This window comes from Anoplophora glabripennis, unplaced genomic scaffold (assembly GCF_000390285.2).
Source record: "Anoplophora glabripennis isolate ALB-LARVAE unplaced genomic scaffold, Agla_2.0 scaffold558, whole genome shotgun sequence".
In the NCBI taxonomy this organism is placed as follows: Eukaryota; Metazoa; Arthropoda; class Insecta; order Coleoptera; family Cerambycidae; genus Anoplophora; species Anoplophora glabripennis.
Window position 1 is genome coordinate 141598 of NW_019416738.1, and position 72089 is coordinate 213686.

The following is a 72089-nucleotide window of genomic DNA, read 5'->3' on the forward strand; positions in this document are numbered from 1 at the left end:
TTTGTACTTGTGCGTTTAAAAATTACTGAATCTTGGTAAGTCCCTAAATTATTTTGAATACGTATGATTATTATATACAACTTTTTTGTTCATTTATGATTACTCTATCTCATGCTGAAGTTATGGCAGTCATACTTCTTACACCCTGTATAAGAAAGAGAGACAGGATGTGAAAAAAATGTATCGCACTATTCAGTCAGCTCTCACAAAATCCATTGACAGTTCCATAAAAAAACAATCAACGGAAAAATGTGTTATCTGATTCGCAACAGGTCAGGCGTCTGGATGGGCTGACGCATTCAGAATATCAGGACATGGGAGATGGACAGCTGCCTCAATGAAATTAGACTGAGCACCAATGAAACATGTAGGCTAGGAAGACGAAGATTTCATACACATCCTCTGTCACTGCACCTATTAATCTGTTTAATGATAAAAAATGTACTGCTACGCTTTTCACAACATTCATTCAGTTCTGGTTTATTTTAGCCATAAAAATAAAAATTTGTAATTTAGAATTATCGCGCCGCTTATCTTTTCGCAGAGCGCGAGCCAGTGCAACAGTTTTAACATGAGATTAACTGAAATTAAACCATATGATTCACATTAATATCGGTAGTTCTCAGGTTTAATTTTTAATAGGGTCATTTCATTTGTATCTAAACTGTTTTGATAAATAATAGACAATTTTATAGTTAAGCACGTTGAAAATGTGTATTAAAATGTACTGTATAAATATGCTGTCACAATTTGCAGTTCATATACTACTTTTAACTTTATCTAAATGTATTAATATAATCAAGACACTATCTGGAACAACCTAAAGGAGTCACAGATCTTTTAATTATTCTTCAACTTAACTATTAACGATGTGGAGAAAGTATGTTTTCTTAAATTAACCTTGAGTGAAACAAACTACAAGTTATTAGAGAAATGACAAACAAAAATACTGATAAACTTTAAACCTATCGATAAGACTTCTAGCTCAGCCAATTACGTTTCATTACTTTATTGCAATGACCATAAATAAATAAGAAATATTGTTAGAGTCAGTGAACGAGAAAGAAAAAATAATAAAGTTTATTACCCAATTTTTCAAACTGATGTCACTGAACTTGCATCACATTACATTCCTATTTTTAAACATAACTTTTAACTAATGCATCGGCCCTCTATTTTTAGAAAAATCGCGTCCCTATGTCTGTTTCGACTCCCATTACATAAGTGAATAAACTCATCTAATAGTACTCCAAAGAATTTATACTTGGCCCGTGAAAATGATGCAATTTTGTTGCTTCGACCATCATTCTTTTCGTATTTTATTAGCTGACTAACCGTTCTTATACAACGATACTTCTGACGTTATAAACATTGAAATGTGTATACCGGATGGCTTGCAAAATGTCTCAAGTTATAACTAATTTATATCCAGATTAAAAAAATATAACATTCATATTTCTAAAACAGACAACAATATTTCATATACTGATTGAATTTGTTTTAAAAAATCCCTAAGCAAAATTTTTCAGGTTAATATTAATTTAAACATTATGTATATATCTAGACGCGGTGTAACAATAGACAGAAATAACTGCAAATACGAATTGCGATTGTATTATCATATTAACTTGATTTACAGTCGTACTACATTTTACAATTAAATTCCTTCCATGCAAATGAAATAACTGTCCTTGAACCAGACATTTAAATGCATATCATAATTTTAGGACAGCAGTTATTACTTTCTTGCTAGTATAAATATGACTTGACAAAAACTCATTGGTAATATTAAATAATATCAAATATAAAATTACCTAATATATCCAGTATGTCCTAAATTTATGAGGAATATAATATTGGATTCTTGGAAAATGTCTGAGTAAAACTATTAAATGAGGAAATTGTTAGACTTTCATTAATTAACTTAATGGTACTTGCAGACGCGAAGCTGTCTGAAATGACGGTTGGTGAAAATTTAAATGGTTGCATTTTTAGAAAACTGCGCGAGGCCCATGTCATTTTTAGGGAATATATTTTTTCATAATCCACAGATATATAAATAGCCGTTTTTTAGTTTTCTCAAACTTTTCATTTTTCTAAAAAAGTACAATGTTATAAAATATGAAAAATAGAATATTGTTATCAAATTAATAAACATTTATAAATAAATATGAAAAATTTTCGCAAATCTACTCTAATTTTCTTGTTAAGATTTTTCCAAAATATTGGATCTTTTGAGAATTATTTCATTTATTTGTTATAGTAAATTTGATGTTACTTTAAAATATTATTTCTGTAAATATTATTTAAGCAGATTTGTTTTTAATATAGGAGGTGCTGCTTAATTTACCACAATGAAAATGATAATATAATAAATAATATTTATTATTTCTTCGGTACGGTAGGTAATTTTTCTTGTATATGTCATCATATTTTCGATCAGTATACAATTAATGAACCTTCCCTAACAAAAATGAAAAATGGTTATGATTTCTCAGGACTGAAATGTTGAAAGAGAAATCTGATTAGTTGAAGAATGAATGAACGGTTAAAAAATTTCCCCTTTTTAGACATAACCAATTTTGGACAGATTATATATGTATAAGTATCCAATATTTTATAAATATGAGATGATTTAAACAATTATTCCGAACGTTAGTTAAAAGAAGTTTAATGTTCAGTAATAACTTTTTCTTAAACTATTACACTTATTACAAAATAACAATTTTAAAAACGTAACACAGAAAAACAACCCAGCTATCGTATTTCGATATGCCAAGATATGGCTGGTGGTTGAAAATTTGACCACTATCAAATATTGTATTATAAATATTTAGTCATTCAACAAATGCAAATTTATATCCAACAGATCTCCAAACGGAATCGTTATGGATTAAAATAACAGTTTTTTCTAAAAGGTAGTCATAATCATAATAATTATAATTTTTTATTTAAATTGACTAATACAGGTCTAAAATATTATTTTGCTGACATTGATGAAATTGACATTATTGAAACTTATCTTAGATACATAAAAACGAAACACGTTGAAATAACCGTAATGGTAATGAATAATACGATATTCATTACTTATTTTATAAAATAATGGTTACTTTTCCTGTGGACATTATTTGTAGAGCAGAAAATACTCCTTACTATAAGAAAAATCTTGTAAATAATGCTTCAACAAATACGTATGGTGAAAAATAAATGCAGTTTGTGTCATACCTCCACATAAAACCTCCAAATAATTAAGTAATCAATACAAGTCACTATCACCGAACACCGTCAACAAGTTACCATAAGCGCTTTTCCCGCGCTCTAAGCTAACACTGAACTGAATACAGGCTGCGCGTAAGTACTACAAGTACTTTTAGTAGAATTCTTCTACCCCCTCTTAAGCTCAGCATCATTCATAGGAACAATATTTATCAACGCATTTCAGAGCAGTGCTTTGGGATTTACGGTCAGTAAGTACATCGTGAATGCGGATGACGAAGAGTCGAGCCTCAAAACTCAAAATATTATTTAAAAATTCCTTTTCGCTGTAATGGACTTGGTTAATTTTGAATTATAGCCAAGTTTTACGTAAAATATCATGTAATACTTTAAACAATAGAGCACTTTATATCGTTCTTAGATCCTTTTATTATCTCTCATTATCTTGTAAAGTTCGTTATGATTTATCCTTCATATTCAGTTTTTCACATGCTGCAGTAGGAAGTGAAAGGAGTAAGGCTGATTAATTTTTAATTTCGGATATATATTTTTTATATACTGATAAATTTAATTCAATTTTTACAACAAAAAAATTATGTCTAACCTCTGGGAACGAGTACCTGTATCACATTACAATAGGTTAAGTTAACAATAGTTGCAGATTTTAATTGACTTTTTTATTGTTTCCATTATTCTACCAAATCGTACGTGCATACACCCACCTATTTTCAATGCACTTGTAATTAATTCTACCATAAAAAACGATACAAAATGTATACAAAGTACTACTAAAGAGTATCCGGAAGCAAATGAGCCATGCCTTTCAAGATGATTATCTTCCGTAGATGAAAGTGAACCAATGCAGATCAAGTTACATTACTATCTCAGTCTTTTATTGACCATTTCTTTTTGACGGAGATTTTGCGAAAAAGAAGCATTACTTTATGTACTTCAAAAAAATACACTTATTCCATATGGTTAAAATACTTTGTTCCAGAAACAAATCGATGTCAATTTTCTTCTGCAGTTATCAGTTACAGAGCTGAATATTTAAAGGTATTTTATTCCAGTTAATCGCGAGCCTTTTGTTAAACTTGTCTTTTGTCAAATTTTTTATGATCAATGTTCCTCTATTCAAAAGCCAACGACTACTGGAACATAAGCATCTAACTGGTGTTTTATGAAACCACATTCTAACATTTGAAAAGTAAATTACTCTAGATAAAAGAAGTATTTGATACAGCTACACATTTAACAAATAGATTAAGTTTAATAGACTAAAATGCCACCAAAAACTCAACGTCATAAACTTTGATCTATCTCAAAATATAATATAAAACATTTTTTTAACTATGTAACTTTTTGAGGAAACAAAGGTATAACTTAGTTTATTTTTAATCAAGAAAGCTACCCTTGCAGTATAGCCATTCGGTTATGAATACCTTGTATATTTAGGTATTCGTATGCCTGTAAAACCCGATTTCCCAGGTTAAAATAAATTCGAAATATATCAAACATTCTGGGAAATAACTAACAACAACTGGAAACTAAAACTGAAAAAGATAACCCTGCCGCTAGAACTTTGGTTTGAGGAAACAATAAAGATAACAAATTTACGTGTTTTACATTTAATTTTTGTACATTTTATCCGAGGTTTTGTCGCATTTGCTGTGCGGACTAACTAAGCTCTGTTAAATTATGTAAACGTCATCATTATATACAGGGTGATTCACTATATTTTGACCCCTCATTAACTTCATTGTTTTTAGAGTTTCAAAAAAAATGTAAAATACAAAAGTTGCATTATTTTGTATGAATTTTTTAAAAATGGTAGTAGAAAAACAAATTAAGTATAAACATAATGGCAGCGCATGTTAACTTTGTTAATTTAAATGGAACACCCTATATATTTTTACATATTTAGATAGAACGCTCCCTGTCGAGCATAGTCATATAGGGTTTGATAGAACCATCTCTAACAATAAGCTGCCTTTTTTCCAATAACGTAAGGATTTACAGATTGAGTTGTAATATATTTCGACAAATCGTACATTGATTTGGTTCAAAATGCGTATAGGTATTTTAACTAGGTAAATCTCACTACTTAGACCGTGAGAGGCCTAATTACTCATGGACAATGTTATATGGTAGCATTGTTATTGTTTAATAGTTTGTATTATTATTTAATTAAAATGGGTTACCCAGAAGTAGAAAAAATATTATAGGACTTAAAATAGAGTAAAGTTCTTCTCCAAACTCTATTTTAATTCTTAATAATAATAATACAAACTGTCAATCAATAACAATGTTATCATGACATTACTGTCATTGTCATAACCTACCATATAACATTGTCCATGAGTGATTAGGCCTCTCAAGGCCTAATTAGTGAGATTTAGTTAAAATAGCTACGCGCATTTTGGACCGTATCAATGTCCGATATGTCAAAATGTAACTAAATCTGTAAATCCTTACATAATTGGAAAAAAGGCAGAAATGTCTGAAAGAGGTCTGACAATAATTACAAGATGTCTTATTTTCTTAATAAAAAACCTTCTTTTCGTTTTTTAATAGTATCTCGCTTATTGTTAGAGATAGACCCAACAAACCTTATATGACAATGCTCGACAGGAAACGTTCTATCCAAATATGTAAAAATAGACAGGGTGTGTCCATTTAAATTAACAAAGTTAACATCCGCTGTCATCTTGTTTGAACTTCGTTTGTTTTTCAACTATTATTTTCGAAAAATTATAAAAAAATCGTATAACTTTTTTATTTCAGATTTTTTTATAACTCTTAAAACAAAAAATTTAATGGGTGGTCAAAATATAGTGAATCACCCTATATAAGGGTCTACCAAATAAAATGATAATGTTTTTTTCGAAATAGTTACCATCTAGTCTAGATAAACGATTTCTCTAAGTCAGGACATTTTAGAAGGTTCAATCAGGTCTTCAAAACTGCTTCATATTTTCGCCCAAATGTAATATTTATTTGCAAATCGTTACATTGAAAAGGAAACCGTTAAAAGGAAACAGAAGAAAGAAATCAACATATTTCTTGTCACTGGCCAAACAGCATCCAAGATTGTAAATTGTGAACATACAAGATGCCATTAATCATTAATTATACCTATCCAGACATTAATTTTTAATCTTGGTAAAGGGGTATTTCATTAATAATAATATACAGGGTGTCCGGTAAGTACCTCCTAATCTCTCGGGAGTGTATAGGGGAGGTCAAAATAAAACTAGTCCTTCTTATAATTTTTTTTCCTAATGTGCCCCCTAACGGAGTTATGGGGGGTCAAAGGGGTACCTAGAAATTAACGTTTAGGGTTATAACTTTGAAACCACCCTGTATATTTTAATAAAATTTTCGTACGTTGTATTACACATGGAGCTCTACGATTTGATGCTAAAATCAACTTTTTGCTATTATCAGGTGTCCAGAAACGGACTGGCCCTATCACAATTTTTCTCAAAATTTTGACAGAGTAATTTTATCAAACTGAAAATATTATTATTAGATACTCTGAAGGTTTTTCTTTAAAAATGGTACTCTTTATTTATTTCGAAAAAATGAACGGTTTGCGAGATAAATCGGTTTTGAAAAAAATTGGTAACAAATACAACAATTAAAATTTATTTTTTTTTACATATTATTTCATGCATTTAATTTCTTTAACTTTATCAAGTCCAGAAATCTTTGAACGGGTTGGCTATACTTTATGAGCAAGTAGTGGTCAATTAAAAATAACATTTGAAAAATAACTTACTTACAAGACATGCAACAAAGAACATTCAACAATGAACAAAGGTACCTAAATGTTACTTCGGTTAGTGCACCGGGAAAACATTCGTAGGATTAGAAAGTGCATTGAAGTACGGGGTGCTCATTTTGAACATCTAGGCGGACTTTATGCCTTCTATTTAAATTAAGTTTTCCCCGACGACTAAGTGTCAATCGTTTTAAACCGCTTGAAGCGGTGCCACATACTTTATATGTTTGAGCAGACGAAATATGCACCGGCGTTTTCACCTCCAACAGGACAGGAACGGCATTCTTGGCTATTTGCGTTCTATACCGAGTTGATTCAATGAAGATGTCACGTTGGCCGATAAGACTCGAGCAAGTTTAAGCAGCGTTATCGTCCACTTATGGTGGGCCACCCATCAAAAGTCATGAGAAACATTAAATAGATAGATCTACATGATGCATTAAATATGAATCTTAATTTTTATATTCTCTAATGAACAAAAATGAAAAATTTTATAATTTTCATTTTAGAATTAAAATGTTGACTAATTTGTGTTTATCGCATCGTATTTTACGTTTCACTCTCTTCATGTGAAATAAAGATTTGAGCATAGCACAACTTCGTTTAGGAGAACAATTTATGTAATGTCTGGTATATTTTTTATCATTTATATGATTTGAAAACCAAAAGAGACATAATGAAACTTATGATTAGGCTTAGTGCGGCGCGGAGTTTAACAGAACCGTAGTCGGATTACGAATGAAAATATTAATATGTTTACAGAAAATATGTCGCAAAATAGTACTATTACCAAAGAGCAAGGCTAAGTAGAGGATAAAATACCTATATAAATTTAAATGACACCACTTACCCGATAAACCTTAGTGTTGGAACAAGGCTTCCGTGGCATATTAGAAGGAGTTAAAACATATTTTCTAAGTTTTCTTTAGTGAAACGGCGACGTTTATCACTTAACTTGTTAACTTGTGTAGGGAAAATGGCCGTTAAACATCTACTGTTGACAACGGACAGTATGAGAAATTATTGAAGCATGAACTATATATTAATATACTCGTATTTGCTCGTAACTCCTGATATGTACCAGATAAAACTTTACATATGTTTTCCAAAATGGTGCATCCTGGATTTTTTCCAACACTATTTGTACTACTAACTGGGTGTATATTATTGGCATCGTATATATTTTTTGTTCATCATCCATTATATCAAATTGTTCATTTAGAGATAGTCCATGTGATTCCAATTTACGGAATTACGGGACTTGGGGTTATCTAGTTTGTTTAATGGAATATTACTTGAAAGAACGGCGCAGTCTTCAGCGCCTGACGAGGCATAGCTTTTCAAATGTCTTGTCACTTTAGTTTTGTAACAAGAATTTATAATTCGTTCACACACAGTACAAAACAGGTCATTTCCTTTAAAACGTATGTCCCTGTAACCTTTGGGATCACTGTCAAACCACATTTGAAATAATACCCATCTATTTCTTTTCTCTTTTGGCATTTTACTTTACTTTTCCCCCCAACTAATTGTTGTTAATGTAAATTATGTTATTATTTATAAATAGTTATTTAAATTCAGACAACTACTACAAGGCTCCGTAAATAACTAAACAGTTCAAAACGCGAGTCAGCTGTAAAGGCCACCGACCCCCACGCCGGCTCTGTTAGACTCTGCACGTGCACTAAGCCTACTTATGATGATGATTATGATCTTTTTTTGAATGGTCCCAAATCGGTACCTTTAAGATTGACTACAAAAATACTTTAAACATTCACTTTAACAATATCTCTTTAACCAACATAAATTAAATTTTAATAACAAGAACATAGTCTAATCATATTTTTTTAAACTTTTAATTGACCATCTCATCCTGAATACCCAAAACTTTTGGGCATAGAAGCAGTGTTAAGATGGTTATATTTAATTTTTCATTTTTAACCTGTCTTTTCTTTTTATTTGTTTCGTTTTATTCGCAGGAATAACAGTAATAACACATCGTCGGATTCGATACAGTTTTCATAGGAACATCCAATTACTACAAATAAATATGGCTTTGATTAAAATTGTCTATTTTCCGTGTGTCATCATTATCTTCATAAAAGACATGACACGTTTGCCAAAATAACTTTTGCATAAATTACGTATGTATATATGTAACATTAAACAATTTTTTATTTTCATTTTGAACATCATCATTTGAAAGAGTTTCTCTTAACCGAGACATTGTTGTCAACATAAATATGTAGTAACAATAATACTTATTATTTATATGTTACATCTTTAATTAAAAAAATATAATATTAGCAATGAAATAATTAAAAAACAAACAGACTTTTGGTCCAGACCTTGTGCCGAGTTATTTAGTAAAAGACTGTGCCTACGTTTTGTACTATCCACGACGATATTTCTATATACACCTATCTATCTGAAAATGTGGATATCTCCGTCTTTATGAAAGATAGTTGGTGTATGCTCAATTTAAAAATGGGTGGGCCTTTCGGTTTAGCAAATGACGTTAAAATCTATATTTCTATTTCTTTAGTCAGGCATACCCACAATCTTCAACAAGAACCCGATAAACTTGTAGCTTAACTTTAACCTAAATGTAAATAAATGCAAATTATACTCGAAAATTCATGTATGTCCTATACTTTTATCACATTGATTCGCAGACACTTACAATTAGTCGACACAGTTCTACTAAGGTTTTGGAAGTTATATTTGACAGTTCGCTTTTCACAACATATCGATTATGTTGTCAAAGCAGCTTCGATGATATTAGAATTTATAGTTAGAAACATAAATCATACAGATATTTTAATAATTTAAAAATATCGTATTAGGTTTTAGTTGGATGCGAGGTTTAAATTGGGATCCATATTATGCTTGTTATATTAAGAACATGAATCTACTTGGAGAAAAATTTTGAGGTATATTTCTTTATTTTCATAGATCTGATGGAATTTATCTAGGACGAGGTATTGACAATAACATATTAACAACTAGGTTTAATTTTCAGTTTTCAGGAAAGAGATTCGTATCATTTGTCCGATTTTCTTGCAACCCATTGCATAATTTGGTCAATCAGATCTCATTATTTTATTCCAAATCCGCCAAAACTAAATCTCTTGTATTCTAAATTTGTTGTCTGATGTGTCCGATATAAGTATGTTCAGTGTACAACAGTGATTTTATGAAAAGGTGCAGAAGTAGCATAATTTAATGGTTTCACTTTCAAAAAGTTATGTATTACACAGCTACATTGAAAGAAATGGCATTTATGCGTATACAAATTTTACATATAATAATAATAATATTTTGTATATTTATATACTTTTATGATTTCTACATAAGTATCCATAGTCAAAGCCTCTTATTCGCGGGGGATACGTTCCGAAAATATACCGCGAATACGGAATCCGCGAATATGGAGTGGCATTTTGTATGGAAATATTAGGATACGTTCCAATGTTGCAAAATAATAAAAAGTAATTTATTGAGATAAATTTTAACAATATTAATTATTATTATAAGGTTTAGGCCTTCACTCAGGTTTTTTTAGTTTAATGTTAAGGCCATAGCGAGAGGCGTCAGCAGCGACTTTTGTCAAAAGGTCTTTCGGCTTCACGACACTAAAATTGGTTTATTTATAAATATTTTGGTACCTACTTGTTTATTTTGGCAAATAAATACACATTATTCTAAAAATACAATATGTATCGTTAGTTTTGGATCCGCAAATACAGAATTTTTCACCAGTGAATACAGGAAGTGGTCACAATTTCTTGGCCCGCTAATAGCGAATTCTCGAATACAAGAAGAGTTTTGATTGTATTTCATTCAAGAGCTAGAGCCTTTTGTAAGGAAAAATAAAATATATAAAAATAACATGTGCATATAGACAAGGCGAAAACGTCGCATTCGTGGGAGAAATTTTCCGACTCGAGTTTTTTGTATATTCAGATTCGTGAGATGTTCCAGATGATGCCGGCCGGAAATCTGGTGCCCATTTGTTTAAACAAACCTTTTTTAAACAAATTGTAAAAATTGGTTATTTCACTCCGGAAAACATTTTTTGGCACATTATAAAGAAAAAAGTTCCTATGCACTATGCCTCTAAAATTTTTAGTTTTAAAGTTATAAACAATTTAAGTTGCTAAAAATGCGAAAATGACGATTTTCAACGGCCGATTTCCGGGTTAAAAATTGTAATTTTTTATGTTGCCAGGTACCTAAATTAAAGTTTAAACATCCCCCTACAAAATATAGAAAAGTTTTTGGGACTCTCATTATTTTAAAGCCTTGTTTTTTAATTGTGAATAATGCACTATGAACCGCGTGCGCCTGATTAACGTATGAATTAATTTTTACGCACTAAAAGAATTTAGATCTTTCGCTTACATACATTTCTTTGTAAAATGAAAGAGATCTGGATTATGCAAAATAAATGTGTAAAGTGTTACAGAAAATGTATTTCGTTCACATGATTGTTTGGTAAATTTCGGGCAAGTTTTATACATATAAAATAATTTCTCACCAAACATATTATTTTTAAAGATATAAGAATTTGTCTTAGTAAAAAAAATATAGAAGACTGTAACAAAATATAGTTAGAGGACAGAAAATTAAGGAAGCAATAAATGAATATGTGAAGAAATATAAAAGAAATCCAAAATATTGATGATGAAAAATATTGCATAAAGGTAAACCTCTGTCGCTCTGATAAAGTTTTAAAAACACAATGGTGCAGTACTTAAAAATTGTGTAATTGGTGACCTAGAAAAAATTATTTACGGCCTATTAAAAAATTTATAATACAATTTGATCACACCCAAATACTGATTAAAATATTATCTAGGATTATAAATGCAATCACGTATTAATTACCCCAAGATACAGAAAGTGAGGTTGCTGATGAGGGTAATGAAATTTAACTCGTAGTTTACGAAATATAATTTATTGGCGTAAAATTTATCTGTAGACATAAAAAAATAGTTATCTTCATAAATTATTCGTAAAGATTTTTATCGAGGTTCGCAACTGTGTTGGAAGTTTATTTGCTGAAATCATGATGTATTACTATGCTAATAAAGGGCTAATATCTACTGGCATGTACGCGTACATCCGTCAAATTATTTGGGGGATAACTACATTATTACAGAAATAATCAGTGTGCATATATTGATTTTTTGCCATCAATCATTATACATCTATCAAATTATTAGGCTTGAAATATGTTATCTAAAATAATTAGTTCAGTATAAATAATGTTAATAATAAAGCCATCGAAAAGTTAGAATCATTTTCTGCATTAAACTATACCAAACTATAATTTTATAAACTACCCCTTCTATGAATAGAAATATGCAATTGCAGTTTTTGGACGCCTTCCACTCTTCACTTTGGCACTTAGTTTTTGGATCATATTGAAAATATTACGTTTCATCACCAGTCACAATGTTGTAAAGGATGTATTTGTCCTTTTTGGCCTCCTTAATGATGTTCTTGGAATGTTGAATTCTGAACAATTTTTAGTTGTCAGTCAACTTGTGCGGAACAAACTGTGCTTTTTCAGTAGTTTCAATTGTTCGATCAAAATGCAATAAATTGATGTTTTTAAGATGCTCAATTCCAATTCCATGAATTTTAATTAAGATTTTGGCTAATCTTTGATGAAATCACGCACAGTTTTGATGGAACTTGCGGTGATCACAGATTTCGGTTGGCCAAAATGTTGCTCATCATTTATGTCCTCAGGACCGTTTTTAAACCGCCTATACCACTCATGATCTCTGGCATGGGATAAACAGTCATCACCATAAACTTGGTTCATCAGTTGAAACGTTGCGGTAAAAGTTTTACGAAATTTAAAACAAAACTTAATATTAGCTCTTTGTTCAATGCTCATTTTTGTACCGATGACACAAACATTATGTCACTTCAGATGCAATAACTCTATTTCCATTCATTCAAATGTCATGAAATTTTAATAGTATATCAGTGAAGGATTTACCTTTTCGATGCATGTAATTACCAATAGATTGCCTCACAAGAAATACCTATTTTTGAACAGTCCTGTTTACTTTGGAAGTATCTTTTATATACCCTATAAATTTGCACAAAGATTTAATCAGCTATTTGAAGATAATTTTTTTATATGAGATTTTAGTATTTTTAGAGATAAACTTTTTTTATTGTTGATTTAAGAATAAATTTCAGCGGCCTACATGAATCTTTAGTTAAATTAAGTTACATTTTAACCTAAGTACAAACCCATTGAATATTGAAAGTAAGTAAAATTATACGACACATTTAACGAATGTTAAACTCATCACACATATCAACGTCGGTTCAATTGTGACCCCATATATACAGCAAACAGAACAAGTTTATTTACAGTTGTAACAAGTTCAATATTTATTCTCCCTCACTACTTTCACGCTCAATGGTATCCAACTAGATCCAAATGACACCCATTCAGTTTTGACATACCGTTATTCACAAAAGTACTTATTAAAAAAGCTTTGAAGCAAGTTCAATGAAGGTTAATTGCAGAAGAGTAGGGTCAGAATTTTTTACATTTTAAACGTGTACACCAGATGGATCTTATTCTTCTTCTTTAGAAATCAATTTTATGAACAAACTGAAGGGATAGTTATGGCTTCAGCTTTATCATCAGTACTGGCAAATATCTATCTACATAGAAGATTTCCAGAAGGCCCTGGAACGAGCAACTCTAAAACTAAAGTGTTAGTTCAGATATATTGACGATACATCTATCATATGGTCTCACAGATGTAACAATAGAGGATTTATTTAATAAATACATCAACTTCATTATGAAGTCGGAAAAAAACAGTGCAGTTCCGTTCCTATTCTTGTTTAGAGCAAACAAATGACAACCAACCTGGAGATTACTGCTACTAACGTACCAAGTTTAAAGTTTGTATCTTCAACTGTTCTTGATTAAAGAAAATAATACGGCTCATGCTGTTTTGTTTATTTGGATGAATCGCTCCTTAAAGTTTGTTGCAATATCTCTGTTTTACCCATGTATTTATAAAATTATCAATAATTTAACAATTAATCCCTAAAGCTGTAATTCTTCATTAATTAACTTGATCTGAAGTAAGGTACCTATATATCACTAGACAACAACAGTTATTCAAAACTGTCACGTTTGTTAAAAATTAAGTAAGCTAGACTAATGCAATCACTAAAACAGGTACCTATTTATCTACAGCAATTTAAAAATATCATGCTTAAAAATATACCCGGAAAAACAAACAATACTAATGAACATGGAGCTGAACTGGTTTCACATATTTTTGTCTAAGATTAAGCAACTCATAGGTATCATAGTTCTATTTGTGACATGGTGGAGAGAAACAAATGGGTCATTTTTAAAATAAATTCATTATGCAATTAAATTTATAGTTTTATTTTGAGAAATAAAAGAATATAAAATATAGGAATTCTACCAATCTTTTATTTGACTTAAAATTTATTTTTAAACCCATTAAAATAAATTAACTAAATTTAATGGAAATAAATGGTATTGGACAAATATATTTATTTTTAAGTGACATCTAATGTTTCGAAGGTACAGATCAATATAGTAGGTCTGCTTTATATAATTTTATAAAATGTTACTTTGTAAATTGTGGTTAGACAAATATATGGGGTTATTTAAATATTTTGATTGTTATGCAGTCAATATTAATTAGCTAATTATAAAAAACTTTTTTTATTTATTTATTTAAATATTTTACATATTCCACACAGCGTAATGAAAATAAACCAATAAACTTCATACACAAAAATAATGACGGAAGCCATATACAACTTTACAAAGTGACTTATAGGGGCGTTGAATTAGTTCTGGCTCTTTTCCAACAGGTGGCGTTGTATGCGTGTAGATGGTGGTGCACCTATAAGCAAGCTTTTTTTTCATAGTGTTAAACATGTCGAATTTCGTGCCGAAAAAAGAGTGTTTGCGGGGAATTGTACTGCACTACTTTATTCAAAAGGTATCTGCAGCTCAAGCACACAGAATTCTTGTTGAAGCTTACGGCAATTATGCTCTGTCGCAAACAGTATGCAGAGATTGATTTAGAAGCTTCAGAAATAATAATTTTTATGTTGAAGGTAAGGAACGTTCTGGCACACCGAAACAGTTTGAAGATGAAGCATTGGAGGCATTACTTCATAGAGACTCATGTCAGATGCTAGCTGAATATGGAGAATTGTTAAGAGTTGATCACACAACAGTTTCGACACATTTGAAAGCATTAAGGATGATTCAAAAGCAAGGACATTGCGTGTCGTACGAGTTGAAGCTGAGAGACGTCCAACGGCATCTTTGCAAGTGTGAACATGCAGTTACTTCAACGGTAGAAAGGGAAAAGTTTTTTGCACTGTATCGTGACATGGGATAAACTGGGACATGCGTCAACATCGTTAGCCGAATATTCATGATTCCAAACTTCTGCTCTGCATTGTTGTTTATTATGAACTGCCCAAACTAAATAAAACCATCACCGAACATCGCTATCGACCACAATTGATGCATTTGAGCCGAGCATTGAAGGAATAACTGTCGCTATACGAACAGAGACACAATAAAGTGATTTTGCAGCATGACAACGCTCGGCCACATGTTGCAAAATTGGTGAACACCTTAAATGGGAAGTTCTACCCCACGCGCCATATTCACCAAATATTACCCCTTCCGATTATCACTTGTCCCGATCGCCGGCCTGGTTGAGCAGCACTTCCAGATATTAAAAAATGGATCGATTTTTGCATAGCCTTAAAAGAAGTGTCTTTTTCCGACATTAAAATGCTGCCAGAATGATGGGAGAAGATAGTGACTAGCGATGGACAATACTCTCAGTGGCATGTTTTTTTTATTATTATTATTTAATAAAGCATTACTTTTCACGAACAGCAAAAACTTATTCAACATCCCATAAAAAAATCATATAATTTTTTTTTTATTCACTGTATTTGCATGAGAAACATATTCCTATGGACGCATTATCTTGTTTGTTTGTATAGATCTAAATAATATGTAGTGTTAAAGAAAACATCATAATTCATTAGTTGATATGAAAAGTAAATTAAGAAATACTTTTTATATTCTTATTTAATATTAACTACTTTCATTGTATGTATGTATAAAAAAGTCTATTAAAATAATAATTAAAATAACCAATACAACTTACAACAATATAGTTGCCAACCACCAAAAATGTGCTTCAATGAATGGATGAAAGCTTCAATATTGATGTGGTCATAAACTTAAAATGATTATATTTATATGAAACAGATAAATCTGTCTGTAGCATAAAGATCTTTAATATTATCAGACTTCAGGCCGAGTATGTATCCCATTTACGCTAAAACGTTATGTTAAAAATAACGTTGTAAATAACCTGCCGTAAAACGACCTCTATTTTATGTTGTATGTTGATACCTGTTATTTGCGCTCTACGTTGTATTTGTTTCATGTTTCATAACCTAAAAGAACTCTTTAAGTTGTATGTGTTTTTGTCTATTGAGTCGTGTATTTATAATAATTCTGCATTATTATTATTAAATATGTCGGTGAAATACATTCTCAAAGTTCGCCCCTAAAAACAGTTTTTTCTAAATATCTGGGGTTCTAATCAATATTTTGAAATAAAACAGCATGCAAACAGCAAAATTACTTCTTATAAAAAAAATAGATGTTTCATTAGTGATTTCGTGTTTAGGGGTTGCTACCCTTATTTTTTATTTAAAAAAACTAACATTTTTTGTATATAAAAAATTCATATTTGTTTAAAAAAATTAAAAATATAACTTATGTAAACAAATTGACAAAATTAAGTTCTGGAACAACCACCTAGTGAGCGAAAAATGTCTATACCATTAAAATTAACATTACAAAATAAAAAGTTTTTACTTTTTCTCTAATCATACGAATAATTTGTTCTATTAGATTCAAACGGATTTAAACGGATGCAAACTACCCCTCATGTTCACCCCCAAAAACAGTATTTCTGTGACATCTCGGGTTCTAATCAATATTTTGGAATGAAACGAAATGGAAATTACTTCTTATAAAAAAACAAATATTTCACAAATAATTTTTTCTATTGCTCTAAATCGGATTTAAACTGATGCAAACTACCCCTGCTGTTCATCAACTACCCCTGCTGTTCATCCCTCAAAAACGGGTTCAGTAATTTCCATTTTGTTTCATACCAAAATATTTATTAGAACCCGAGATATCACAGATATACTGTTTTTGGGGGTGAACATCAGGGGTAGTTTGCATCTGTTTAAATCCGTTTTAGACCAAGAGAAAAAATTATTCGTATGATTAGAGAAAAAGTAAAAACATTTTTCGCACACTAGGGGATTACTAGGGTTGTTCGCCCCCTAAAATGAGAAATTATTTTTGTCAATTTGTTTACATAAATCGTATTTTTAATATTTTAAATCAATATGAATTTTTTATATATAAAAAATGTTTGAAAATATACTTTGTTAGTTTTCCTTAAATAAAAAATAAGGGTTGCAACTCCCAAACACGAAATCACTTGTGATGGGGGGTGTTCACCCCCTAAAAAGAGAACTTAATTTTGTCAATTTGCTTACATAAATCTTATTTTTTATTTTTTTTTAACAAATATGATTTTTTTTATATATAAATAATGTTTGAAAATATAGTTTTTCTGAAATAACAAATAAGGATAGCAACCTCCAAACACGGAATCTAATGTGAAACATTTGTTTTTTTATAAGAAGCAATTTCCATTTTTTTTCATTCCAAAATATTGATTAGAACCCCAGATATTTAGGAAAAACTGTTTTGGGGGGCGAACTTTGTGGATGTATTTCACCCCCTAAATATGTTTTCCGCCGATAAAAAAAAATATGTCATTTAATTTTTTATGTTCTACAACCGAGTCTACATATATAAAAATATTGGAAATCGGAGAGTTCGGGTTGGGGTAGTTTCCTTGTTAGATCCTTCTTCGTTTGATTTAACCTAACAATAATTTTAGGGTAAATACTTACCTAAGTTACTTAAATTTTACAACTTACCTTCGATTTGCGTTTATAAATTACCCGTTATTTACGAGTTTGCATTTGTTTTATGTTTCATAACCTAAAATACATCTGTCAGTTATATGTGTTTTTGTCTAATACTGACTCTTGTTTATAATAATTTTACATAATTATTATTAAAAATGTCGACACAAAAGCGTCTTCAAAAAACAACAAAATTGCAATACGGGTATTTGCTAAAAATGGTCTTAATTCCTCAATAACGTGCACGTTATATCTCAACAATTAACGTTAACCTTAACGTTTAACCCTGAAATAACGTAACTGTTATTCTGATAAAATGGGATACATACTCGGCGGCCTGATTATCAAAATAAATTCAGTCATAATCTTATAACTGTTTACTAATGTTAAACTGTTCTCTATTAGAAAATTGTAAAATAAATCATATCACATACAGATACGCATCACCGTTCAGCAGTTCTACAACAAAGTTTGAAAATTGCTAACACTAGAAGAGGAATAAATAAAAATTTTCTCATTTAATATAGTTCCACCAAAATAAGACATTATAGTGATTACCTTCATCTTCCCCTTTAACTTGTCTTCCTATTCCTTAAGCAATTTTAATATGATCTGAATTTTAACTTCGCCAAATCATTTATTATTTTAAATGCACATTCAACAATTTATATCAAGATATTTTTTTAACTTCTTCAAAAAAAAAAAAAAGAATAGACATTAAGTATTCATTTCGTAAAACTACGCGTGATTTCCAACTTCTGTTGAGTACTGAATGTATGATGTAGGTATTATCGACATCATGTGATTCTGTTAGAAATAGTTGAAAGGTCAATGTATTACACAAGAAATTATATATACAATATATCGGAAAATTAGGAAATTTTTGGAACATGTAATGAAACATTAATCATGAGGATAATTAATTAGTTTACAGATGCTTCCACCTATTTGAGTTCTGAACTATTTATTCTATTTTCTCAGAAATTGCAGAAATTGAAAACATTCCTTCACCTTTGGTCTAAGTGATGTTATAGCTATTGACAACAAGAATATAATCTTATTCTGTTTGCAAATGTATATAATAAATTCAATGTGTCAGATATGTTTTTTCATTAGACTATTGAGATGTATCATTTTTATTTTGTTTATTCTAGATCATTATTCATGACTATCTTTAGAATATTTTCTTTAGTATATTATGTAACGTTGTCAGTTTAGACTTCTTAAGATTTCGAGAGACATATCGCCCCTTCTCTTGAGAAAAAACTCTGATTAATATCTAGTTTGAAGTCACTAGCATGTGATGTTACCCTCCTTCATTTTTACATATAAGTCGTTCTGAAATTCCAAGTAGTTCTGTGTTGTCTTGATTGAAACAATTTCGATTCTTCTCTTCTGGATTTCTGTTACTTATATGCAGAACCTTAGATAAAATCTCTCTTCGCTGGATTTTGGAATTATTGATATCCATTACGCGCATTGTTATTCACGTTTGTGTTCCTTTGACCTAGTGGAATATGTCTTCAGTATATACATTGCCGATGTACATGGGACGATCTACATCTCTCTTGCAATTCTTCTTGGGAAAAGCTGACTCCATCTTCGTTAAGGTATTGTAGATGTTATTAATATTGTGCTTCCTCAAAAGGGACTATACTTTCTCCTTACTTCCTTAGATATAGGTTGTTACCAGATATACCTTCTTTCGTCCAAATTCGCTTTGCAAATGGTGAGTGCTCGATGTGCTACGGTGTTGACGATAACTTGTGTTTGGGCCTGATGATGATGTGATTCAGCACTCAAATTATTTTCCATGTGGATTGGCCTGTAATTGTTGTGTTCTTTGTACCATCCAATCCTCTTGTATCTTTATAGTTATTAGCCAAGCGAATTTTGTCTCTATGCGTTCGATCATTACAAGTTGTTAAATGTTGCCCACTAGTTTATTGATATTTTTATCGATAAGGCTAGGATTAGATGTAGCCGTGTGGTATGAACTTGTAAAAGCTTATTTTACAAGTAAGAATCGTTCAGTCTGTCATAATATATTTGTACCAATAATCCCATAGAAAATAAACTTTATAGCAACTCTAAATTTTCGAAAACAATTTTATCTCCGCTAAGCACGTTAAATTAATCAATTCATGGGCAGCACAAAACCTACGTAAAGGATAAGTTGAACTGCAATGAAAAAAAATGCTGCAAAACAATTATAAAATGTGCTAACAAAGTAGATACATATGTTAATTTTAAAATAAAAGCAGGTAAAATAAATGTAGTAAACAGTGTAGGAAAAATAATAATAGTATAACATTTTAGAATTAAAAAAATTTTATACCAATGTAAAAGACACAATATTAAAATAATAAAGGAACAAGAGTCGAAAGAAATAAAACATAAACAAGAATACAATTCAGTATGAAAACATTTCCAAAGAAGCAATATTACAAAATAATCGTAGTATATCGTGTAAGTAAATGTAAAGAACCAAAAAGTTAAAAGAATAATTTTATTTTCAGAATGTATAAAAATGAATGTAACAAAAACTATTAATGAAAATATTAAAATAAAATTATGGTGCCTACCTACACCTTGCAGTTTATGGCAAATCACGTAATTATAAATATTTACATTTAAAAAATAGGAACCGGTTCAATCGTATTATGTTTGTTCCTTATAATGATAAATATCACGAAGCAGGTTACACAAATTTAAAATTTACCTAAATATTATAAAACTTTTACTTTGGAGATTTAAAAAAAAATCCAAATTAATTCTAATTTCTAACAAATTTCCTGACTTATCATCAAATGAAGATATATTTCATTTGTTAAAATCCGATAATATTAGTAGTTAATTTAGCACAATGACTTCTTTAAAAAGTACGAACGTGTTAAATAAGATTGCGATGCAAAAGTGTAACAATGGCACCTATTATAGTCGTTTTAAAAACTGTCCAAAGACTTGAGACAGAACCCGTATGAAAGTTAATAAAAGTGAAAGTAAAAAAGTTAAAAAACAAATAAAATAATAAACATTTAGTCACAGATTTAAAAAAACGATTTTAAAAACTATGCAGTTAAAATATAAGCACAAATACATAAATGAAATATAACTAATATCACAAAACATAAAAAACATCAATTTCTAAATTATGATTTTTATAAAATGATATGTCAAGGTCTTCATTTATTTTATCTGAAACATCATCTACTGTAGAATAGTCAAAACGATATGAAATTTGTATGTCATCAGCATAAGCTTGCATGGTTAAAAATTTTAAGGTACGAAAAATATCTGCTATATCTCCAAGGAACATCAATGGATCCAGTATAGACCCTTGGGGAACTCCAAAACAAATGAATTTCAAATCAAGTACATCATTACCAATTTTTAACATTTGAGAGCGACCAAAGGGCATGGTCGATAGTATGAAATGCCTTCTAGGAGTCAAGTGACACAAGAATTGTTGGCAATATTCAGTAAATAAGCCTACGAGTAATAATACTATCTGACAGAGTGACGAACTGATGCACAGGTAGAATATTATTTTTACAAAATAGGCATTTATTTGTTTATATACAATTTTTTTCCAATATTTTTGATAGTATGGCAAATAAGTTAATGAAACGTAAGTGTTGGGCGGATGGTGTACTTACTTTGAGCACAGAACTATAATTACAGCTTCCTTTTAGGACTCCGCAAGGTGACCACTCAGGAAACTGCAATTAACAGTATAACAAATCGAGGAAATTAAAGAAGGTATATAATACTGCAACATTGTTCGAGAAGTACCATCACCACATACATCTGACGTTATAGATAAAAAAGGAATTTTGCACTTTCAAACATTTTTCGGTGGGGATGCATCTTATTTTTACCACATTCAAATAAATCGCCCTGTTTACCTTTTGATACCAAATAATACGTATATTGCTCAGAAACTGATCAACTGGTAACAACTGTTAGAAAGCATAATGTTTTTTTTTTTTTGTTTTTGTTGTATTTTATACAATATTGTTTTCAAATATACGACGCTTCTGTTTTTCATTAGTTGACATCATTATAAATGGTTTACAATTTAGAATAGAAAGTCTTGTGTCAAGTATCATCATTTTTATTTAATTTATATAAAACGTATTGAAACAGTACATTTATTAAACGCTACAGTCAATCTATTATAAAGGATATTGTAGTACGTGAGATAGGTATCCCAGAAAATTAATTGATTTCTGCATTTTCCATTTTAAATTTCATGCTTATGTATCAAACAATGTTTTAATTACAATTTTACACTATCAAAATGTTTGAGTTAAGTAAGCTTTAATAGCGTTAATTAAAGTCTTTAATATTAAAGACCATTTGGCGAAAAATAAATCTGAGACTATCAAATATTCCATAATCCAATTTTTGACAACAATATACGCCGATACAGGAAGAAACAAATATTTGTATCAAATATTGCTCAATAATTGTCCTTCAGATTAATGAAATAATAAAGGGAAGTAAAGGAATTATTAAAGGAATTATTATTTTTTTACAAAACTATTTACTGCAATATTTAAGTATTTAGATAATGGTGATTAAACAAAGCAATTAAATGGATAATTATAAGTTTAATTAGGAAGTGGGTACCACTAGTTACTTAATGGTGACGAAAAATTAATAAAATATTTAATAAACAATATCATCCGTAATAATATAGTTGATTTTTTTATATGAACGTTAAATTTCAATAGATTTTATTTAGTCAATAATTTATTTCTTAATGTTTCAATGAGAGTATGCAATAGTTTTTAACTTAAGGTAAGACATTAACAGTAAAATGGTAATTAGTAATTTAAATATCACAATAACTGTAAAGCCGACAGAACTACACTCGTACGTACATAGAGCATTACACTATACAAGGACTGTTCAGAAAATAACCGAACTTTTTGAATTACGCTCTAATGGAGATATTTAGTGATATGCGGTTTTCAGCATTGCGTTGGGCATAATCTCGTCTGTAGCCATAATAATATGTTCTTGGATTGTTGATATCTCATTTAGTTTTCGGATAATGTTATTTGCATGAGTTCAACGTGTTTAAGTGTTAATGTGCGATTTTATGGAAAAACGATGCAACGAACAACAGAAAGAAAATCTTGTGCACGTTTGTCAGCAACTCCTTGAACAATCCAGTGACGATGAAACATTCATTCAAAGGATCATAACGGGAGACGAAAGCTGTGTTTACGGATATGACGTTGAAACAAAAGTTCAATCATCATTGTGATGATCCAAATGATCTCCACGCCACAAGAAAGCATGTCAGGTTCGATCCAATGTCAAAATGCATTTGCAATTGTGCATTTTAAATTTTTGCCTCAAGGTGAACTATGAACCGTGTGTATTGTCAAGGCAACGGTTTTACAACGGTTACGTGAAAAAATCCGCAAAAAGGGACCAGAGACAACTCATGGTTTTTGCACTGTGCCTGCTTTGTCAATTCGTCAGCTTTGTGCCAAAAATCAGATTACTGTCCTCACTCAGCCAGACCTGGCTCCTTGCGATTTTTTTCTTATTTCCGAAATTAAAATAAGTGCTGAAAGGACGCCGTCTTCAGACTGTTGATGACATGAAAGTAAATTCATCACAGATTTTAAAGGCTATTTCAAATTAACCGATCCTGAACTGCTTCGCAAAATGGAAACACAGCTAGGAAAAGTGTATCAATAGGAAAGGGAATACTTTAAAGGAGACAAGGACCAGTAATGTGTAAAATTAATAATAAAGTTTAAAAAACTAAAGTTCAGTTATTTTCTAAATAAATCTGGTATGCCAGTTTCTGCAGAATGAAGAAAGTGCATAAGCATAATGCACAAGCTTAATAGAATGTTTTTTTTTGTAAAAAAACACTTTTTTTAATTATGTTTTTGTACTTGAGACGGAATGTTAAATTAACTTCGCCTGTTGATACATGAACTTATTGATTTCAATTAGAAATAAGTGAAATCAATAAGTTTCTCATCAAAGATCTCTTACACATTTGTTAGTCATTAGGTCGAATGTGGTCAATATTTCTAAGCACTTGGCAACTCTGCCATCACAAGTTAAAAAAAATCGCAGAAGAAGACAGTGACGACGCTTAATTAGCATACTTAAACTAACTGGTGCTAAGTGAAACGTTAAATCATCTCGTGTTCCACCAGAAAAGGGCGATAGCGCTTTAAAATTTTGGTTACTGATTTATTCCATTCACATGTCGATATGTGAATTATTGTACCTTGTACCAAAGAATGGACGTATGATTTATAAATAATTGTTAAAACGTTTATAGCCGATATAGTTATACAGGGTGGTCCGAATTTTATGTAGGAAACTTCGAGGACAGATAGATCTCTTTAAAATAATAGGAGTTTGCCTTATAAACATAGGTCTGGAACGGCCTCGTTTTAGAGATACAGGGTGTTGAAGTTGTTAAAAAAAATATATTTTTTGTTTATATCTCAGGAATGTATTAACCGATCTCAATAAAATTTGGTACAAATAATGTACGATAATAGGCCTTGCATTCCCTAAAATATGAGCTCTAAAGGTTTAACCAGTGGTGTAAAAAAAAACCTACGCCACTGTATTTTTTACAAGTTATTGTAACGGATTTATATTCTAATGCACTACATAAGTAAAAAATGTCACCTGAATTTTTTCCCTAAGGTTCACCATTTTCAAGTTATTCATACAAATACAATCCCCTTGTGGCAGACACTTCAATCATAATATTACAAAAATATTTATGTTTATGCATAAAAGTAAGTGCAATTTGTAAGCACATCAACAAAATTCTTTCCACATCACTTGTCAGGTAGTGTTCCTGGTGTGTTTTAGTTTTCCCTGGAGGCATTATCTTTACAAATAAGAACAATTTAAAACAAAATAATAATAAAAATACATGTATTTTACCAAGCAACAACAACTAAACAAAAAACAAAATTAACGTTAAGTATTTACAGCAATTGTTTAAAATTCGAACTACCCACATCGATACATTTCTGACATTTTCTATTAATGGAACTAATTGAAGCTAATATCATGTGGTGGTTTTCTTTTAATTCATTACACCTGTCTTCTATTCGCTGCATTAGTTGTGGTCTAGTATCTATCGAAGTAGAGTAAATTTTTCAAGTAGGTCACCCCAAACATAGAAGTTCAGGGAGTTTAGATCTGGCGATCTGGCTGGCCAAGACACTGGACCCTCGGCACCATTATGGTTGACATTGGCATGTAGAACTTTTCAAATTTTCAATATACTCACCCCAAGTTGCCGAAACGTTCTTCGTGTACTTAGCCGAGGATCGTCGTCAAATACTTTTAAAATTTAATTTCTGTGCCTTTCATTCCTTTGTCGTGATTTTCCAAATATTGTTTTAATCCAAAAAGATGAAAGCGATGAGTGTAAAGAATTTTGTTGATGTGCTTACAAATTGCACTTACTTTTAAGCATAAACATAAATATTCTTGTAATATTATGGTTAGAAGTGTCTACCACAAGGGGATTGTATTGGTATGAATAACTTGAGAACGGTGAACTTTAGGGAAAAAATTCAAGTTACCTTTTTTACGTATTTTGTGCATTAGAATATAAATTCGGTACAACAGCTTGTAAGAAATACAGTGGCGTAGGTTTTTTTTATAAAAAAGGGGTGACCCTGTCCAGTTGTACACCACTGGTTGGACCTTTAGAGCTCATATTTTAGGGAATACAAGGCCTACTATCATACATTATCTGTACTAAATTATATTGAAATCGATTGATGGATTCCGGAGATATAAACAAAAAATCTATTTTTTTTAACAACTTCAACACCCTGTATCTCTAAAACGAGGCCGTTCCGGACCTATGTTTATAAGGCAAACACCTACTATTTTAAAGAGGTCTATCTACCCTCGAAGTTTCCTGCATAAAATTCGGACCACCCCGTATAGGAAAATTTTATAAAGATAAAGTTCTTATCTACACAAGTTCTTCTACACAAAGAAATATTCACAATTGACATTTCATTAAAAGAAAGATTCATTTTAAGGGAGAGCGTTTTTATGCGTAATTTTCAATGAATTTCTAACAGTCTGTTGGCGGGGGTTTTAGAAAATTTAAGCAAGTTAGAAACAATATCTCTTCACTGTACCAGTTTAACAAGTTTTCTCTAGGGTATAAGACAGTTCAGAACATTCAGAATAAGGAAAAAAACATATTTTTATTTCATTTGTTTATTTCCCGAACTTTACACGCCAGTTGAATCAGAAAATCGCATACTATAGTATAAACATGGTCACACCCCGCAAAATGCTTTTATGAAACCATTATCAAATGAATTTTTTATACCTATATTGTTTTAATATCAAATGTGTATTATTAAAAATTATTACATTTAGTAAGTCATATTTTTAATACCTCGGTATAAAAATAATTTTTCCTTTCATCAGTCTAGTAAGTCTAACTGATTAAAATATTTTACAATTAAGCATGTATACAGAGTGTCCCAGAATAACGTGTACAACGGAATACCACAGATTCGTGGTCTCAAAATAGGCAGATTTATGCTAATTCACCTATATCAAAAATCGCTTCGATTGACCGCTAGATGGCCTCAAAGTTCGTGAAAATTTTTTGAATTTTGTAAATAACTCGAATACGTATTATTCGATTTTGATTATTTTTGGGACTTTTGTTTTCAATCTACACATTTTGGTGTTATACAGTGTTTTTTCAAACTTACAACTCCTACAAAATTGATGTATGGTGATAATATCCGTTCATAACTTTTTCCTCTTTAGGGCAATAATAACAACTATTTTCTATTTGATAAAAAAAATATTGTTTAAATGTACACATTAACGTGCCACCCATATTACAATACTTAACAAAGTAGGCTCTGATTTTGTAGGTTGACTGTAACTTCAGTTTGATTTTGTTTGAGGTAGCATTATTATTGACCCTGTTATTCTACCCAATAGACTAAATGGGGAATTTTATTTAGAATTATTGCAAATCCCGAGTTATTGGAACTATACATTGGTACTATTACTAGTACCATGGAGCTAACATGTGGTTATGCATCATGGCGCTCCACTACATTTCACTGTAAATGGCCGGCAGTCTGAACCAAAGTTCACTTTCATATATAACATGATGCAAATATTCTTGTCCATTAAGTATTTTTATTAAATCCTCGACAAAACTGGAAAGGAACATTCCGATGTCTACATGTTTTCCGTGATCTTTCACTGCGAAAAAGTAGAGAAATATTTTTATTTCAACATTTAGATAGATTTTCCATCATTATCTTACTAAAAGCATGATTTCTTGTCTAAAAATGCCAGCCTTAATATCGTGGTCTCCACACCTATACGAGTATTACAAATTGGTTTATAATTGTCATTTCTTTACTGCCTAGGTACAATTTGGGACAATAGTTTCAATGAATTCCTGTAAGGTCAGAGAAAAACAATAGCTTCAATAACTGGGATTGAAATTTGGTGATTAATATTTTCCTTTTATAAATCAAACAAATACAATCCAACAAGAGCAAAAACGAATAGTCATATCCCATCTTTTTTTATTTATACCTTCGAGCTTATAGTTGAAAGAATTATTTAAAATGTGGTACATATGCCCGGATAATGAAACCTGGTTCTTGGCCGATATTAAAATAATTCCTTCAAAAACCATTGTATAAATAAAAACAAACCTGATAGCCTGGCCTTAACCTACTCATTTTTATATTATTTGAGGCCACACGAAGCATGTACACCTCAAAACTTTGGAATACACACTGCAGAAAAGATTTTCACTATAGCTTGAACTAAATCCAGAGAACTTACATTTTGAGCTATTTTGAAGGTATTAAGGAAATTTAAATTTTTAAAAAATATATTCTGAATTTTCGTCAAAAAAAAATGAAAAATCTGGGTACTTCGATGAATTATCTAGTGTGCTAAAGAAACAACTTCTTAGACAAGCTAGTAAATAACTGTAGAAGAATAAAAACAATAAAAAATACTCCCTAAAACTTTTATTTATGCAAAAACCCATACCCATTACCATTCAGAATGATATGACCAATGATATTGTAAGAAACAACTACTTTGGGGGCTGCAGTCTCGTCCGACATTAAATTACATACCATACAATATTTGTTGAGATAAAATTTCAAGAAAAGAATAAGCCAATAAAGTTCTGTTATCGGAACTACTGTAACAACTTACCGCGGCAGAGAAGTGCCTCATTTGGAATATTGTCTTAAAATAATTATACACGTTAAACATATACTCTTCCATTCCTTTATTTTTCACCTCCACTGAAAATTACTCTGAAAATGCACGCCTTCGTAACTGTAAAACACAGTATGCACTGTAAGCTGCTACGGTGAATGCCACGCCACCAACGTCTTTCTACATCGGGGGTCGAATGTGGTTAATTCCAAGAAAGTGACGCAAGGGTCTTCTTGGAATTCTATATCAACAAATATCGTACGGACTGTACATCCGCAATGTCTTTCAAACTTATTAGTTATCATCAGTCTGCGATAGGTGAGATGACCGATAATATTTGGTAGGTGATATGTCATCCACACTTCAAATATATCGCCTCAACTCTATAGTGTTGGTTGACATAAGGTTAACTGTTGAAAATATAACTTTTTAAATTATAAAATTTTCAATCAAACTCTGAAAAAACGTATTAAGGTATAACGTATTAAGAAACAGTTACAATTAAACTTATAATTGAATTAAATATGATTGTAGTCCTTGAACTACAAAAATCTAGAGAAGAAACATACCTACTTAATTGTACTTACGTGCGATTTTAGTAACTGTGAAGTTGTTACAAAGAAGCTTCAAATGGGAGTTATTGTAGTACTGAAAGTAACATTGACTAGCAGGACATTTTAGTGGTTATTCAACTGAAGGTTAATGTATCAATAAACGTTATTTTAATGTTCACGTTCTCACTAGGTTATAATTATTAATTTCACATTTAGTGATTATATTAACAGAAACGATTCAGTTTTTGGTGAATTACCAACCTCAGATATTCAAAAACTATCCCAAATGTTTCATTAATATTTATATTTTACAAATTATAATTTGCCAACTGAACATTATTGTTGTGTTGACCTGAAAATCTTTTTTAATAGTTAACATTTTATAGTTAATATAAAACTGATAATTCTTAAGGTATAATGGTATATTCTTTTCAGTTTTAGTCAAGTTAATACACTTAACTAGCTCGAAATTTACATATTAGAAGAAAATAATAATACATTCCTTCGAACCTATTTGAAAAACAACAGCAAGCAAATCGTCGGGAATACTAAATACGGTATAAACGTGACAATCATTGAAAATTTTATAAGTTTGAATAAAATATTAGATGATAATGGTTTCTTCTGAAAATAGTATGTTTCTTCGACATTTTTAACGAATTAGTGGTTATTTTCATCAGTAGCTTTATAACGAGGAGGCGATCGACTAAACTATGAATGTCCTTCAATACGTAGATATGTGCTAATTTATATCAATGTCAAGTTCAAGCATAATATATTTTTGTATATATCGTTATTGCTGCGATTATCGTACAAAGATGAATGAAATAGATTGTAAAATGTATTGATAATATTAAATTCCTATTAAACACGCAATATTCTTTGAAAATAAATTATCTCGTGTTCAAAATTATTCGTTCCTTATAGTGAAGTTAATTCGTGATAACCCAACAAAGTTCAAAATCGGATTTTCGTGGGCGTATCTTTGAACAGGGACACCTTTGCATACAGGCGAGGAATCAAATCAATTGTTGTTATACTTGGTCCCAATTGGGTTTATCATGAAAGTCTTTATCAATTTGATCAAATCAAATAGTCGAAAATTTGAAAAATGGCCAAGAATGTTTGGTCTCTTAATATTTTCCAAGAAATCCGCCTTCTTTGAGTAAATCCGTCGTAAAGTCTGATGCCAGCATTTTCTGGTTCAGCCGCAATTTTGGTCACATCATTTATCCTTGAAGTTTTTTTTATTATTTTATGCACTATCCCTATGAAAAAATGCGGTATTTTTCAACTTGGAAGTCATTTTTCGTGGTCTAAATGATTTTCTTCAAATTTTGTGGTCGCAAGAGCATCCACAAAAACATAAAATCTAATAGGTTTGATTTGATTCCTCATCCGGGAACAATGATGCCCGTGGTTCAAAAATACACTATCGATAATCGAATTCTGTACAATAATGGGTTAATATTTCATAAGTTGAGTCAATTGGCCAAATATATTGAGGTCTAGCAATGCCTGTCATCACAGTAATGGAAAATACTCAAACAGTTAGAAAATTACTTCTTTGATGGTCCCAAATTAGAAAAATATCAAAAATCTAAACTTTTACCTCAACAATGACTGACAAAGTAAAGGCAGACGTGGCATAGACCCTATCCACCACAATGGTCTCTCAGCCGCCCTCTGGATGGAGGCATAAGAAGTATTATCAAATGCTCGAGAAGATCCCAAGCATGTCCCAATAGTGATCGCCTTCTCTGCTGAAGTAGTAGATGATTGACATATTTCCATAGACTGTATTTGTATTTTCTCTACATTATAAAAGAAGGTGTAAAGCAACTGTTTAAGGAGATATTTGCTCATATTTCACATCTACATCCTGTGTATAATACAACTTGACCCTATAAATATCCATATCCTGCCATGGGTGGGATGTAATTAGGAACGAACGTTTTGCCATTAAGTTACCTATTTTGGATAATGCCGTTTCCGCCTAGTTTCAATTGATATTTTACTGTCCAGATTATTTTAAAGATAATAATTCTATTGAAGAACTTTTTACAATGAAGTTATTTCTTCCGGATAAATACGTAGCCACCTAGTTGTGCTTGATATTTTACTATTATGGTATCAGTTTTTTTCTAGAGATATCCAAGTAATTTTTTTAGTATTCAAGAAGAAATTACTTTATAAACAGATGGTTTCTAAAAATAAACTAATCTATATTATCCCTCAATTCGGTAAAATGACTTAGGTATGTATTGGTCAAGATGAAGTGATCTCCAGGTGTAAAAGAGAGTTCCATGAAGCTTAAGTCGTCTTTTGAGCTTTACTACCACTGCACTATACTCTCGAGTTCAATACTTCAACTATGTATTTTCGAGACAGAATAATATATCAATCAGTATTAAAAAATGTTACAAATGGAACATTAAAAGTTAAATAAATATATCATATAGGTTAAGGCTTAAATTTATAAATGTACGTTATTATTTTGTAAAGTGATATATTTTATAGAAGAATATTATAAGGAAATAACCAATCAAACAAACAGAAAGATGATGAAATTGGCATCTAGTAACTAATTATTGAGAATGAATTTCGTATGTGCTTATTGAGATAAATTGAGTGGTTGATTTTATTATCCCATGACGCAAATTAATTTTATACAAACAAGTCACTGAGAAGCGCCGCCCACTGTAAAAAAGATAATACTGATGTTTACATTTATAAATTGGATGAAATTCACCTTCTCCAAAAGAGACAAATCAAGCTGAAAATACGCAGGATCGGATTTAGTAGTGTGCACGTTTGTTTCATTCTTGACAGGCCTTGAGGATGTATATTATAAAACAAGGTTATATTTATAAACAATAAACTACAATACAATGTACTTTATACCAATCAATGACTTGTTTAATTGCAGAGTAAATATAAATTATCTACGGTAATGCTTATTTTTTCCATTTAAAATACGCTTTCAATTGTTCCTTAAACTTTAAATTAAGCGAAGAAATTATGTAAAAATGTTGTTCCTAAAAAGTTTCCATTGATTTAAAAGTTGTAATTCCATAATTAATTGAATATTATTCACTATTTTTCTCACTTTCGTTAGTTCTCATGAAAATTATTTGGCAAGTTTTTTGAATTTGTTTGTACTACCTCACGCTTGGTGAGTAAATCTTGCACTTTACTTTATCTTCTAACTGGTCGAGCTACTTATAAAGATCACCCGGTGTATGTCGTTCGGCACAAACCGCAACACATGTTACGCTACGGCCGTTTTTTAATACGTATCCGCCGAAACGACTTTTATCAGAGGTCCTCAAACATTTTTTTGCATATTCAATCTTAGTTTATTCAGAGTTGGTGTAAATATACTTTAGTTTTAGAATTACTAGACGTTCAGAGGTAGGGTTAAACTTTAGATAACAAGTTTTTTTTAATTATTTATTTTAGTGCCTACATTACAACTGCATTACCATTGAAATTTTGACATTTTCCTTATTGGCACACAGATCTCTAGTACATGACTGAATATTAATAAGTGCGAGAATAATAAAACTTCTGGATAAAAATAGTTGCAGTTTTTATGTTTTAATTGAACGAGTAAAAAATTATATAATATTATGTAATACTGAAAACGAATGGAATTATTTATTATTAAACTTATTTTTTCGTCTCTATATGCCTATCCTAAGAGATCCCTTTACGTATCCCTTAGGGCCGTTTGCGCCGTTTGCCTAAAAGGCGTTTAGAAAATTAATCATTGATTAGTTTGTAAAATGTATTGTGCCGTCCCCTAAACGGTGATTAAACTAAACGCACATGTTTTAAATATGTATTAGTTTTAAATGCAGATGTGCGCAGTCGTAGTAGGGTTTAATTTAACCTCGTTTTAGATTGTTTTTTCAGTTTTTCAGATTTGAGATCGATCAGTTCAGTTTTCTAGTTTGAGTTGAGTAAATAGTATATTATTAATATTTATTGCATTTATTGTGGTTTAATTATTATCAACTGCCTAAAACGGATTTCGATGAGCTGGATGACGATTTCTTTATAAACGACGACTTGGATATTTTAGATATAATAGACTTTGGTTTTCCTCGCAAGATTTATGAAAGAAAATATTATTTTGAGGATTTAGATAATTTAACATTTTTTAGGCGTTTTCGTTTAACGAAAAACACGGTGTTGTATTTACTAGAACTAATAGGAGAGTTGGAATATGATAATAACTTGTAAGTAAATTGTTTGCTTAAATGAGTCTCTTGTGTTTTATTACTGGATTTTGAGTTGTTACATTAATTTTACAAACATCGACCAGTTATTAACAGCTCTTAGATTTTACGCTAGTGCAGGGCATCTAGCCACAGTGGCTGATTTTACTGCAATGGATATATCTACTGCCGCTAGAATCCTTGCAAAGGTAACACTAGCTATTGCAAGATTATATCTACAATTTGTAAAGATGCCTACCCAGAATAATTTGGTTAAAACACAAAGTGATTTTCACCATATTGCATCCTTTCCTCATGTGATAGGCTGTGCTGACGGTACACACATAAAAATACAATCTCCTGGTAAGCACATTTCAGGTTTACAGTTAAATGTTTATCTTATATTTAGAAATGATAGAATAATGAATAACAAGATGGTAATTTATTCATCTCTCTAGCACTTTGTAGGTAACTAAAATGGAACGAATAGAGTAAAAAATAGTAAAACAAGTTTAATAATTATTTTAGTCAATTTTATAACTAAGAAGGTACGTATCTTTTAGGTGGTGACGATCCTGAGGTTTTCAGAAACAGAAAAGGGTACTTTTCTATAAACGTTCAGGCAACTTGTAATTCTGATCTGAAACTACTTGATGTTGTGGCTCGATGGCCAGGGTCTTCCAATGACTCTACAATATTTAATAATTCTAGATTGAGGAGACGGTTTGAAAACAATGAATTTCCGAACTGCATATTATTAGGTCTTTTATGAAAAAAATTCACAATAACTTGATGAAATCAGCTTTACTATGTACAATTTTTTATTATTATAGGTGATTGTCGTTATGCAGTAAGGAACTACTTTCTAACCCCTTTAGTTAATCCTATACTAAGAGGTGAGAGGCTGTACAACGAGGCACATACCAGAACCTGAAATGTTATTGAAAGGTGTTTTGGAGTATGGAAGAGGAGATTTCCTGTTGGCTTATGGATTACGGTTGAAATTGAATACTGTACTACAAGTGATAGTAGCAACTGCAGTTCTCCATAACTTGGCAAAAGATATGAACGAAGAAGAGCCTCCATTACCCGAAGACATTAACCAAGAAGAATTAAATTATCTTATTGCTGTTGGCGAAATAGGAGATCTACCAGACCCAAATGAAAATATAAATAACTTTAGGACCCAGTTGATACATGATTATTTTTCTAGAATTTAGGTTTTTAGAGAATTTAAATAAATTAGGATTAAAAAATATTCACGTTTTTTTAATTTTCATAACTTTTTATTGCAAAAATAGAAGATACAAAATGAAATAATGTAGATTCAGTTTGAACTCTACCACAACTATCTATATAGCAGTAGGGCACTTTTTATATAAACTAAATATAAACATAAGTAAAAAACAACAAAAATATGCACTTACGCTCACATAAAGTCCATGAAAGTTTATTTGCTAAATTACCTAGAGCTAGAGAAATTGATAATATGAACAAATAAATGTGATCCTAATATAAAAATAAACTATGGCAAAGTGACATGTACAGCTGCGTATAAAAATTTTCTTAGCAGTTTTTGTTTTTCCACTTCAATCTGCACTTCTAACAACTGAAATTTCAATCTTCTTTTTTTGGCACTCCGCTACTTCCAACCTTTTATCAAGAAGTTGATCGTACCTCTCGGTTAATTCTGACCTTGTTAAGGCTTTCACAAGTACTATTGACCGACGTCTTGATGTAGGAAGCCTATTTTTTGTTCGTGGAGTATCTTCATTTGTTTCTAAAATAAGAATAAGTAAACATACACTATGGTAGATTTAAAAAATGAAAATTAAGTTTGTAAAACTGTTCTTAAATAACCTGTATGAATTTAAATATTCAATGTACTGTACAGTATTATAGATATTTATTTCTCATACAATTATGAATTTTTCATATATAAAATGCTATAAGGGCTAGTGTTGACAGAAACATAACATTTTGTATACATGGTGAACAAATTAAAATGAAGTAATTATCTTCATCTTTATTTTTTCTTTTTGAAGATGATGGTCCGGGTGTTTAAGGATCTTGCTTCGTAAGTTTGTGGTAATTGTCCGTTTTAAATCGGCTGGTATGTATTTTTTCCATGATGTACCCTAAAACAAACACTATAATGTTAATTTAGGTTTAGTATTAGCGAAGTGTCAATTTAGTATGAATATTCCAAATCTCATTCTAAAGTATCAGTAGTTATTTATTTAGATAGTGGAATTGAATTAATAAATTTAACAAATAAAAATTAGTTACCTGTTCATTATCATTTGACTCATAAATTACTTCAACGTCATTACAAGGCTGACAATTTCCCTCAGTATTTGACATGTTTAAATCCTGAAAAAAGTTATTCACAGTGAAAATCACATATATAAAATTACATATGTAATAACTGTTACTCGGGTTATACATACTGTAAAACTTGGAAGAGATTCTGTATCCCTGTCTATCTCATTTTCCAATCCATTATGTCATGACATGCATCTTTCTGTATTTTTATGGTTGGTCCCCCTACAGCAGAATAAATTTCTTTTTTTTCCAGTGCAGCAATTTTTCGTACTTCCCTTTTACGATTTTCGTAAAATCTTCTTAAAACATCTGGACTCCAGTAAGTAGTATTTACCCCTGCACTGGTAACTTGTGATCGGTTTTTTTATTTTCTAAGATGTGTTTATATTTTGCACAAATATTTGCTATAAATAGCTTTTCCTCACCAGAAAAACTAATGCACCGTTGTCTTTTTTTCGCTTCAGAAGCCATTTCTATTTAAAACTATCAAAGTAAATACGTTTCCGCACAAAAACGAAGTTAAAATACTAAAAATAGGGTTAGTTCTTGGTGTTACTTGATGGGAGTAAACAAAACTTTACTATCGTGAAGTTAGCAAATGGTCAAAAATTGCACTGTTGCCAAGCATTTCCTCCGTTAAACTAAACATTGTTTAAATTTTGACGCTGCAACTCAAACAAATATAAACGTTGATTAAAAATTAATCGATGATTAATTAATCATTGATTAGAACTGGAACGGTACAAATGGCCATTAACGTCTTAACGTGCCCCTAGAGCAGGGGTCGGCAAGTAATTTTATGTGGGGTCCGGATGCTTTAAAAAATTTTTAACGAAGTCCAGAAAAAAATTCATATTTCTTACAAATTTTCATTTGAACTCAAATTTAATCTGCTTACTAACCATTAAGAACTCAAAACACTCACACAATTGTAAAATACTAGAAAAAATGATAAGGTTGGCACTTAAACGTAAAAAAACATTTTTTAAATAATTTATTTGAGTAATTTATACTTTTAAAACATTTTTGGCGGTCCAGTATTTTACCTTCCGCGGTCCGGACCTGGACCGCGGTCCGCCAGTTGCCGACCCTTGCCCTAGCCCTAGAGGTACGCGTACCTCTGGTTGAATACCACTGGTTTATCTTGTAGTTATACCGCTGCCACTAGTCCAGGTAAATAGTGAAAAATCCTCTATTTTTCACCTGCCCTTGGAAATAGAGAGTCTAGTCATGGCTTTATTAAACTTATTTTAGAACTATTGCATATAAATTGAAACTAAAGAAAGGCGTTGGTGCTTGCAATTACAAAATAAAGACAATTTAAAATAAAACGTAAATAAAAAAATATAAGCAAAAAAATAAAGTATAAAAAAACAAACCAGATGCATAAAACTGTGTCACAGCACCAGTGACAAAAAAAAATAAAATTTTAAAAATGAAACGTGTAGGTATTTCTAAAAAACAGCAAAAAAATATATCCTTCTATGATGGGCCACACTGTATATAGGTATTCTATTTGCGGTTAGCCTGCTCTCGACGAAAGGAATAAGTACCTACGTGATTCTCTGTAATACAAATATTAATAATTACTTTATTTTTTTATTCCACTCCTAATAACCAAACGCTATTTGTATAAAACCCAAAAAGATATAATAAAACGTTATTGCCAAACCCTCTTTCGCTCTAAATTAAAACGTAACTCGCCGAATTTACCATAAGCTAATTCAAATATATGAAAACACCCATTACACTTCGGACGCCTCTAGCTATCTAATTCTCAATTTTCTTTCTTAAATTGGCTTCCCACCCTAATACTCAATTAACAACTATAAAAACGCGAATCCCGCTTCGACGTTTCTCCCTTCACGAATCCAAGCACTAACTTCTGCTCAAAAATCCAAAAAAACACGTTTAGTACCCTCCACTAGAAAAACCTCACGACCAAGAGAGAGCACCGCGCTGAACTAAACCTGTGAGTCCGTATTGACTGACTTCAAATTTTTTTCTTTTCGGACTGTCTCGAGTTCAGTTTAAATTTTGCAAATTCTTCAAAATTTTAGTTTCCGAAGTTACTACCAGGCGATCTACCTCGAGCTCCCTTTTGATTCTCGATTCCTCTTGTTTGTGATAAATTTTATGCAGTGTTGGGCACTTGGCTCACGACAATCGTATGCCACGAGAAGTTCGTGCCGAAATTGCTACAATTTGCGACTCACAAAGTCAATTTTATCTCCCGATAATTTCCAGACTAAACTTCCTCTCACCGAGCCTTACAATTAGGGTGACCTAATTTTACTTAGAACTATTATACTATTAACATGCATTTTCCTATTTACGACAGTCTAACTTTTTTTAAATCTTACGAGAGAAAGAAGGAACCTCAAATTAGATTCAATGTAACAGATAAAACAGTTGACAAAATTATTATTTTATTCTCTAACATTTATAACAATTCCACGTTAATTATAAATTATTTCATTTAAAAGAAAAATGGCATATTTACTAGTTGATAGAGAAAAATCCAACCGTTCTTGATGTAAGATCGATTGTCCTTATTGTCTGTTAAATATAACACTTACTACAAACTTGTAGCTTCTTTCGAAGAGTTTTATACTCTTATTCTTGTAAGTACTTCTTTTCAACTTGCTTTGAATTTTAATGTTAATAGACATAAATGGGAACAATAATTTTTTTATGAAATTAATCAATATGGTCTATGAAAGATTGTAGTCGAGTTTAAATAATACGCTACACGTAAACTATTAAAAAAAGTGGTTACTGACACTACAAGTTCAAAAAAGGGCTTCTTTTTTATCTTAAATATGAGTTGATTATTACACAAAGAAAGAAAAACCGGTTTAAGTCATCACAAAAAAATAAATAAGGAGTTCCATAATATAATATAATATAACTTCTTTTAGAGCTTATGACTTGATGATAATATTTCGAATTCCTCATATTCCTATATTAACTTAATATATATCTTTCAAATCTTGCTTCCAGTACAGTAAGACAAAATATTGCACTACTTACTTAAGATGAAAGGATAACTATGCTAGAATTCTATAGGTGTAAGAAAACAATACTTAATACATCAAAATTTAAACTTCCATGTTTATTTGAACTCAGGTAAAAGCCGTTTTGACTTCGTGGTTTCAAAGTTATAATTTCATTAAAAGCTTATATTCTGTACTACATATATGTATATCATTTGACATATATATTGTTATTAATTGTTAATTCTATTTTTAAAAAGGAGGCTCCTTTAAATTGCAGAAATATATTAATTAAATTTTTTTCTATTAATCTTTGTCAAAAAATTGCATTATTATTTAACTATTTCAACATGACAGCTGTGTGTTTTTATTAGTAATATAGAAATAGCATCTATATTTTCAGATAATTATTGCTTTTTTAAATTATTTGTCAACACTAATTGCAATAATTATCATATGCATTTGCGAAATTTGTAAATAAATATAATGTTTATTTCTTTCTTCCTAGATATTTATGGGTTAATTGCTGTTTACATTTTGCATTTGTTTCCATATAATGTATTCATTATATAAAATTAATAATTAGCTTAAAATATCAGAGGCAAGTGACAGTATTTCTGATTTATTAGTCAGCTATCAAATGAACTAAAAAAATTGTCGCGACAGTCACGCAAAAAGAATATTTTTATAAACTTTGGACCGATCTTAATATTTTTATACACAATTATTGTAACCTTGTTAACCTTAAAATATAAAGTTCTTTAATTCTCATTAATAATATATAGGGTTTTTTTATAGATTCTATAATGAAAATCAAATAAGTTTGTGGAAAAATCCTTCTTCACATTAAAGTTAAAAAAATTAATAATTTTCAGGTCTATTTCGGAGACCTATTACACAAATATTTTCGAATTTGAAATAAAGAGTACTAACGTGGACGTTCATCACCAGGTAAAATTTCATGAACATACAAAAAACCAGCGGCATGCAAACTACTTTCTAGGAGCTCTCTTATAAGAAAAAAATCTTACGTCACTGTGTAAAACCGAGGTAATAACATATTTCATATTTTTCGGTATACTAAAAGGTATATTATTGCAAATAAAATCTTTTTTGCTAAATTTGCAGGTATATTAATTATTTTTTACAATTAAGACCAATTTACTTCCATTCTCAAAAGTCAACACATACTGACTTATGATAGAATATCTAATTACGTTGGTTCACCGAACTCAGAAGATATTGACCTTTTCATAAAGGTAACTCGGACAAAAACATATAAAAATAATAATTTAGTTACAAATTCAGCAGAAAAAGTGAAGTTTATTTAAACTACCGTTTTGACCTAGTGCTTAAAAATCATAAAAAATTGAAATATATCGTTATTTCTGCGTTACACAGTTACATAACATTTATTTATTATAAAAGTGCTCTAAGAATAAAGTTTGCGAGCCACTGTTTTTCTTTTTGTTTGTTCACTACCTGATATTGAATTTCCACGTTAGTACTCTCTATGTAAAATTATAAAAATTATTGAACAGGTTTCCGATATACGCATGGAAATAGTTTAGACAGATCTTTCATTCACTTTCATGTATTGTTGACATCATTTATAAGTAAATCTGGTACAATTTAACAATAATACCTAATTTAATTTGAAATAACTACAATAAGAACTGATGAGTGGCAAAGCTAACAATTATTAGTATTTAAATAAACGTCATATACAGGGTGTCCCTGAAAAGGATGGGCAACGCTTGACCACATGGATGGACCTTGGATGAAAATAAGACTATTTAGCCTAACTTACCTATATACAAAAGTGCACGCCTACCGAGATATAGCCTTCTAAATATAGAATAGATAACCTAGTTTTTTCAAATTATTTGAAAACTATTTTTCTTAGAAACTTCACATTTGATACACTTATTTTTTTATGTAAGGGCAAGGTAAATATATAATTTGGTGAGAATACATATACAGGATGTTCTCTTTCTAGTGCCTGTGCGCCACTGGCTATCCCGTAACTTTTTTGTGTGTGCGCCAATGATGACAGAAATTATATTTTTAAAAATAAGCATTAATTTAGAAGATTTTTTGCCTCTTACAAAATTTTGATATCGTTTATGGATGGATTGGCATTTTTATACATTAAATACAGCCTCAAAACAGGGAATAATAATGAAAAAACGTCACATTAAAAAAATAACTACACATTTTTAGTATTAGTATTATCAATCAATAAAATAAAAATCAACACTAATATTTTAAATAAACAATATCAACTAATAATATAAAAAAGTCAACATTAACATTTTAAATAAACCTAAATTGATATTTGTTATCACATTAAAATAATATTACAGTAAATGCTCAAAGTTACTTCCTTGTTCTTAAACAATTTTATCCAATAATTGTGCATTACCTCTCATAACACTAATTTCATGTTGTATTCTTTCCCATTATTCGTTTTCTGTATTTACTGAAAAGTTATAAACTGTGGTCCGCAGCGCTCCCCAAAGGAAATAATTACATGGGTCTAGGTCCGGGCATCGAGATGGCCATTTTAAAGGGGCATTATTTCCTATACCTATCCACCTGTTATTCCAGTAACCTGGAACTTTTTGAAAGCCAACCCCTGCCGCTAAACTCCCTTTATTTACTTGAGGAATTTCTTCGACCCTTTCCAAAATTTGTTTCTCCAGCTGAATAGTTCCGGCCGTACATTATCCACGATTTAATGTTACAGTTAAAAGTTGTGATTTGGAATTCTTCGATTAGGAAAATTCAGCATATGTTCGAACAGTAGCACAACAATTTCCTTCAGAATAACTCAAAACTAATAACATATCAGTTTGTTCAGCAAAAGTATAAATTGCAATAAAAAACAAAGTAAACTAAAATTAAATCACAGCTAGCTTGACACTGAACCTTTTAATTATTGTTATGAATTTGTTTCTTTGTTATATGGCACCTCGTACTAGAACTAGACTATTCTATTTATCTACTACTAACTAATTTTATATTATTTAATGTGTAAAAAATGACATTTTTACTCGAAATCCATAAACGATATCAAAAAAAGAAGCAAAAAATCTTCTAAAATAGTGCTTATTTTTAAAAATGCAAATTCTGTCGTCAGTGACGTACACACAAAAAAATTACGGGATAGCCAGTGGCGCACAGGCACTAGAAAGAGAACATCCTGTATGTATTATCACCAAATTCTATATTTACATTGCCCTTATATAAAAAATAGGTATACCAAATTTGAAGTTTCTAAAAAACAGTTTTCAAATTATTTGAAAAGAACTAGGTTATCTGTTCTATATTTAGAAGGCTATATCTCAGTAGGCGTACATTTTTGTATATAGGTAAGTTAGGCTAAATAGTCTTATTTTCATCCAAGGAACCTGTGGTCAAGCCTTGTCCATCCTTTTCAGGGACACCCTGTATACCAAATATTTGTTACTGGTATTTGGAATGGTTGGGGCGTGGGAACTGGTCTAAAGGTCCATAAATCTCCCTTAAATTAATTTAAATTCCTAGAAGGACTACTCTTATTCCTATCTTATATCTGCACTAATGTAAAACTATTAAATATATTTCCTCTAATGTACCATTCCAAATATTTCTATACAATCAAAATAAATAATGACCACCCAAGATTTTTCACCTCATATCTACAGGGTGTCCCGTTTATGTTTCAAAAGAACTTGTGTGCAAGTTCCTCATGGAAAAATAATGGGAGATAGTTTATGTAACGTTTTTTCTTTTTGAGATACAGTGTATTGAAGTTGTTACTTTCCAAATTCCAAATAATAATAATGATAATAATAATAATAATAATAATAATAATAATTATTATTATTATGTTTCCACTATTTTGCGATCTTGATTAGTTATCCAAGTCAAGGTTTTAGTGGGATAAAGATCAATAAATAAAAGAACACTATATTTTAAATCATTGCCAACGTTTCGGTGTTATTTTACACCATCCTCAGGGATGTTTTTAATAAAATTCGTTAAGGTATTAAAATAAAAAATATAAATACAAATACATTTACAATAATTCTAAAAAATTGTACCNACAAGCTGTATAATAAATTATGTAATAAAAATAAATTATGGCGTTAAAAAAGTGGTTTTTATTAAAAACTGTCTAATAGAATTAATTAACATTTAACTGTTTTATTTTTTACAATTTTTAGATTGTGTTGCTGTTTTCCAGATACTCATAGTTACGGAAATCGAGGAAATACTGAGGACGTGGTAATATCAGTATCTTCAAATCTATAAAAAAATACATCATTTTCGACCTCTAAATGTTGTAAAGCTTCTTTTGAGTTCCTAAAATGTAAGTAATTTAAGTAATATTCCACCATAATAATAATAATAATGATGATCATAATAATAATAATAATAATAATAATAATAATAATAATAATAATAATAATAATAGTACTCGCTTCGGCGGTACATATACTAAAATTGGAACGATACAGAGAAGATTAGCATGGCCCCTGCGCAAGGATGACACGCAAAATCGTGAAGCGTTCCACATTTTTTTATTAAGAAATATTTGCAAACGTACATAATTATTTATAATTTATTGTATATTTACAATTTTTTCACTTTTATATTTTATTCTGTTTATTTTCAACGTAGAAAATAAATAAGTAATCTGAAATTTATCAGATATCTAGACAAAATAAAAAGAGCTTTCTTAACATTGACTCCTGTAGACTGTAAATTGTAAATAAACAAATTTAATAAGGACAGTATCAGACTGGTACAGTCTTTCCGAAGTTAGTTGAACATGTATAAAAACACCTAGCAATAAATATTAATGAGTTTCATGAGCGTCCCAAAAAAGTTTTCTGCTAAAGGTAAAAAATAATAATTTGTATATAATGTGTAGAAAATTTCTATTATATGTTAATTTGGCCTACAACATATTTTAATTATTTATGTCCTCAATTTTCTTTATTGTATAAATCAGAAATTGTCCGCCGAATTGCGTCTCTCGTCATGTCATCGAATTTTTAATTTTTGTTTTCGCTTCCTCTTTACCCAATGATCTATAACACCTTGTTTAATTACACGAAAAATTGTGGACACTGAAACTTTTGTTAATATGTGAATTCTATTTATAATTTCATTATCTGATTTTTAATTTTCTTCCATTATCGTAAATATTTAAAATGAAACGCTGACATTGAACATGTAATTCTTTATTTTTAAATTCTAAATCTGTTTCATCAACAACCGGTTCTACTAATTCAATATTGACTGGCGGTATTTCGTTTTGTTCCGTATCAAAAGGTCTACAAAGTGCCATCTTAGGCAATTTGTCGACAACTGAAATTTATGGCCCAGTCGCCCAGTGTGGCTGTGTGTGTGCGCCGTTTGCCCGCGCCCGCATTCTTCAACTGAGCGTATAGGTACATTTCTACCACCTTCACTTTTAGTTCGACCAGACCTGTATGGTATGGCTAAATAAATATGGGAACAAGTTTTTCAAATAAGAAAGACTATAGTATTTTGGTCCACCGGGTACAAATTAAAGATGTTTTTCCGGGTCAATGTGTCGAAAAAATGTTTTGTATAAACACCATTGCTTACGGTTTAATGTGTTTTTCCATGTGTGTACTACTTTTCAAAATTTCTTCATCGACAGATTTCTGTGGTTTGGTTACGATATCTAAACCATTACGAAGAAAAATTTCGTTTTCACTTAAAATTGAGATCATTTATATAAATAAACTAGATTTTACAGATCAAGATATCTTTTTGGTTTTGAGATATCGACCAGGGGAGTTTTGAACAGAACGTCCTGTATGTATTCAAGTATAATGTATACGAACTTGACAATATGCCTTTTCTCAATCATGAAAAAAATTTATTTACATTTTAATTATTTTCACACTCATTTTTTATACAAAAGATGGTAAAACAAAATTGTATTTTAAATATAGGTAATGTAAAACTTAATAAACACTAATACTTATAAACATTTTTAATACATACATTTTTTTCTCCGTGTATATTTCTATTATTATAATTATAATAAAAAAATAAAATAATATCAGNAATGTACTGGAGTCCCATACGGGAGGCAATCCAGCTATAGTTGAGATTTCGGAAGAACAATAACAATAACAATAACAATAATAATAATAATAATAAATTATTATTATTATTATTATTATTATTATTATTATTATTATTTTATTTACTATCACAAACAAACAAAAAATTACTTTGAATTTCAATTGTATTCTGTAATCGCAGGTGGAAAGAGAACGTGGCAATATAAAAAATGTATGTACTCTCTTGACACAAAACATTTTAAACACAGCACGCCACTGCATCTTTGAACTTCGATTGTTTGCATAGTTCTTCAGTTCAGATAGTTGGTTATCTCCGTTATGCAGTATTTGTTCTAAATTTTCCAGTCACTTGTAGTTACCAAATATACTATTTCTCAATGTTTTAGTTATTATCAAATATGCGTTTATATAATGAAATACCTACTATGCGATAACAAAGTAGTAGATAGGGGTTATAAGTTAATATTTAATAGCTAATAATGCTAGAACAACTTATCTTGCTGATGCTGCCGCTTCTGTTGTTGTTGCGGTTGTTGTTGCCGTAGTAGCAGTAGTAGTTGTTGTAGTTAACTGTATGTAAACACATTTGTTAGTTCGATACATCAGTGGAATTAGAGATGTTAGTTTGCACATTCTACGCATCGTAGGATTTTAGATAATATTCGTTGGTTGGCCAATATGTAAATTTCAATCTTAACACTGCACTATATTAATGATCCTATACAAAGTATTATTAGACATATTTTTTGCTACCTTAAACCTAATTTTTCTCCGTATATTGGACTACTTGACAAAAAAATGTTCTATTAAAATTTTTAATTTAATAAAATATTCAACGTTTATATAAATAATAAAAATCCATAAAATTAATTATAATATTATTTTAATAATAGAAGCTTGTAACGTAACTTTTTAAGGAAGCATTTTGATACTGATATCTGGTTAATTGCTTCATTTATTTATATTCAAAGAACGGCCACAAAAAGACAAGGAGCTAGCTGTTTGTTGTAGAACCACTACCATTACAGAATTACACACGCTCACATGCATGCAGGTCAGAAGCCAACTATTTCATATTTCGGGCAAGAACGAGAACGAATTCTTGAATTAGGAAATGATATTTTGCGTTTCTATGAAATACGAGTGAGGGATAGAAACAAATAAGTAACAGTATCTTTATTTACAACACCTATACCTACTACTCTAAATAGAGTACTATTGTATTTTGAAAATTGTTTCAAAATAGCTATCGTAATGTGTCATCGGTCAAAATACCACACCTACGAGATTAAATGAACATTAATTACAGAAACTGCAACAATTTTTGTTGCAATTTGTGTATGATACTATGCAAGATCAAAAAGTTCTTAGTGAATTACTGAAACTTGTTCTAATTTTAGCATAGTATCATACGACCCTAAGAGACATTTTATAGAACTTAGCGATTAAATTAAAGTACACCCTGTACATATTATTTTGTATGTATTCTGTGGGCAATGTTAATATAATTGAGCCCTTTTTTATTGCAAGGGATATAAGAGTATTAAACATTAAATGATAAATCCAATAACTGCAGTTATGTGAGGCCAATTCTTCAGTACGCTGGTTCTATGTGGTATACTGATCTCATTCGAGACCAGCAATCAGCAATCCTTATAGATCGGGAGATATTAGACTGAAGTTCGACGAGAGTACTGAAAGGTAACCGAGATACAAGTACAATAAACTAAATTTAAAAGATGGGCTGCAGGACACCTTTGTGAAAATTCAATTTTCCTTTTCAAAAAAAATGTGTACAGCGACGTATTTCTCACTTATGCCATGTTCATAAGTTGAAGAGAAGTATCGATTTTATCACAAAATTTTTTGGCATAAGTGTCGCAAGGGACCTAAAAATGCAAAACTTTGTAAGAAAATGTGAAAAACATCTTTATTTGTCTACCAATTTCTCATTAAGGCCAATTAGAAATATGACATTATTATATTCGAAAAGCTCATAAAAAACATTGGCATAAGTCCTACTAAGGACTAAATAAAATAGGGCTTTGGAAAAGTAACATTGCAACAGAAAATTAAATTTTCACATAGGTGTTCCGGCGGGCACATAGGTTTTTTCCATAATCTTACTTGTCTCTAATGTATCTTTCAGTACCCTAAAAGGCACAAACGAGAGTCTATTAAAAGTGTTCAACGCTCTGCGACCAGAACGACGTGGAACGACTTTCCATGGCCCATCTCACAATCTTCCAGCAGCGTCACCTTCGAGGTGATTCAATTATGACTTTTAAAATTCTTAAATTTAATTTCGGCAACTTGTCTTCAATCTACTCGTTGAATTAAAGTTAAAAAAAGAACATTTTAAATCTAGAGCTAGGTAATACTTCCTGTCCAACAGAATTTTTTCAATTTGGAACAATTTAACGGCTTCATAATAATTGGTGCACCATCGCTTAATTCATTTAAATGTAGACTGGATGCTCACCTTTTGTAATAGAGATTACTTTTAAGTTAATTCTTTAATATGTTTATTATACCTATTGTGCTGTACATATTTTGTTAATTTTGGGTATAATAGGATGTAAGTCCTCTGCCCTAACCTATTTTGTAATAATAATAATAATAATAATAATAATAATAATAATAATAATAATAATAACCACATTGATTAAATTAATAAATGCGAGACAAATCATTTTTGTATTATGTTAGATATGCCTAACAAAATTTATAAATACATCAGTGGACACAATAATTTCATTGTAAATATCTGGTAATATAAAAAAGTTTCATAAACACGATCTTTTAGGTGCAATGAAAATATACACAATAAACAATTGATTAATATTTACACGTGCCTACCATAAAGTTAAAGAAACTATACATATATCATGGATTGCATTTTAATTAGTATACCTACCCAGTTAACTATTATTAACTACATTTGGTAATTTATGGCAATGTATTTCACTGATAACTCGTTACTTTATCTTATTCAGTAGCAGCAATAATTATTCAAATTTATTTAAAATATTTATATTTATATTTTAATATACTTTTAATTAAATAAGACCCTTCTTTTACATTTTATCTCATTTTATATTACAATAACCAGCAATGAGAGAAAGGTTATCTATACTAGTTTACAACAAAAATTGATATTGTAACATTTACAAACATTTCTTTGATGCGGTGTAGCAATATCAGCAAACGGGAATAAAATTTAAAAAAATACATTGAGTACTTGTATACGAACTATTTCGCAACAGAAGATTCGCGTTACATGAGATGAATTTCTAAAAAACATAGAGTATTAATTAATGTCGTATTATTGGTCTTACAAATTATTGTAATATAATTTATCTTCCACTTTAATTAAGATACCAGTGAATCTTAGAATATATAACAACCTTACAGATTTGCATTTCTCCTTGGTGCATCCATAAGTAATTTAACGGTGACTGAATGGAAAATATTATATTCATTATAAGATCATGTACTAATGACTTAGCCGTATCAAAGGACGCCAAAGTAGGAATTATCACAATTATAGCTAAGTAAACAAAATAGGAAGTATTAATATAAAAACTAAAATGAACGAAAGCCAGATTGGTTAGCAAATAAAATTTTATTTTTATTTATATACGTTGTATCTTGTGCAATTTTCAACATTTTAGACCAGAGGTCCCCAAACTTTTTTTTCTCGTAGACCACGTGCCAATTTTTTCTGTTTTGGGTAGGCCCCCGCCTTTTAATATTGAATTGTTACAAATTCATCAAGTTCAAATGTGTTTTTGACAGCTGACAGGTGTTGCGACCACAAAGCGAATAGCCTACTGCACAATTTTACGAAATATACTTAATATTTAATTGAGTGTAGTAAATAAAGTGTTTACTATGAAATTTATAATAATTCTTAAGCAGTTTGATATACAGGGTGTCGCATCGGGAACTGCGTCTATCAATATCTAGGAAAGTAGTGCTTCGAAAGATTTGAAAGTTTGACAACATGGCAATGTCTCTAGGGCGAATAGAAGTAAAATATCTAGAACTCTCCAACACTTCCGGTTATACCGGAAGTCGACACCAACTTCGTTATTTTAAATAGGACACCCTCTATATTATTGCATTTTTGGATTCTACTTGAAATTTGATAGATGATAGGCTCAGCGGTGATCTCTTTTCAGAAGCGTGATATCAAATAGATTTTTGGTACCTGTAAAGGGCATAGGTAACACTAAGTTATGGTATATCAACAAGTTAAAACATTTAATAGTGTTTCAGTTTTGCTGTTACATTTTGATAACTTCAAACAACTATAACTTTATTAACTTAAATGGAACACAATTCAAGAGAATATTCTAACAAGCTTTATCATATTTTGTAAATATTCTTGTTTTAAAAATGTTTATATGTATATGTTTACTTTATATGTATTTAATGTAAATGTTTACTTTATATGTAATTTATATGTCTTTTACATAGGTACTTTTCGCTGACATGGACCCCTTGCAGTTCCAATTCGATCCCTACGGCTAGATATAGACCATTTTGGGAATCATTGCTTTAGACTTTAGACAATACTAGCTGCATAATGGTCTAAAATGAGACACATTCGAGGGAATACTAATTTTCGGTATACGCAGTTGACACATGTCTATAGCCTGGGAAATCTTCCTGTCAATTGACTATGAAGGTGATGATGTGATTACTTAGATGCGGTATATACAGCAAGATTTTAATAGACAATCCGTTTGATCCAACATCATTCGACTTAATTGTAAGCAAACATCTTTCGACATCCTTTATCTCTACTGAGTAAAAATTAAATTTATTAGAAATATTTGGGAATGATTTGTTACCATAAGTCAATAAATTCCTGATTAACAACATTAGTAGAAGGTAAATTATTTACAAAATAATGGCAATCGACGAATGATCGTATTGATTTTCAGGACAAATATTTTAATACTCGACAAAAATATTTTGGATTGGTATAAGAGTTTACTATATATTTTTCTTGTTTTATTAATTTGTAGCTTTCAGTGATTTTTTAATGAAATTTTAAACTTCAATATAAGGCTGTGTAATGGTGCGTCTTTCAAAAGCTTTCTTATTGTTATAACGTTACTTTACCATTTTCAAGTACTACTTTCAAGGAATATTTTTAACAGAAATAAAAATTTACACTTTTGAAAATTTTAGAATTAAAAAAGTAAATTAGCAAAACTTGAGATTCAGGGGTTTTAAAGGTTTCTGAATTAAACCACGTCAGATTCTCAAATAAAAAACTTTTTTAAGTATTTCACCTGTTGTGACCTCCAATTGTTTCGATTCTCTTTTGTTATACCAATTAAAGTCTTCAGGATCTCAAGAAACCGTATGATTTTTAATATCGTTCAATAAAATTTAATTGTTTATTTTTTGCTCACTCCACTTTCTTGTACCACAACTAGGCTTCTTCGAGCATGTCCCATTTGCCACTACGGGCAGTGCCAGTATACTACCATTTCATGTTCGTTGCGAAAACCGATATGGAATGAATTGTAGCGAAATATAATTGGTCGCCTGGATCGTTCAATCAATATTATCCTTTAGCATGTTGAGAGAGTCTGTCATTATGGAATCGATTTGAGTGACGGCGACGGTTCCTGGGGGCTCCATTTTAGCCTACGGTGCTGGGAGGTTAGACGCCTGCTCGCCTGCATGAGGATTTCCAGGCTCGGATGTTTTCTCCTTCGTGCCAACCACAACGAACGCTTGGGATAGATGACGGCGATGTTGTTGCTATTCCTCCATTGATGACGAAATTGCTTGGCCTTGGAATCATGGTTCATGCTCTATTTTGTGACTCAAAGACGCACTTAACACTTATATGGTTTAGTTTATAAATTTGTTCTGTTTTCTTTTGTTAGTGAAGGCTTTCAACTCAAGTTTTTGTTTCGTACTATGTTTTATGGGACACAGTCGAGTTTGATTCCCTTGTTTCTTCCTATCACTGTTTTTTCAGGTGCTGGGCTAAGGCACTAGAATTTAAAACTATGTCTCATTAGAGAGAACCTGTGTTTGAATCTTTAACAGCTTGAATTGATTTATCTTTTTAGAGGGACAATTTTAGGAACTGTATGTGTGGCAGCTTTGAAACTATGTATCACCAAGGATCGTCTCCAAAGATAGGACGTCCTTGGATGTGTTGCTTTAAGAGCAACGTGAGCTTTGAGCTCGATTTGGTATTTTTTGTGAGAAATATAACTCGATTTGTATTTTTTTAAATTTGTTTGATACATATATTGAGTAAAATGTATTTAACAACAAATGAAAGCAACTGTTTGTGTATATGAAAGGACATGAAAATTTTGATAGTATATTGAGTAATGGTCAGAGAGCACTAGTTATTAAACAGCATTGTCCCCAAGCTGATGGTCGAACGCTGTCTACGCTGCGTTGGCTCTACACGGCGCGGCGGCCTGGAATGTGATCCGGTTCAGCTCTGGATAATTTTTGGTTTCTAAAACAGTTTTTTAAAACTGTTCCTTTGTGGATTGTGGGCATCAACAAAGGCTGCTGAAATTGATTGTGGTTAGTACTGATGTCGTTTTAGAGTACGGGTTTGAAATTCCAAGAACTTCATAATTTTCGTAATTTTTTAGAAGGCTTGTCGGGAAAATTTTGGAAAGTGTGTTGCAAATCGTTAGCACCTTCCTGCGTGGTTGGGGCGGTGTCAAGATGGAGCTTTAACTCAAATACTTAATCATCCTGCCCTCCCCATTTTTCTGTAAATGGCGGTAAATTATGGATCGCCCCTGTACTACCATGTCGTGCCTCTGATATGTTACGTTCATTTCCAAATAAAGGCATGGTTTCGCTTTTACAATAGGTGCAATCAACTCACGAGCGAAATCCAGCTCCACCTGTACTTTCGTTGTTGCTGCTAGAGCGCGGTCTGTGCATCTCGGTTATATTGGCGCATAGACAGATATGAAAATCAATTTTAAAAGTGTGTTTGCTGAAACTGTGCCACCCACAGAACAATAAGTAGCACTTGATGTTGATGCTTAAAAAAACACATCAAATGAGATTTGTTGAATATTATCAATAATAACATGAGCATCATTAGTAACGACATTTGAACTTTTAGATAACATACTTACATTGTTTCTAAGATCTTACAGGAAGTATAAGAGGACTTTGTATCGGTGACACGATGGTAAACCTGATTACACCACTTTGTTTTTGACGATATTATACAAGTGTTCTCATTAAATATTTTTAAGTATTTCAAAGGCTATATCTCATGTCTCAATTCACACAAATAAGAGACCATAGATTTCTAGTTCACACGTAGTTCTAGTCAGGCTTTTTATTTTACTGAATTTTACAATACAAATAATGGTTTCTGCTTTAGAATGGATCGAACAAGAGTTTCTTTTATATCTACCTAATGAAATATCTGACCTTAAAAAAGTATTTAAATAAAAACTGCATAACTCGTTAATAAGAAAAACGTTTCGGAACCTTAGAGATCTTTATCAAAATCATAATTAGAATTAAATTGAATGATTTGATAAGTTTTTGTATTAGAATTTAATATTATTGGCTTTCCCCAATAACTGCCTATTTATTTTGTTAGGGATTATTTTGAGTAAGTACTACGAAATGTTTAAATTTAATTTGAAATATGTACTATAAAAATTTAGATTGTTAGGGGCGCTATTCCCATTAAAGACTTGCTACAAACACAAAAGTTTTTAGACATTTTATAACATCTGATTATTTTCAGGTATAACTGAGAACGACAAACAAAAAGCCCACTAACATAAAGAAATATACAGTGTCCTGAAATTAATGCAACAAAATTTGGTCACAGATTCTTAAGAGAAATTTAGAAGACCCGTATTTTTTATTTTTGACAATTGGTGCCTTCTTTCGGAGTTAAAGCCCCCTAAAATCCGCCTCTAAGAATAATCTTTTTTATATCTCACAACCCTGTTGTACAAGAATCACTAAATTTAGTACACATGGGTTTTATGACATGTGGAATTTGAACGTGCTACGCTTTCAGACTGTTTTTCGTGGGCCAAATTTGGTGCATATTTAAAGTTGTTAAAAATTCCGCTAGAAAGCCATTAAATTTAAAAACCTTTTTGTCTCTTGATATTTTTTTCGTAAAACGCAATGTTTTCGAGAAAAATGTCAAAATGTGATCGAATGCATATCGTGATTCGCCATTTTCCCTAAAAACATTGCGTTTTACGAAAAAAATATGAAGAGACAAAAAAGTTTCTAAATTCAATGGTTTTCTAGCTAACTAATAATTTTTAAGAAATTGAAATTTGCGACTAAATTTTTTTGGTCCCATGGGCCCATGAAAAAATGGCTTAAGGGGGTTTCCCGACAAAAAGCGTAACACTATTAGATTCCACATGTCATAAAACCCCTGTTTACCAAATTTAGTGTATTAGTGTAGTATTTACATTCTTTTATGATTTGAAATTGGCAAACTAAAATCGGAAAAACTACTTTTAGGTCAAGTACTAAGTATATGTATATGTACTATAAAAATGTACAAAATCCTTAAGATCCTGTAAACTGTGAATGTTTCTGTAAGTTGACGAATATATAAAAAATTACAGAAATAATACGCGTAAACCTTATATTGTCTTAAAGAAAATTTAGACAAATGTCAATTAGGTATGAAAAAATAGAGAATATTTTATATGTCTGTATTATGGCAAAAAATTATTCTTTGGGTCACTTTAGACTAAGAAGCCTTAATAAACTTTTTTTCAATGAAAAAGATATACAAAATTAAGTAACAATAGTAACACCTTGTTTTAAATTTAAAAAAGTAATTAATATCTTGGATGGTCTTTCACGTAAAGTTGAAGACATGTTAGAATATCATTTTCAATTTTAAATACATTTGAATTTCCATATTCACTTCGAAATTCTAGAATTCTGAATGAGTATTGCCTTCACTAGTTGGCATATTTAATAGTTTAATAAATTTGCTTTAATTAAATACAATCTGTCAAAAAAGTGTCCGGAATTTATCAATAAAACACAATACGTACATATATTCAATTAATCATAAAAATGTATTTTGCCTCCTTCAAAATAGGCTGAATTTGAAGCAATACCCGCTTTTCAATGAAGAACCCAGTCGTCAAAGCACTTTTTAAACGCATAATCCGGTATGGACTTCAACTCCCTCAGCGACTATTGTTTTATAGTTTCTATTGACTCGAAACCTGTTCCGCAGTTGTAATTTGGGTTTGGGAAAGAAGAAAAAGTCAGGAAGGAATTCTGTGTGAACTTTACGCAGAATTTTTAAGTAACATATTCCGAATACTTTTTTGACAATGTATATTACTAACCGAAGTATCTCTGTATCTCTGACTATGTATCTTGACCACCAGTGGTTTCACATCCTTGGTTGATTTTTTTTGTCTAAAATGATGTAAGAAACAACCTATTGAAGTTATATTTACTTGAAAAAAATCTGTACTTTTCGTTCCATCATTTTAATTTAAAACATTCTATACCGCCAAAAACACTTTTTAAATGGAACCGCTATGGCGTACGTTACGTCCTAACGTTTAACTTCTTTAAGTCGATAGTCGAAGAGTTATTAGTTATTGAACAGTTACGTATTAAAATTCTGTGTCCATCTTCCCTTTTTATGAAACTAATTACATCAGTTATTCGTATTTTAATTTAAGATTTCATCACCACTTCCTCTGGAATGCTTTTGTTGATCTGAGTCTTCAATACTTCAAATTGCATCATCAAATCACATAACAATAAAAACTGCACCGTTGTGTAACTAGAGGTTTCTTTAAACGGTACGAAAGCTTTAAATCTTGAGACGGAATGTAAAAGCATTGCTTTAACCTTGACATTCGGTGACCTTCATCCACCATTCATTTCAGCTTGCATGAAATTGTTCAGAGCTGAGCTACACCTGCAGTTATTTGGAATAAATTGCCCTTATAATTATTTAATAGATTGCGTTTAAAATCTATATAAAAAATCAAAGTATTGTTCCATGCGAAGTAATATTACTTCAGAAAAACTGTGTGTATTTCATTTACACATACAGGGCGTTTACAAACTCGGAAAGGATATTTGAATTTTAAATAAATAAAGGTGCAAAGACTCGTTGATAGAAATATACATTCAGTTCGTTTTTTAAGTTTTACTCGAAAATCAGGGTTTTTTCGAAAAACAAGAGAGTAGTAATTTGTAGAAAACTGAAAAACGAATCCGAAAATATCATTATTGTTACCGTAAAACAGTGGCGTATTATTTTATTTAGAAAAATATACCACCGATACACTGTATCTCCGCTGCTGGAGCAGCTAAATTTTCGGAAAAGGCCTCAGATTTTAAATACGTAATTTAAAAAAATTTAAAATATTTTTTTTAAGTTTAACACCCTGTATCTTTTCAACGAAGCATCCTAGATAAAAACTTTATACGAAAGACCTCCCTTAAAATTCACCAAAGAATACGAGGTTTCATTTTTGGTCACCGTTTGTGAATCACCTTGTATATCAAGATGTATTGCATTACAAAAGATTGTTGAGATTGACCTTTATCAAAAGCCATGTACCTAAAAGTTACATTTAAAATTGTACTTTAAACAAAAATTTACTGCATATATTTTTTGTAGAAAAATAGTTTTAAATACGCGGTAAGTCTATTTTAAATTAAAAAATAGTTGTCTTTTTTTATTAGAAATATAATTAAAAATTAAACCCACTAATTTAATTTTCAAAATACTCAGTGACGTAGAAATTCAAAGATCTTTATTACTAGAAGATATCTGTGCTTTTCATTGGGGCACATATTATGTACTACAATTTTTTTGACAAAAATAAATAAGTATTGTTTAAAAAAATGAATTTGAGTTAATATTTAACTTAATAAGCTCCAAAATGAGCAAAAGTGAGTGCATAATTCAATGAAATCTTGTGTCTGAAAGAGTTTTGCATGAGACAAGATTTATTCATTTTTGATTTATTTTAAAGCTAATATATTTAAATTAAAAGAAATATCTAAAAATCCCATCAAATCGAATTTTATGAAAATTTTTTAATTTATTTGAATTAGTTTTTAGCTTACTAAAGCCAAAATTCCAAAGCTAATAATAAAATATTTATTTAAAAAAAAAAAGATTTTTCATATCGACAGATTTTTTACTGAAAAATTTAAGAAATGGTATTTATAAAATAATAAATTGATCTGAAATTCAAAATAGAAACTTCAGATTACCGAATAACAAAAACTGAAAAATTAAAAAATTATTTTTTTACATATGGCTGCCTATATTATTAATAATGAACTTTGACAATACACTTTCCTTTTGTGAAAACATGCATTTGTGCTCTTTTCACTACAATTTGCTAATCAATTATGTTATTTCAGTGAATAAGCTAACTATGCTGAGTTCGTGCTCTATGTAAATATGCTTTTATAAATTCACAATAAACTTGTTACGATTGCATATAATTCTCAAAAATTAAATATTAGTTACTTACATCAACATTTGGACCGTTTCTATTAAAACTGACAGTAACTATAATGACTGAAAGGTATGTCCTTAATTGGTGTAGACATTTTACAATTAGTTAAGACAATTTAGCTGTTATCTGGAAAAATTAGGAACAAAATATTTTTTTAGTAAATATGAAAATAATTTCAGCGATATAAAAGTAAGTTTTATTTTATGTCACCATTATGTGCAGACTACAAATTTGGAAAATACTATTAGATTAGAATTATAAAATCATTAAATATTGAAGACACTATGTTAAGGTCAGACGATAATAAACTATATTGATAGTAATGTCGTCAAAGGTATGTGTTACAATTTAAAACTAATAAATAATTCGTATTTTTTCACCATTCTTTCCATCTCAGTATTCGTGATACCTATATATCTAACGACAGACAAACGTCAACCGAAAATGTGTTAGAATCGTGTTACTAAATTGAATTGTCTATAAAATTGTACCCTTCACAAATGAATTATTTTATCATGAGTAGGTATGTGAAAAGAATGAAAACCCAAAAATGAAGACTTGTGAATAATAGTGAGACAGTAACAACACAATTTGGATTAGTTGACTGATTTTCATAGGAAAAATAAGGAAAGCATGCAGTTTTGATGCATATTATATTGGGTTATGGTACAATAACGGATAAATTCGATATTTTCAAATAATCCAGTAAAATAACACGTTTTTTTACTGGATTTCTTGTGACGTCGGTGACATGAGAAATAGGACACCATTAATTTTTTTTTAATGAAACTGGTTATTATTTTTTATAAAATTTTAATGAGCTTCATGATTGTGTGAACTAAACAGTCAAATAAAAATTACATCAGCAATACATTGAATTCTTCCGATGACCGACTGGTGTGACTGTCACAAAATAGGATAATTAGAATAAATTAATGTCAGTAAAATACCTTATTTATGACCACCGTTAAAATTATGAAGGAATTACTATACTAATATCCGGAGCAATGTTCCTTGCGATTATAATGATTTTGTAACAGTTGCGTGTGTGGTTCCATGATGGCACCGGTTCTGCACCAAATAGCCAGCACCCTTGCCTTATTCCCATCATTCTGGACAAATAAAATAATAGTGCTAAAATTGAATATGTATACAAAGAAACTTATTTCAATGATTAATTTTGCCACTTTACAATTTTAAAATTAAATTATATAAGATTTTGTATTCATCAAATTTTCCCAATGTTAAAAGGTAACATTACCTTAATATCAACTAATTTACTAAAGAGATCTTTACCTGTGAATTCTTTAACCGACCTTCAAGCATTGTTGTAGATTATCTATTACTCCCCAGTCACATTTTGAATATTCATTCTTCGCATAAACAATGAAAGCTTCCGACTATTTGTGCCTATAAAGGAACATATTATTTCAACTACGAACCATGGTGAATCTTTTGCACTTCTCTCCTAGTGCTTAATCGAGGTACTATTGGTACCACATAGTTTATAACATCTCAATCTGTGTTTAGTTTCTGATTTGAACTGAATCTTTTGTAGCTCTCTCCTACTGCGTAATTGAGGTAGTATTGATTCTACATAGTTTATAACATCTCAATCTTTTCTTAATGCCCGTGTTCGGAGTTTTGAAATTAGAAACTGAATCTCCATTTTGCTACCGATTGCGATTGCCTCTTTTGTTACCTTATCTACGCATTTATTTTGTATTATTCCTCCATGATCTCTGATCCAAAGGAATATAGTGTCTCCTATCCTCACCTAATTTTCATTAACGTGTTGGGAATATATTAATTAATAATGAATTTAATTAATATCTTCAGGAGAGTTACAATCTATGCACTGCCTGTAACAATAAAGGACATAGTGCCTTCTATCCTCACTCCAATTTTCATTTATGCATATTGGCGGCGGTTTGGGAAGATACTAATTACTTCTAACATTGTTGTGTACGGTCAACATTCTACAGAAAAAAGGCGACACTGGAACTTACTTAAGATTCGGTGTTCCATGAGGATTGCTGCTTCTTGTGGACACTTTTCATATCCGCCTTTCAGTAAGTGTCAGAGATTAGCGCCAAACGTATTATATTTAAGAGTTAAGTAATAAAGAGAAATATTAATTAAGTAATTATTATGTACTATTTATTTAAAAACTGCTTATTTACTATAACAGTAATGCAGTAACATACAGTTTTTTTTTCTATGTAGTAAATGTACCAAATTCGGATACCTTAAGAGACATTTTTACTTGTATATTTTAGTAAAACAAAAATGATTTTGATTTGAACAACTTTTATTTTGGTAATTTGTATACATAAAATATCGTTACTATGCTAAGATATTTGTTAAAAAAAATAAGATATCACGTTATATTCGATGAACCTAATTCAGACATAGGTCATAATCAAAGGTATGTAAAAGTGACACCCTAAAGTACATAAAGTAGACACAGTCAGTAATTCAGACATTAGTTTCACCTAATTGCGACACGTAGTACTTAACATTAAAAAGAAAAATTAAAATTCATAAATTTTGCCATTTCGGGAACTGTAAAAATACCTCTTGTTATTATTTAATAGCACTGGCTCTTCAATTTTTTCACATATGTCGTCAAATTTGTACCAAATTATATCTTTTTTGAGGGGCCATTTCCAGTTAATTCCGCTGGGGGTCATAGCACTTATGAAGGCTCTATCATTATGTATTTCTTCTATTACGCCCGGAAATTTTTTATCAAAGTATTTGACAATAACAAAAGCTCCTTCTATGAAATTTCTGTCAATGTTTACGACAATTTCAGAAGATGAAACTGTAGAGTTTTCTTTTTCATGTAGATTTATTTTTGCTGTACTCTTAATGGAAGTTTTATTCTTTCTTGGTCTTTTTGCTTGTTTTTCATTTAATTTTTCTTGACGTAGCCTTTTCCTATTTTCTTTTTCCTTTTCCTTTATTTCTTTCTCCTCTTTTTTACTGTTGTAATATGCTTTCCACTGTTCTGAACTAGCAACGCTAGGCACTTTTACCACGGATTTTGTCTTTTTTCCTTCATTTGATCTAAAATAAAACATTTTTAAAAGGTGCTGGAACTAAAAATGGTACTCCACTACCACCAAGTGTTTTTTCTTTATTAGGGCTTTTCTCTATTTGTATTCCCGCTAGTTTGTCTTTTTCTGGTGACAACTTCTCTTGTTCTTTATTTATTTCGTTGTTGTTTATTTTTGTTTCTTCTGATGGGTTCACTTTTTGTACAATTAACTTCAATGCTATTTTGCTAATTGTCTCAGCATTGTCCACCTTTTCAGTTACCTCTTCTTTCTCTGCTACTGAATTAACATTTGTTGCATTTTCATTATGTTTTTTTTCTATCTGCTGATTGCCTTTCATTTTCTACTTCTACTACATGCACTCCGACCTCTTCATTTGTTTTAGTATTATCTAGGTTTTCTATTCCTTTTTCAGTTACAGTTTCCTTTCCTACTACTAAATTAACATTAGTTGCTTTTCCATTTTCATCTATTGCATGTTGTTTTTCTATAACGGAGTGCTTTATATTCTCTACTTGCAGTCTTAATAGGCATTCCATTTTTTATAGATTCCAATGCAGAGTTTAGAGTATCCAAGGAGTAGTTACAATTTTTTTTCGCAGACATTCTATAACAACAAAATGCGTCTCGTTAATGATTGACTTTCAAAAAACATTTTTTGCTGCACAGATAAAAAATCTTCCTTTCGAATGTTTCATTAGTGTACATAAAACGGACACCCGGATATAATTATGACACCCTGTGTCCGATTTAGGTCAGCAGGCTAAAATTTATTGAACAAAAAGAGAAAAACAGAATACAACTTTATAGGTTTAGAAAAGGACATATAATACAAGGATCGAAATATTTAAATATGTGCATAATTCTGACACCCCGTGTCAGAATTACGAAATGTCTATTCTGTTTGTCCAAATTTCTGACACCCTAATAATTTTAGGTTACAATCAAAAAAACACACTTACTTTTAGAAATAAGACAGAAAACATATATAAAAACTTATAATAATTAAAAAATATATTTTTATAGCTATGATGTAATAAATAATCTTACCTAAAACTCACAAGGAAGCAGGTTTTCTTAGAACAAAACTGGCATGATCATGCACTTGTCACTTCGTCGAACTGCTACAAATATATTTGTAGGTTGGTAGCTCTGATTTTTGTTTTAGAATGTCGCAAAAGACTACAGATGGCACCACATATATTAAAATATGTTTACTCTAAAGGAAATTCTTATCTTATTAGATAAAATAAAAAGTGTTAGAATTTGGTACAGTGTCAACATTCGGTACATTTACCTTATTCTGGAGGGTTACAATCGACGCATAATAATAAAGGATGTAATATTTCCACCCATATTTTAGATTAACGCATATTGACAAATTGAGGCGATATTAATTCATAACAGATTTCATTAGTATACAATATCTTTAAATTTTTAAAATATTTTTTTGTATACGTTTATGTATACATGTGTGTATTATTTTTTTTGTGTGTATTTTGTGTTTATATTTTGTGTATTTTGGAGACACTGCCCACGACAGTAATGGATAAAATGTCTTCTATGCTCACTCCAATTTTCTTTAATCCTCATTGTTAAGTTGAGAATAATTAGGCAACAGGTGAAGTTTTCCTCATTTGACTATAAGTCAGCATCAGCTTCAGCTTTTCTATAACGTATGTGTATTATGCAACTGGATTGTTAGAAGATTAAAATATGGTTGAAATCTGGGGTTTTGTTTTCAGCATTTATATAAATTTATTTCTTCATAAGTATATAAACTTAATGTTCTATACGTTTTTATGCCTGTAATGTTACCTATTCTACAGTAAATTGGTCCTATTTTGTTCGGGAATTGCTCTCTTTTACTTGTTTGTATTTCAAGATTTTTCATAATCATATATTTTGCCCCTTTGCTTTACTCGAACACGGTACGTCTTATTGAAGTCCAACAAAGCCTTTTTCTTTTGTAAAAAATCATAATACTTTTAAATTTCGTGAAACCTAGGAAAACTCAGTTTTAACTTACTTGGAAATCAAATTTTTAAATGATTATTATCTGCCCATCTTATTATGAATAAAATATATATATATAGCTGTATTCAGGCCTTTAGGTCCACAGTTTTGGGGTTATCTTTCACCTCGTTCTATCTTCAGCGTTTTCTCTCCGGTTAACCACATTTTTATCTTTCAAGTCCTACATAACCGCCTCCATCCATTTTCTTCTTGGCCTTCCTCTTCTTTTCTTACTATCTGGCATCTTGTTAGCTATCGTTTTGACTATTCTCTCATTTCCCATCCTTTCCAGGTGTCCCAGCCATTGCAGCCTGCATGTCCGTACTAATTCGCTAATTAGTGTTTCATTAAAAAGTTCGTATACTTCACAGTTTGTTCTTCTTTCCCATCCTTCTTCCACCTTCATCCCTCCAAAAATTCTGCGTAATATTCTTCTTTTCCACCTTTCGAGTTGATTCTGGGTTCTCGTATTCATTGTCCACGTATCCGCTCCATATAATAAATACTGTTGGTCTTAATACCGTTTTATATAACCTTATCATTGATTGCCTGGATATTTGTTTCGATCTCAAAATTGTGTTTAGTGTCCCTGCCATAACACTACCTTTTGCTATTCTCAAATTTATCTCACTAGCCTCTTCAATTTTGTTATCGATTATTATTATTCCCAAGTACATAAAACTTTCCACTTCCTCTATTTCTTTCCTTCCATTTAATCCTGCTTGAATTGTGAATTTTATTTGCTTCCTCTCTTTCGCACTGTTTCTTAATTTCAAAAATTCCATAAAGAATATAATAATTTGTAAATATCTTGAATTGTATTTATTTATTCCTACATTGGAGATATTGAATAAAAAACGTCCCCAGATGTCCCCCCGAATTTTCAAACAAACAAGCTAGTAATGAAATTTGCCAGGCTAATTAAAAGCCATATGATGTCTCATCAATTAAATTAAATGGGTCTTCAACCTGCCTGATTGTAGAAAATTACTTGGAAAGTACATTTTTTTCTAGAAGCAATATTTTACAAACGACTAACAAATTACAAATTTATTAGAAGCACATTTATTTTAATTGTACAAAAAATAATGTCGATGAGTACAGCTCCAACGTTGATGACTACGACAAATTGTAAAGACAGATCTGGTAAGCATTTTTTATACATTTAATTACTTTAAATATATCAAGTCTATTCCTTGTCCTATCATAATCCTACAATACTTCCGGAGCATAAGAAAAAAATACAATTTGTTTTATTAACAAATATAGAGGATTAATATTTAATAATCAGAAGTTCGTTATTGTTCGAGTTGCAATTACTAAAGAAAGTTATATTAAAAAATTCCTGCGACTTAAATACAAGAATTTTTTGTGTGAAGTGAAATATTATCTTATAAGTAATATGTGATTTATAACATTAGAAACCTAATATCAGAAAAGTTATAGGTGCCTACTTATTCCAAATTAGTTATAGGTACCTACTTATTCGTATAACCTTGGGGCAGGTCATGATCGCGATAAGATTGTCGAGAATAAAACTGATGTATATTTAATTATCTATTTGACCAATAGAAAATCCATTCCAACAAATACATAGAGAAAGTAGTACTAGTGACACAAAAATAAAAATATAATTACGATCAAAACATATATGTACATATAACAAATGAGGCAAATTAGAAATACATAGCGGTTGTTTTATTGTTAATTAATTGGTAAGTTTGTTTTGTAATTAGTTATTAGGTACTAATTATAAAATTGATTAAATAAAATGAGTTATACTAATTGGACATTAACCTGGACAAGTTACAAACGTTTATATCATAGTATTGGTCTAAAATATTTAATATGGAGATCATCGCTGACTTATTCAACATAATGACTGAAAATATTTTAATCGACGCAACTAGTTGACGCCACGAAAGTTGCTGGCAAATGTCGGCCTAATCTAAAAAGCTGTTATTTTTCAAGTAGTTCAGTAAGAGTTTAGTTTTGTCTAGAACCAAACTTTTCTGGCTTTACTGAAGATGACTTGGCTAATTTAATACAAAAGTATTCTAGTACATACATATTTGCTTGCGGTAACAGTTTAGAAGAGTTACATTATTAATAAAATTAGATAAAATAAATAAATAAATGTTGTCTTATTGTATTGCAGTTAGTCCCTAGTTTAATTCTTGTGAGAATAGGGTAGTAGATTCACCTGTATGTATTATTGGTTCTACCAATTTCAACAACATTTCAAATTTTGTAATTAACATTTTCAGTTTATTTGTATGCGATGTTATGTCTCTTACTGCTAAATATTTCAAAAGTATAGCTTCTAACTATTTTGCTTTCATATTCTTTTATTAAGGAGACATCCCGTACCGCGAGGATAGACGAACGAGTCGTCTATAAATAAATTTTCCAAACGAGCTTGGGGTTGACGCTTTTTGTGATCGAGTTAAAGCAAAGCAACAGCTTGATTTCTTCACTCAGCGTGCCATGGAAAGGTGGCTTTATGATAATCATGTAAAATGGAACATAAATCAGAACTAACACAATTAACACCAGAGTTGTCTCCATGAAAATGTTTACAGATGCACATTTTAAATAAAATCTTCCAATATTATAATTTTCGGGGGTGGTTTAAGGACAGCATATAGAATATATTCAATAACACTTGTCTAACACTCTCTTAAGAAATGTAATTCATAACACCTCAAATGTAAGGATTTTAAATTTTTCCTCTTTATTATCTCGTGAACAAGAAATATAAATAAGTGAAAATATAAATAGGAAATACTCAAACTTCAGTCGCACCTGGGAATTGAATAATGTTTCCAATGCTAACTAATTGGAGAATCACTTACAATTGTGATTTGTAAATCCTAGATATCTAATAGAACTTGCTAGTATGTTTTCAATGCATAGTGAACAACAAACTCGAATCAAAAGTAACTTCTAGGTCACGATAGAATTAAACTTCGTAAGAGCTACCAGTTTAGATTTTACAATAGGAAAGAAATGTTTATTGATAAATTTATTGGCGTCGCACCATTCTACTAATGTAACTAACCGCGATTCTAAATTCCAAGAATCATCCGTATTTCTTGGATACAATAAACACTGTTTCAAACATTGAAAAAACCTGCCTTGTCTTCCAAAAACAAGAAACACTACACTTGCGGTCCATAGGGTAAAATCGTTTTCTTTTTTGACGTTTTATCAATTCCTGAATTTTTGATACCGTTTTCAAAACATCCTGTATGACCTTCCTTTTCACCTAATTTACTGTGAAGGAATAGCTATTTCAATCGATAAACATTTTACACATGCACGGACGATCTAATAATGCAATCAAATAAATTTTCCACGACGGTTCTAGGACGAAAAACTAAAAAATAGTATAAACAGCGCAGTCAGGTTGTTAACTCTAGAAATACAGATGGTTTGCTTTAATATTTTATTACCAAGCCTTGCGCTAAGTAGAATTAATAAAATGCCTTCTGGTAAGGTATATGATGATAAGATGACCTCCACATGGAAAGAAAGCTAAACAGCAATGACGCAGAATGGAAGAAAGAATCTGGAGAATTAAACTTCAAGAGAAATCTCATTGAACCCAGACAGCACATAAGAAAATCCTTCATATCGTACTTATTTGGAATTGTTTATTTTATAAAATATAAGATCTTTCTTCTTAAAATGATTACAGAGACGAGGTAACTGTATCATTTCCGAAATTTAGAAAATATTATTGCATTTTCTTAAATAATTAAGCATCTTTAATCTGCGTAGTATTTGAGAAAATGCAACATATTTATTTAGCAACAAATTTGGACATTCTGTATTCAAAGGACGAAATTTTAGGCGAGTTTATAATATCCAGTTGACTCTGTCCAAGCATTCGCGTTGCTGTTACATACAAATCGAAGTTATTAGATACAATTTCATTTATTCATTCTAATTTCTCATTGACGTTCTGTTTTGTATTACGATTGCTATTTCCAAGGAAATAAAAACAATACGATAAAGTGTTTCAATGACTTTTTTACAGCATAGTCCAGAAAAGTGAATTCTACGGACTATTTTTAGTTATCAAAACATTAATTTTGCGGGGCGTGAAGTAGAAAAGAAATTTAATGAATTTATATGTAGGTCAAATTGTACATTAACTGATACAGAAATACAAGCATTATAATTTTTATGGATTTTCAAAACGAGGAAATATCTGTACAAGTATATTATTCACAGAGAAGGTTAAAGTAAGAAAATGTGAAGTGCGTCATGACGTACTTGTACAAGGTTATTCATATAACATTTTAACCCCCTTAACTTTTATTTTTTGTGTTAGACAAAAATAGTTAAGATACAAGTTGTAGGAAATCTTTCTGTGAGTATAATGAGTTTATGAAAATAGAAATTATACAGGGCGTTCCAAAGATATAAACTTATGTTTTTTAAATGGAACACCCTATATATTATTCGATTTTCGGAATCTCTGCTTCTTCCTAATTCCAACAATATAATATGTATGTTGTGGGTTTACTTTACAATTTGCTCAATATTCTGCGTCGGTAGCCGCGCGGTTTAAGGCGTCACTACTTAAATCGATGTGTGCTAATTCTGCCCGGGTTCGATTCCCGCGGCCGGTAGACCGTAGAATAGCTATGCTCGTACGGAGGATTGTCACCCTCTGTGCAGGTATGGTAGGGTGGAAGAATGTTGGCTTGGGTCAACGTGAGAGATTGACACCGGTTGGCATTTTACCACCCCCCTAATTAATGAGGTTTTCCAGGTTTCCCTCATTCCGGGACTGAATGGTGGTAAGGGCCTACCAACATAAGTCGTTCCTGGGGCAAATGCGGCCTGCTTCGACTTCTGGGCTAATTCTCGTGGTTAGAATGAGGATTAGAGATATTATTATATATTATTATTAAAAGACTGAATCTCGCAATGGCCAATATAAAAATAATAATATTAGATATTTGTTCTTTTTTAAATAAGAGAAACTTCAGAGTTTATTAACGAATACATAAATTATAAATTTTCAATAATTGATCCATCATGTGCAAAACAAAGATTATACCTTTTAATTACATTTCTCTTAAAATTATTGACTTGACCAGATTAATTTAAAATGCGAATTTCCTAAGATTCAGGTGATTTACATTATTTGTTCTCTCTTAATATACTATATTCTTTAGAGTATCCCAGAGAAAAAAAATCAATAGGGGTCAAGTCTGGACTTCGGGTAAGCCACAAAATTGTACCGTTGGCCCTTATCTAGTCAATAAGTAGGCTAGGTGCTGCTTAACGGCATTTGTTCTGTGTGCTGGAGCGCCGTCTTGATGCCAGACAATATTTTGCACATGAAGAATTTACCAAATTACATATTTCTCCTCTGAGAAGGTCAATGTATTTCAGTCCATCAAAGAGATAAAATACTGAACCTTTTGCCTCTGAACAGAGACATATTGGTGTGGATTTTCTGACGCCCAGTAATGTGAATTTCTTCTATTAAAAACACCACTTGTTGTAAAAGTGGCCTCGTCAGTCCACAAGATAGAATCTAATAAATTATAAATACAAATAATAATAGCGATATCAAACATGGCGGCAGTGGTAATAGTAGTAGTACCGTTGATGCTGATGATACTTAGTAATAGTAATTGTAGTGGTAATAGTAGAAGAAGTAGTAATAGTTGTTGCAGAAATGTAATAATGTCAATAGCAGCTTTGTGAATGAATTCTTCATTTTGTAAATGTCTATCTAGCATTATTTGGCAAAACTCGCGCCGCCTATTAGTGTCATTTCCATATAATTTTTGTACCAGGCGATAACAATATGGTTTATATTTATTTACTTTCAATACTCTCTGAGTCGAACTCCAGGATATTTCCAAATACCTTGAAGCACCTTGAATCGAATGTTTCGGGTTTTCTTGAAAGTAAAGTAAAATTTCATAGCATATTTTCAGTTATAGCGTTGTGGGGTTTATTTTTTCCTTATTTTTTTACCGTACCAGTATTTCTCGATTTGTTGTAGACATATCTGATATATATTTTATGAGGTATGCGTCTTGCTGGAAATCTTCGTGCAGACTCACGTCTAGTGCACATGGCATTCTTCTCACAAGAAAGATAACTTTCAACAGTATCATTTTTCTCATCAACACTATAAAAGTTATACACCATTTTAAAAAGGAGTACGAACAATAGTGTTAACATCTGTAAAATTTTCGGTTCTATGAAAACATATTTATTCTACATAGCGATTTTGATATTTATTGTTGATGAGATTCAATCTTTCAAAGCAAATTGTTACGTAAACCTACAACATATATGCATTGTTCGAATCAGGGAGAGGCAGATATTCCGAAAATCGAATAATATACAGGGTGTTCCATTTAAAAAACATAAGTTTGGTTCGTATCTTCGAAACGCCATGTACAATTTCTATTTTCATAAACTCATTTAACTCACACAAAGATTCCCTACAACTTTTATATTAATCATTTTTGTCTAACTCAAAAAATAAAAAAGTTAAGGAGGGGTAAAATGTTATATGAATAACCCTGTACAGGACGAAATGTATAATCTAAAATAAATTAATCTCAATGGTAAATTTGCACTAATAACTGAACATTTTTATTGGTTTTATTATTACATTTTAAAAAGGTTTTAGACTAAAAATATGTAGCTTTAATTTTTGATTGTCCAACACAGGTTTATTATATGGAACAATTATGTTTCAAAGTTGACCCTTTATGATGACAGAGTACCTATAAAGGCTTTCCAAAAATGGTTTCTTAGTGCGTTTTACTAAACATACCAGTTTGGAAATAAATGATAAAAGGTCTAGTTTGCTGGTTTTAAGACTTTTACGGATCATGTTGATATTTAAAGTAAAGGGTGTTCCAAAAGAAACGCAAGATTTCATGTGTAAAAAGATTTTATTTATTATAAAATGGCCAAATTTTTTACATGTTTTTAAAGGGTAGACATTGTCATTAAATGTGAAAGAGGATATGCTGCTGAATTTCATTGATAACTCTCCGAATTTCTGCCGCTAATTCAGAAATTCTCTAATTCATTTAAGCAGAATAAACTTTGAACTTTACGAATCCCCACAGGAATACCTGTAAGTCACATGGTTTTAAGGTCGCATGATTTTGGTGGCCAAGTCACTTCACGTGAGTTGAGTCCATTAAATTTCTACCGTAACAAGTGGATAGCTTCAGGTCCTGTATGGGAGGTGGTACCATCCTGCTGGAACCATATACCATCCAAATCCACTCTATCCAAATGATGTCACAAAAAGTTCAATAGCATCCTTCGATATCCTTCTCTCTTGACAGTCCTCCATCCACCTCATTTTCAAAAAAGAACGGACAACCCCACCAGCGTACACTGTCACTCTTTGGGTGCACAGTGATCATTCTTGAATGACCCGAGGTTTGTCTCTGCCCCAAGTGCGACAGTTTTGCTTGTTCACATACCCACCAAGATGGAAATGCGCCCCGTCGCTAAAGATAATTTTTTTAGCAAAATTACCGTCCACTTGTTGATTCTCTAATATCCAATCGTCGAATGTCCGACGCATTAAATGGTCGTCTGGTTGAATGAATGCAGATATAAATTGTTTGTTAGAATTCGCTGCATTATGCTTTTTGATTAGCTTTTTTAATTGTAGTGACCGACGGCGCACTGAATTTACGGGAATTTCCGCCACACTATCACTCACCGTAACAATATTTTCGGCTGAACGGCCAGTACGAGGCCGGCCTAGCTTTTTATTGCCTGCAACCAAACCGTTTGTTTAAATTTGGCAACTAACCTTTTCACTGTTGTTTCATTCGGGGCGTTCCTTCTACCGAAAATTCCATTAATTTGCTCATAGTCTCAGCTACACACTCTGTGTACTTGTAATGTATTTCACAATCACATTCACAATCTTCACTCGCTCATTCGTCGTATAGCGCTCCATTTTGTCTAAACGCGACGTGTTTACTACAACATGATGGCTCACTATGTTGTTGTTATGCCGTGGCCTATGTACCTGATCGCCGCCGTTACAGGATTACCTTGTACTTTTTAACCTTAACTAGGAATCATTGACCTGCCTTTGTTCTCGGCCTAGGCTCTGTGAGGGAGGAGCCGCTATAAGAACCGGTAGGTCCGCTTTGAAATTCATTTCGGTTCTTGTTGGTTCTAAAGCCCTGTACATCGTAAACAGATAGTTTACTGATACGTGTTATATTATTTATTGACCGCCATGAAAATTTTTTGCCCAGTATTTTAGTTATACTCTGTATAACCTTTATAAAATCTATTTATTTAGAATATATGATGTTTTCCAACATTATAATGACAGTAGATTGTTTAAATAATTTAAGATTTTTTTAGATCCCGTTTTGCAATAAATATTTTATTTAACTAATTTTCATCTGTATTGCAACGGACTTTTTTAGTGTTTTTCGAATTCCCAAAACTTAGGAAATATTCCTCGTATTAACTAATGTTTTAATGATAAAAATTGTTTTTCTTAAAAATATTGCAAAAGTTAGTTAAATATATCGATCGTTTCCAAAATACTCAATTACGTAGAATTTTTTTAATTTTGGTCTAATATTTTAATTACTCAATATCTTAATTTTTCAGTAGTCTGCGTTAAACATTTTCGATTAAAAACATTAAATATATATTTCAGTAAATGTGTAACTTATAACAAATTTTTGGATCTAAAACAATTCCAATAACGTTATTCAGAATGCTCCTTGCACAAATGATAATCTTGTTTTTATAATTAACAGGATTATAATTAATTATGACCATATTACTTTGAATATGCAATTAATATTGCGACAATATTTCATCGATGTAAAACTACTAAACCCATTAATCAATGAGCGTTAATTAAATCTGCTTGTCATTTTGTAAAAAAATTCTAATTCACAACAAAATTATTTATGCACAGCGACTACCTACCCTGAAAACTACAGACCAATATCTTTACTGAGTAGCATCTCGAAGATAGTTGAAAAAATAGTTTTTAATAGAATCGGAAAGTTTTTAGAGAAAAATAATTTGCTCACCAGTGACCAACATGGGTTTAGAAAAGACAGATCAGTGGAAACTGCATCTATTAAGTTTGTGCAGACGGTATATGACGAACTTAACAAAAATAATTATGTTATTGGCTTATTCTTTGATTTGACTCGAGCTTTCGATACTATATCTATTCCTTTTGTTGTGGATAAGCTTTTTAATCTAGGAATTAGGGGATCAACACTTGAATGGGTAAAATCGTACCTGTCAGATAGAAAACTGAAAGTAAAAGTAGATTATGCTATTTCAGATGAACACGGTATTAATGTAGGAGTACCCCAGGGTTCAGTCTTGGGACCTCTTATTTTTTTATTGTTTATAAATGATCTTCCCGACCATATAACACAAGCAACAATAACAATGTTTGCTGATGATACCTCTATGATTGTGGCGGCTGCTGATACTCAGTCACTACAAACCCTAGTAAATGCAGTTTTTGAGAATTTTCGTAGTTGGTGTAACAAAAATTTATTAATACTAAATTTTGGAAAAACTGAATGGTTATTTTTCTCAAAGAAAAGAACATTGCCTGTCGACTTTGCAGTTTGCTCGTCTAACATGATTATTAAAAAGGTTAATGAAGTTAAATTTCTTGGGGTCTATTTAGACAATGGATTGAGTTGGAGCTATCATATTAATGAACTGTGCAAAAAACTGCATAAGGCATGTTTTGCATTGTCGCAATTAAGAAATTAGGACTATTTTTAAACTTGGCCCAAGAGAGTCATGTAAAGAGTACTTCATATCGAAAAGACTATTAACGGTACCATCAATATATATTTTTGCAGTACTTAAGTACGTGAAGCTAAATTTATGTAATTATCAAATAAATGGCGCGTCCCATAGTCATCAAACAAGATATCGTAATCTACTCAGAGTTCCAGCGCATAAGTCAGCTCTATATGAGAAATCTCCATATTGTGTAGGGGTGTACCTGTACAATAAATTGCCTGATTGTATTGGAAATATCCAGTCCTATACCATGTACAAAAACGAACTTAAGAAGTACCTTGTTGAGAAATGTCTATACAGCATAGAGGAATTTTAACAGTGTACCTTTAAATTAAATTATTTATTCTAAATGCCCATTTTTTATGTTATATTGTGTACGAAATTGACATGTATTGACATTATAAATGTTTCGTATATTCAATGTAGTATCGGTTTAAATACTGTTGGCTCTTGTACATTGTGCCATGTTTTTAAATTTTTGTGTGTAGGTGTGTTTGTTGGTGTGTGTATTTGTTTTCATGTTTTTTTTTTATGAGTTATGTACTTGTAATATAAGCACCTAATTGACGTTCACATCAATTGTAAAATTGCTAAGTGACTATTAATAAATAAATAAATAAATAAATATATTCATTATCTATACCCAATTCACAACTATTTATTCCTGCTATTAAAAACTATTACAACCAAGGTAATGTAGTAAATTTTACAAAGTAGCTGAACGACCGTTGAAAACCTACATTTTTTTAACAAAAAAGTAGTAATTCGTGCTTATTAAAAAAGATCGATTTTGGATGATGCAACCAAATTAGTTGTTACAGCAGAAGTAAATTCTTAAATACCGCCGTGTTCAATTACGAGAATAATTCTCAATTTTTCTGCGAGGTCATACGGTAATTTAACTCTCTATATTTATTAAAGACGTCAGATCATAAGCCAATGCGGACAACTGCTAATTAGGAAATACCACTTCTGTATCACGAAATGCCGATGTAGTTGAATTTGCCTCAAGACGTCTAATAGTCTCTAGGTTATGGTCAAACTACATCAAGTTGAGACTTGTATTACAATACATGTAGGTTACAATACAAGAAATAAATAA

General features: G+C 30.7%; 1 protein-coding gene, 1 non-coding gene and 1 pseudogene across 3 annotated transcripts in view; 2 read left to right on the forward strand and 1 right to left on the reverse strand.

Annotated features, from left to right (window-relative positions):
- The window catches only part of LOC108912335 (monocarboxylate transporter 7), a 20872-nt gene extending 17547 nt beyond the window's left edge, over positions 1 to 3325 (reverse strand). The window contains exon 1 of one of the 2 annotated variants that reach the window (XM_018717544.1): positions 3229 to 3325. The gene's annotated coding sequence lies outside the window, so the exon portion shown is untranslated. Of the gene's footprint in view, positions 1 to 1087; positions 1196 to 3228 lie in introns of those variants that run through there. The other variant, XM_018717545.1, reaches the window with a different exon arrangement.
- Positions 3326 to 14970: 11645 nt separating this feature from the next.
- LOC111691889 lies at positions 14971 to 34342 on the forward strand (annotated as a pseudogene).
- An 8562-nt stretch (positions 34343 to 42904) lies between these two features.
- LOC111691890 lies at positions 42905 to 43011 on the forward strand. Its single transcript, XR_002763080.1, has one exon. It is a non-coding gene; the product is annotated as a U6 spliceosomal RNA (small nuclear RNA).
- The last annotated feature ends 29078 nt before the right edge of the window (positions 43012 to 72089 follow it).